At 38.9% G+C, this 72,089-nt stretch overlaps 1 protein-coding gene across 1 annotated transcript; it reads left to right on the top strand.

Moving 5' to 3' along the window:
* The first annotated feature begins 31,376 nt into the window (after positions 1 to 31,376).
* Positions 31,377 to 51,654, top strand: ISOC1 (isochorismatase domain containing 1). Its single transcript, XM_033181356.1, has 5 exons — positions 31,377 to 31,899; positions 41,816 to 41,935; positions 42,044 to 42,247; positions 44,128 to 44,244; positions 50,425 to 51,654. The coding sequence occupies exons 1-5, from the start codon at positions 31,591 to 31,593 to the stop codon at positions 50,569 to 50,571; spliced, it is 897 nt and encodes a 298-aa protein (XP_033037247.1). The 5' UTR covers positions 31,377 to 31,590; the 3' UTR covers positions 50,572 to 51,654.
* Positions 51,655 to 72,089: the final 20,435 nt, after the last annotated feature.

The raw sequence follows: 72,089 nt of genomic DNA, 5'->3' as shown, positions 1-72,089 counted from the left end.
ATTTTTCTTTCCTTATTGAGAATTTTCAGCTTTTAAAAGATATTTTATCGGCCCGGCACGGTGGCTCAAGCCTGTAATCCCAGCACTTTGGGAGGCCGAGACGGGCAGATCACGAGGTCAGGAGATCGAGACCATCCTGGCTAACACGGTGAAATCCCGTTTCTACTAAAAAAAATACAAAAAACTAGCCGGGCGAGGTGGCGGGCGCCTACTGTAGTCCCAGCTACTTGGGAGGCTGAGGCAGAAGAATGGCGTAAACCCGGGAGGCGGAGCTTGCAGTGAGCTGAGATCCAGCCACTGCACTCCAGCCTGGGCGACAGAGCGAGACTCCGTCTCAAAAAAAAAAAAAAAAGATTTTCAGACTATGGTTGACTGCAGGTTACTGAAATCTCAGAAAGCAAAACTGGGGCTAAAGGGGGACTACTGTATGCCTCCTGCCTTGTTAATATACAGCTCCCCTCATAGAGTTTAATTCTCTGTATTATTAATTACTTATACCAGGAGAACACCACACCTTCATGGGCAGGTGCCTGAATTCTTTTCCTGTTACCATATAGAATAATATTGACTTTGAAAATACAGTTGTCTAGCAAAAGCAATATTATTACTTCAACAAAAATTCAAAAATATAAATGTAATGAAAGAGAGAATGAGAAGTTCCACTCATATTATTTGACAACATCTGAGGTTTAGGATTGAAGGCCTTCAATAAGGAGAGGGTGATGAGGATGAGTTATCCATTTTTAATTATTTTTGTGCATTTTTTCCTGAGGTATAAACTTTCAACCACTGTGACTAGAAAAGAGCAAGCTGTAAAGGTGTGAATTATTTTCTGCCTCAGCACATTTCATTCCTCATAATATTTTAAAAATCTAAAATTTAACTTACATCAAGAAAAAATTCAATAAAATTACACATACACAAAATAACTGGTTAATATTCACATTTCTGTCTCTCACCTGTGCAGATAAGTTTTTATTCTAACCTGAATATTTTTGCTCTGTAATACCTGAAGCCGACCACTGAGCTACCACCACAGTTGATCTGATAACCCATGGGGCTACTATGTGACTAACAGGTGAGTGGTCTCTACAGCGTGGAGATGCTGAACAAAGGGAGGATTCACTTCCAGAGTAGGACAGAGTGGGACGGCATGAGATTTCACCACGCTACTTAGAATCACTCACAAATTAAAACTTGTGAATTGTTGATTTCACTGCTCTCTTAAGTAGAGACATTTTTGCTTCACAATTCACCTAATGTCAAGAATTCCACATCATTTAAAGAGCTTCCCCTACATATATTCACTCTTATACTTGCCCTTTCCTTGTCTATATGAATTTGAGAATAAGATTTCACACTTGTATTTCTCGCCCAGTTATCCCAGGAATGACCCCCTTCTCTTCCGTCCTCAACACCCCTTAAGCAGCTAGGGCAAGAAGTATCCATTACCTCCAGGTAGGCTTATTCATTATGGCAGAACACAGAAAAAAGTCAGTACTTAGTTTATGAGCTTCAGAAGCTTAAGCCGCAAAGTCTGTCACAGCCAGTGTTTTCTGTCTCAGTAGATAATATTCAAGTTTGCCAGACTGTAAATGGGTGGATACAATAGGGTTAGCTGTTGTCGTGATTCCCAGAGACAAGATTCTGTGCCCTGGCTGAAATCTCAGGCCAAATGCCAGGGAAAAGAAGAATAGAAACCCTAATTAGAGGATGGAAGTTTTGAACAGAAGTTCAAGTAAATCCTTGGGCAACAGCAAGATCCCAAGGGTCCCTGCATCCAACATGGTATATACAGTGTGGGCAGGAGTTGCCTGTGGCAGGTCTGAACAAAAAGGGTCTGAGAAAGCCTGGGAGAATTATTTTTGTACCAGTATGGCTTGGGAGTACAGTCTTGGAGTATTTTTCCAGGCTCTCTAGAGAGGCATTGCTGTAATGAAACAATTGGAACAAAAAGCTTTAAGGATGGGCAGGAGACTCAGCTGCAAGTGATGTAGGCTAGAGGGATAATATGATGAGGTAGATTTCAGCAGATGCCAGCATGAAGTTATCATAGTAAACAAGGACTAATTTCATCTCCTGTGCACCTTCGTGACCTGATACACTCACTAGTCACTACTTAGGTTTTCTCATCTTCTCCCATGTTTACTTTGCTGCAGGATAGGAATTAATTACTTCTTTGTTGTAGAACTTTTAACTCAAATAGTGTCTGCCTACTTATCAAATTCAGAATTTTAAGAATATTTGTGTATCTGAAGTCTAATAATGAAAAAGGGATTTGAACCTGATTTGTGGAAAATATTGAGTTAATTTGGAGTATCATGTGCACGTGGATTGGCTTAAAAATTAATTTTTAAAACACCTCACTTAATAATAGAACACTCTTATTACAGTTTAAAATTGCAGTATACTGAAAGTTTGTTTAAAAATAACAGAATATAAATTCTATAAGTGATTATAGTTCAGAGTGAGAGATGTTTGGGAAGAACATAAAAAATTGAAAGAAAAAATAAACTCTTTTCAAATGTGCTGATGGCGATGTTTGAATATTTGAAAAGCAGATGGGTCACAGCCTTAACATGCATGACCTAGATGATAATAAACAAACTACTGTAACGCATTTTTTGCTAATACATTTGTATAAGCAGATTTAATAATTCAGAGAAATTATTGTACACTGATTTTGTTGACTTTAAAAGTTAGTTCTTTTCCTATAATTGCAATGTGATTAATCCCTCCAGGTTATATAAACCTAAAATTCTTTTTAAAATGACATAGCAGGCCGGGCGCGGTGGCTCAAGCCTGTAATCCCAGCACTTTGGGAGGCCGAGGTGGGCGGATCACGAGGTCAGGAGATCGAGACCATCCTGGCTAACATGGTGAAACCCCGTCTCTACTAAAAAATACAAAAAAAACTAGCCGGGCGAGGTGGCGGGCGCCTGTAGTCCCAGCTACTCTGGAGGCTGAGGCAGGAGAATGGCGTAAACCCGGGAGGCGGAGCTTGCAGTGAGCCGAGATCCGGCCACCGCACTCCAGCCTGGGCAACAGAGTGAGACTCCGCCTCAAAAAAAAAAAGAGATATAAAGATAAAAGCAGAGAGATTAGAAGATGCTAGGCTGTTGGCCATGAAGATGGAGGCAGGTGCCCTGCGTCAAACAATGCAAGTGGCCCCTAGAAGCTGGAAAGGCAAGGAACAGCTTCTTCCCCTAGAGCCTGCAGAAGGAATGCAGTTCCACAGACATTCAGAGCTGTAAGATAATAAGTTTGTGTTGCTTTTAAGCCATTTAGTTTGTGAGAATTCACCACAACAGTTAAAACTAATATAGATGCCAAGGTCTGTGTCAGGTCAGTAGGGGCCTACCTCATGTTTCTTAAATCTTCTTGGAAATGGTGCTTCATATCATAGGATTGTGAGACGGCTCACTCACTAGGAAGCAAGCAATATGAAGAACCTACAGCATGGAGTTCTTAATTCGGAAAATAGAACCCTCAGGAGATCTCTGCTTCCCCAACAAATTGTGTGCGTTTACCTGGGGAAAGTATCTGTAGCTTTCCACAGTTTCCCAAAATAAGTCCAGGGAGGGCTTAAAAAAAGGTTAAGAACTACACAATTAGAGCAATGATTCTAATTCTGGTTTATTTAATTTCTGATTCAGGTTTATTTAATTTTATAAAGTAATTTGTAAAATTGAAGTTTATTGTTAAAATTGCAATGGTAGGAGGAAACATTTCAACAACAAAATAAATAATACTTACATGTAAATATAAGTAATCTGTAAAATTGCAGATTATCAGGAAAATTGCAACCATATGGGGAAATGATATTTCAATGACAAATATAAGTAAATAGAGGGGAGATAACACATCCAGGGGTAAAAAACTGAAGACTCTCAAATTCCAGACTACAGATGAGGTTTTTTAGGGCTTGCTCAGGTGTCCAAGGGATACACACTTAACTTCCATAGCAATGGGAGATGCTCTGGTTTAGGCTATTTTTCTGACTCCTATTGGCACTGTGTTAGTAACCAGTGGACTTCTGGATTTGCAGCGAGTCACCTTGGTAGCCATTTAACTTAACAGGTTCTTATTTAATTTCCACAAGATTCCCTGAAGGTCAGAGAATTTCCTGAGGCACATAACTATTTGGGAGGGCTCTGGGATTTTAATACAGGCCTGAATTTTCATTGAATTTAGGAAGCAGTGAGATGGTGGGGGGAAGGAATCAGTTTCTTAAGTAACATGCAAGGGAAAGAGTATTTTGAGCAGCTACCTAGAGCTATGAAACACTTCTCAGGGGTGATTCTGCACCAGCAGCATCAGCATCCCCTGGGAACCTGTTAAAAATGCAGTTCTCAGGCTCCACTCCAGACCTACCTACAGAACTGGAAACTCTGGGGACAGAGCTCAGTAATCTGTATTTTAATAAGCCCTTCTAGTGTTTCTAATTCCAAAGTTTGAGAACCACTGACCTCTCTATCTGCCAATAGAGCATATTGCATTCATTTCTGTGTTCAGAAAACAATAGTTAAATTAGCGGTTAATTTTCCCAAAGTGGGAGGGAGATGGAAAGGGGAAAGAATGAAGGCAAAGCAAGTTAACAGAAAAAGGAGAAAATAACTTGATTTTTCTTTTTCTTATTTTTTCTCCTTTAAAAACTATAAGTGCAATCCTTTCCTGATCATTTGTGGCTGAAGAAAATGTATTTCTTTCTAGGGCATAGACTTCTAACCTGGAGACTATCAGGAGGCTGTGAGAAAGTTTCTAGGGGTTTATGAGCCTCCTAGGCCTCTTCCCTGTATTTTCATCATGGGTCAATAGTTCAGCCTTAGCTAATTTACTATAGTCTTAACAGCCAAGTTTATAATACCAAGTATGTTCATCAAAGTCAAATTAGATTAAGGCAAAATATATTGGCTGGGGGTGATTTAAAGCAAATACCAAAGGACATAGTTACTTCAATTCAAAAATTTCTTAGCTATTCTAACTCAACATATTTACTCAACTCTAGCACTATCTTTCTTAGTTTTAAGGTTCATCCAGGTATGCCAAAATCTAGGATCACCATATGACAAGTGCTAAATGGGACAGGATGCTGTGATAATGTGTAAACCAAGCAAACCAGCCTTGCATCCCAGGGATGAAGCCCACTTGATCATGGTGGATAGCTTTTTGATGTGCTGCTGAACCGGTTTGCCAGTATTTTATTGAGGATTTTTGCATCGATGTCATCAGGGATATTGGTCTAAAATTCTCTCTTTTTGTTGTGTCTCTGCCAGGCTTTGGTATCAGGATGATGTTGGCCTCATAAAAGAGTTAGGGAGGATTCCCTCTTTTTCTATTGATTGAAATAGTTTCAGAAGGAATGGTACCAGCTCCTCCTTGTACCTCTGGTAGAATTCAGCTGTGAATCCATCTGGTCCTGGACTTTTTTTGGTGGGTAGGCTATTAATTGTTGCCTCAATTTCAGAGCCTGCTATTGGTCTATTCAGGGATTCAACTTCTTCCTGGTTTAGTCTTGGGAGAGTGTAAGTGTCCAGGAAATTATCCATTTCTTCTAGATTTTCTAGTTGATTTGCGTAGAGGCATTTATAGTATTCTCTGATGGTTATTTGTATTTCTGGGGGTCGGTGGTGATATCCCCTTTATCATTTTTTATTGCGTCTATTTGATTCCTCTCTCTTTTCTTCTTTATTAGTCTAGCTAGCGGTCTGTCAATTTTGTTGATCTTTTCAAAAAACCAACTCCTGGATTCATTGATTTTTTGGAGGGTTTTTTGTGTCTCTATCTCCTTCAGTTCTGCTCTGATCTTAGTTATTTCTTGCCTTCTGCTAGCTTTTGAATGTGTTTGCTCTTGCCTCTCTAGTTCTTAACAATAAACTCCTATGTTAACATAAATAGCACATTTTTAAGAGAATAATTATGTTCTCCAAAATAAAGCATTGGTATACAGAGTAGTGCTGTTTTACATTTAACATCTGTATTACTAGAAGACAGCTTGATGATCTATCTGCTCTGCCTTCAATCTATTGTGATATGTGATTTTGATTGAAGTAGATGAAAGATCCAGCTTCACATAGAGACATAATTGGAACAGAGGGGAACTGTTTAGCAGCTTTTTTAGATCATTGTAGCTGTTCTTCTTTAATAGTACACAAAACTTGAAAAGTGATATTTCATAAAGGTTAGTTGTAATGTGGTATCTAAAACCATATTAATGAACTTCCCAAAAAAAAAAAAAAAAAAAAAAAAAAAACCAAGCAAACAATGATGTGTGATTTTAATCTAAATTCCAAAGACCAGTGTAAATACTAGAGATTACCAGATGCCATGAATTGTAGTTAATACCTCAAAACCCCTTTTCTCAGCTGTTATTTTGTATCACATTTTTGGGAATGCCCTCCTTTTTTGCTTTTGCCATCTCACATATTCACCCTATAATTACCACTAACATTTGCTTTGGTTAATAGACTGGATGTCCTTGAAGTCTAAGGGCAGTCTTACTGATGAGAATATAGCCTTTCTGGAACTTCAGAACTCCCTTTCGTCTCATAACATAATCAAGCTCAATCATGCATAGATTCTTTCCTTAAAATCTTGTTAAATTTGTTCACAAATTAATTTAAGTATTCATTATGTGGATGACTATTAAAATTACTTTATTTCTCTTGTTTATAACATTTATATTATAAATAAACCTCAACTGATATTTCCAAGTGTTGCTTAATCAATGTATCTTGCATAGTTTAGGGTATGATAGTGCCTCATGTACACAGCTAGCCTTCTGTACATATTTATGTGTACCTGTATTAAATGACTTTTGCCTACCTTCTGTTGTTAAAATGTACGACAGTTTCATGGCCAACCACTCTCATTGCTTTCTATCAAGAGTCCTCTTTCTCACTTGGTATTTTTTCTATCAATTATAAACTTTTTCCATTATATTTATCCTCCAAGTCCCCTAGGTCTACCTTGATCTCCAAATTTAGCTCCTTCTGGGGAAAAAAATAGCCCTCCCTTGACTTTGCATCCTTTTATAGATACCAAAGTCTTCTATGCCCTTGTTACTTCCATTTCCTTACTTCCTTTGCATCTTAACTCACTGAAATCTTATATTTTGATGCCATAGTGATGTTAAAATTTCTCTCTAGAAGTTCTTAATGATAAACATATTGTTAAATCCAACGACTTTTCAGTATTTTCTGTTTAGATTTATAGACTTTATTTGACATTTTGAGCACTTATTTTTCTTGAAACTCTAATGTCTTGACTTCTCGGTAATAACTTTCTTCCAGTTCTCCTCTGTTTTATCTCAAAGGCCTTTACCCCTCTTTTTTAATTCATTTCTTAAAGACTGAAAGATCTCAGGATTTCAGCCTACTGTATTTCTGATAATAGCAAATGTCATCATTATCCATCCACCTAATCATTCAAGTCAGAAACTGTTCTTTGCTTTTCACATAAGACCTTAAAATATCTCTTAATTATCTTCCTTCATTAATTATTGTTTCTCAACATCATTCACTACCTTGCTAATCACAGTCTTTATTCAGTAGTCATCAGGAACTTTGATTTTTGCCTGAAAATCTTTCCTACTCCATAGTTTCCAAGCAGAATTGCATTAAGCAAAGTTTGTGGTATTAAAGTAACTGAGTCCCTCTCGTCTCTGACTGCACATTTTTTATTCACACTAAGAAAAGCAACCAAAATCCTTTGAATTATGTAAGACTAACTCCCTTAAGAACATTTAAGTTATGGTATATGTCTCACAGAGCCTGTCACCATCTGGCTCTGTTTTCATTATCAAGAATAACCAAGCATAACAACTTATGAAACTTAGATGGGAAGGAAATGTCAAATGAGCCTACAATTCAACATTATTTGCATACTAGCTAAACTGCCAACTATTTGAGAGCAGATCCAAAGAGCAACAATAGATCTTAGAAAAACTGAGAAAAAGTGGAATTTGTCTTCTGTACATATTCACCTTCATTTCTGCACCTCCTTTCAGCTTCTTGGTGCTCTTTTCAGATTATAAGTAGTTGGAGTCCACTTGCTGCAAATTGCTAATATTTTATCTATTATTATTATATTTTTGCTTAGGGTTAGCTAAGTTAAAAGAAGCTGATATTAAACATCCTTGTATAAGACATATGCCCATTTTAATATTGATGAAATTGGGTCCTGGAGAATGTACAGAATAAATCCACTAAACTCTTGACTTGTAAATGTTAAAAATAAGTGCTCAAAATATGTCAATAAAATAAGTGCTCAAGAATGTCAAAGTCTGCAAATATTAAATATAATACTGATGATTGAATTAAGAGATCTCTGACTTTAATGAGATTTTTACACTATTACTTTTAAGAAGTTTAAGAATTGAAGAAACCATTTTAGTGTGGTTTGAAAGAGGTGAAATGATAGCCTTTATGCCAGGTTAAAAAGAGAGAGAGAGAGAGGAATTCCCTTAACTGATAGCAGCAAACTAGATAATTAGGACAGTCTTCCCACTGAAAGAAAACCTAGAAAACCTGCATAAAATGTTCTAAAAAATTTACTTGACATGATCAGCATCTTAACAAGGTAGTAATGAATTACCGAACAAGAAAGCAGAAATTCAGGAATGGCATCTGGGGCTGCTTTGGCCCAGGCCCCTTCGATCACCCCAGAAGCGGTGATGGGGAAGCTCAGCAGCACTGCTGAAATAATTTTTGACACATGAGACAAAAGTTGGACTCCATAGCCCATCAATGGTGGGGACCCTTTTAAATCCACAATGCTTTAGATTAGGGTTCAAAAGATTACATTCTAGGAAGAAGGGTAAACTGGAAATGAATCAGCTCTTGCAGAGACAATACAATAGCTTTAAGTCAGCTGAGAACTTCTAAAAGAAATCCCAATTCTAGCAGTTAGTACATTTACATTTAATGTAACTAGCATTTGAGTTTATAACTAAATCAATAGTGTTTGTGTTAAAGCCTAGAATCTTGGTATTCGCTTTCTATATATCCTGCCTCTTTGTTGTTCTTTTTCTAAATTTTGTGACTTCTTTTACCTTCTACCCATTTATCTTCCTCTAACATGAATTTTACCTTGAAATAAGTTTCAGTTGCTTAAATCTATGGACTGAATGAAGAAGTCTTTCATTAGTTTTGGTAAAGTTTTTGCTGTTATCTCTTCAAATATTCTTCTTTCTCATTTTCTTTTTTTCCTTCTGGGACTTCAGTTAAATGTATGTTAGAATTTCTAGAAAAATACAACTTACAGAAATGGATAAAGAAATTGTAAACATAAATATTCTTCTATTGAGTAGATTCAATCTATAATTAAAGACAATATACAGCTATAATAATTAGGATATTGTCATAATAATGTAAAGACAGCTAAATAGAACAATGATGAGGCTTGGAAACGCAGAAATATACCTGGGCACATATGGATATTTGATTTGTGAGAAAAGAAGCACTGGAGAATGGTGAGGAAATGACATTGATTGCAAAATGTTATACTGGGAAAATTGAATATTCACATGGAAAAATAATAAAAATATGTTTTAATACCATAAGCCGTAATCAAAAGTTACAAATTGATTGCAAATCTAAATGTAAAGGTCAATAAGGTTCTTAAATGATATAATATCTTTATGAACTAAGGATTTGAAAAATTTTAAACAGAACCCAAACACTGGCTATTAATATGAAGGAAAAGATTAATATCTCTAATTCAGTTAAAATTAAGATCTTGTATTTCTTTAAAGTTATCATTAAGATGAAAATTCATGCCACAGCATATTATTAGAAAGCACTTTTCCTGTGTGTATATATACATATAATTATATGTTTAAAAAGAGACAGAGAGAGCTCACTTTTTATTGAAAAAATATATAATCCTAAGTGAATAATGAGAATGACAAAAAGTTATAACCTTATATTAGTAAAATAGCCTTTTTATGTTTGCATTTCACCCTTTGTGCATGAATGTTTTAATATTATAATCATGATATTCATGCAATTTTGGATGTTTTAACAAATATATTTTTGTTTCCTACTTTATTTTTAAAGTCTTCATAGATCTAAACAAAAAGTTATTATTTATTCATAGAAATATTTGAAGCTAATATATATTAATCTTTTAAACAAAAAGAAAAGATGATATCCAAAGATAGCTTCACATTTATGAATACAAAAAAGTATGGGACAAGTGAATGACACATGAGAAATATTTAATAAAATAGTTTTAAACACTTCATATGTTTTATGGTTTCCATTATCAAAATGGAATAGATTAAAACCCAATCACGTATGAGAAAAGCTTTCACATTTTAAACTTTGTGACAACCTTCAGTGAAATAAAAATTTTTCTGAGTTAAAGCCTTAATATTTAAATTAATTACCCTCCCATTTTGTTTGGAAAGTGGAAGAGGAAGTCCATAATGATAAAACAACATAAAATATTTAGAATATATTATTATAAATTATAAAAAATATTTAATTGCAAGATGAAAATTTGTGATTAATTTTAAAATTGTAGAACATGAGAATAAAACTCATACCATTCAAGCTGTAACACAATTCTTATTTAAAATTCATCATGGAATATGTTGGAATCAATCTTAATAAAAATATTTGTCTCAAATATAATGTAAGATTATGGCTGGGGGAACTAAATTCTATTCTATATTCTGCCACTTAACAAATTTTATAACCTTGGATAACTTCTCTGTGTCTAAATATCCTTTATTGTATGAAGATGCTTATATGACAAAGGTTACAAGTTTTATTTATATTGCATTTTCTATATCTGTGTACATGTACAGATATATGTAAATATAAATGATAAGGCATTTTTCTGGCTAAATTAATTTTCTCAAATTTTATATTAAATGCTTTGCCATTCACATAAACTTTTTCTTGGCAATAATATTCCACATTATTTTCAGTACAAAAGAGGCTATTTGATTTTAATAATTACTGGTTGCTGAAACTAATTACTTGTCAGGACTGTGATGCTTTCAGAGCGCAAGAATATCTGAACAAATTATATTTTTCTATTTTTTAACTTTCAATATTTGCAATTTAGATAAATACAAACATTAACACAGACAGATCAGCAGATGATATTGTTAATACACAGACTCTGGTTCTGTAAGTTTCAGGACCCAAAAGTCAGCTTTCTCCCAAACCATCAGATGATGCCCACACCGCTGGTGCGCAAACCACACTTCGATAGCTAGGGGGCGCTTCCTTTACTTGGTTCGATTTAAAAGTTCTCCACGCCTTTCTTTTCAAGGGCTACTCCCTTTGGTGTGTGGCATTCTGTATTTCTCTTTAGATTGTCCCATCATTTCTTGATGTTATTCCTGTTGAAGAACAGTATAATCTACATCTTGAAAAATACCCTGTGCTCTCTCATTTAGAATTTATTTTTCAGCCACTGTGTCACAGTTATTGAAAACAGTTGTGATATTAGGTATTTGCCTTTAACCAACATTTTCTATGTTAAAATAAATGTCCCTTTGTTTTCATAAATCTATTTTCTGTAAAAGGAAGGCTCTGTTGGGACAAAACAAACTAGATGCCAGAAGCACAGATTTTAGACTTCAGTCCAAATGAGCTCAGGGGCTGCCAATTGCACAGGCAGGAAGAAGATGAGGAGAAAATAGATGAGAACTACATTTGCTAAAGGAGTCGGAGTATAAATTAGTCAGTCCACAAGGGAATTTAATTTGCAGATGTAGAAACTGAAAGACGAGTCTAGGCTAAAAAGTAAACTGTGTCATATTCTAGCGCCTATCTGCCTTTTCATGGTACATACGGTTTTTAATTTGTTGGGTTAATTTGACAAAGCACTGAGTTGGGGAGCTCCTTGTATCTGTCTTTTCAAGGTATCATCCTATGCCTGGTTTAGGATCAGTGAAGGAAGTACCAGGTAGCCTCCTGATCCTGCTCACTGGGAAGGCTCACAGAAAAAAACTCTGAATTGGCAGTTTGCAGCAGTTCTTAACTTCTGAACTGGTCTCCTGCTGCTTCCCACCTTATGGTTGTCTGTTTCTGCTATACTCACGTGTGTGTGTGTGTGTATGTGTGTGTGTGTGTGTGCATTGGAAGTTAACTTGTCTTTTTTTGTTGTTGATAAGTCTCCATATCAAAAGTTGCCACATCCCAACTTGAGGCAGAGGCTGATAAATTTAACACAGTGGTCCACAATACTGAGCTATGACTGAGTGTGCTTTTGGGGTTGTCTTTCTTGGGGTGGGAATAGATATATTCTGTGTATGGAACAGAGTGTGAACCAATTGAACCAATATCTGGTAATCAGAATGGTGCCTGCTGGTAGTCACTATGCTGTTTATCAAATATTTCCGGTATACCTCTTTCCGGGCACATCAACTCTCCCTGAAGTTTCCAGTGGCCATGAGACTTGCCTTAGACAACCAAATGTGATCAGAAATGATATACAGTTGACCCTGAACAACACAAGTTTGAACTGTGCCAGTCAATTTATACATGTATTTTCTTTTACTTCTAACACCCCTGAGACAGCAAGATCAATCCTCTCTCTTCCTCCTTAGCCTACTCAATGTGAAGACATCGAGGAGGAAGAGTTTTAGAATAATCCACTTCTGCTTAATGAATAGTAAATACATTTTCTCTTCTGTAATTTTCTTAATATTGTCTTTTGTCTGGCTTTATTGTAATGAAAGAGATCAAATGAAAAAAACTAAAAGGCAGAAATGAAGTCCACAGGCAAACAGCCCGGGCGGCGCCCTGGCAGCACCAGGCGGCGCCCTGAGCCTAGTTAAAGATCGACCCCGGACCTAACCGATTAGGTTATCTATAGACTCCAGACATTGTAAGGACAAACGTTGTGAAAGTCTCTGTCCTGCTCTGTTCTGTTCTAATTACCGGTGTCTGCCACATATCTTAGTCCTGGGCCCAGTACAAACACATTCCTCTATTTTGTCCCAACTTCCTGAGCCCAACACAAACACACCCCCCGCGACACACCTCAGAAACACCACCTAGAGAGCCCCTGATAAGGTCACAACCGTTTGTAGTTTTACTAAATGCGTGGGAACAAATAGAAAACTGTTAATTGTATAACTTAAAATATTAACCAATTACCAGTTGTGATGCTGCAACCAAAAGAATTCCTTTGTACCTCTGTAACCTTACATATCCTGTATGCATCGGGCTATAAAAAGCGGGCACATGCATCATTCGGGGCCCTCTTGTATGTTGTAGAATGGAGGGACCAAGTTCGAACTTGCATTAAAGATCCTTGCCGCTTGGCTTTGACTCTGGACTCTGGTGGTCTTCTTCGGGGAATAAACGGTCTGGGCATAACAGTAAGAATATAGTAGACCCAGGCCGGGTGCAGTGGCTCAAGCCTGTAATCCCAGCACTTTGGGAGGCCGAGATGGGCGGATCACGAGGTCAGGAGATCGAGACCATCCTGGCTAACACGGTGAAACCCCATCTCTACTAAAAATACAAAAACGAGCCGGGCGAGGTGGCAGGCGCCTGTAGTCCCAGCTACTCAGGAGGCTGAGGCAGGAGAATGGTGTAAACCCGGGAGGCGGAGCTTGCAGTGAGCTGAGATCCGGCCACTGCACTCCAGTCCGGGGGACAGAGCGAGACTCCGCCTCAAAAAAAAAAAAAAAAAAGAATATAGTAGATTGTACATATGTAGCATACAAAATATGCATTAATTGACTATATTATAGTAAGGCTTCTTGTCAACAGTAGGCTATTAGTTTACTTTTGGGAGAGTCAAAATTTATACTTGAATTTTTTGACTGTGTAAGAGTTGGTGCTCCTAACCCCTACATCGTTCAAGAGTCAACTGTATATCAATTTGAGGAGGAAGTTCTGGTGTTCAGTAGGGTCTAGCTCCTGAGTAACTACATTGGGCAGAGACCATCTGACATAAGCAACAAAACAATTTTGTTGGGTTAAGCCATTATTATTAGGGATTATTTGTTACTGCAATATGACCTAGTACCTCTGGACTTTAATTTGCCCAATCTCTGTCCTCCTAGTCCTTTCTGACTCTTTCCAAAATCTTCTTTTTCTCATGTCTCTCCGATTTCCTTAAAGCTGTAGTGTTTGTTTCAGTCTGTACCTCATAACTGGGTGATGGGTGAGTTGACTTTTGAAGAGCACCTTAATGGTCAATACATAAATAACTATCAACATCTGTTCTTAAGGTCAACACTAGTAGATGTCAAATACTCAATACGAATTCATACTGACAATATGAATTATCTCTATGTCATCCATAAATGACTCACATTAGCTAATGACTGTCCTTCCAAGTACTGGACATATGTTTTTGTTGTAAATACTATTAACTAATGGACTGCAGCCATCATCTAAATTAGCAGATATTTAAGCCTGGATGAGCAGCATGAAAATCCTCGATGGTTGGCAGCATGTTTAGAGTCTGTTGTCTTTAGCTGCAGGAAAAGTGAACTGCAAGTGGTTCCGTCGCTTGTCTCTTTGATTTGCGTGGAATATGTATTTGCCCTCAGCAATGCCTTTAGTGAACCACATGTATTAGTAACAATAAAAACAACTTGGAAATAATTATAATTTCCCACCAGGGTAAACAAATATTCGTTTAATTTTTAACTTTATTTGTTAAACAATTTATCAAGGCCACAATATAGACAATGGCATTTGAGATATTTATAACATACAGAACCCTGCAAATCAGAGTTTAAGTTAAATACAAATAAGAAAGGATTAAACAGTTAAGAGAATATGAAATCTAAATGTCCAGTAAACATATGAAAAATTAAAAAATGTAAACTGAAAACCTCATAATTGATCAGTGAAAGGAAAATTAAAACCTAGAAAGAGATCATTAAACATAGGATTGGCAGAAGGAAAAGGTGGGGGGCACTTAAAAGAACTGGCAAAAAGCTATGGAAAATTGGATCTTATATATTCCTAGAGGAAAATGATTCAGTAAGAGAGTGATTTGCCTATATTTAATAAACCTCAGTATTACCATGTCCTATGACCTAGAAATTTTGCTTCTGATAATATATGCTAGGGAATCTATCACATATGTTCATTAGAAGATATTTAAAAGAATATTACTTGCAATGTTTCTTTGGGATAGCAAAAAATTGGAAACCTCTTAACATCCAACTATGGTGATGAATGAATGGATTGTAGTATAATCATTCAATGAATTACTATGGAACTGTTAAAATAAAGAAGCTAGATCTAGAGAATCACTGCAGATATATATTAGACACATGATATTTCATGGAAAAAAACAAAGCAAGAGTGGATACCATTCATATAATTTTTAAAAATCTAAATGTTATATTTTATGTAAACATACTTGCATAAACAGTAAAATACCTAGTCAGGAAAGACATATGGAAACTCAAGAAATGGTTTTCTGTGAAATTGATGAGTAGTATTATTTAGGATTGTAAAAGGAATTTCAATGATATCTATAATATTTTATTAAAGTTTTAGATAAAAGGAAAAAAAGCCCAACAGTAAAATAGTCACTAAAAATTCAAAAACATAAAAAAGTCAAAAGTAAAAATCTCATACATTATAGTGACTAAAAATTTTTTAACCTATTTAAATGTATCATTTTTCCAAATGTCTTCTACTTTTAAAATTTAAAACATTTTATAAACACTTTTCAGTAGTATTATGTAGCCTTTGCAATAATAACTTTTAAATGCCTGTAGTCTATTCTACTGAATGCATATACCATGATTAATTTACTCATATATTTAGGTTGCTCTGGTTCAACAGGAAGATCTGTAATAGATACAGTTGTATGGGGAGTACCCGCTCCCGATGTTTAACTTGGGTTCTTTTCTATTTCCTAAGTGTCTCGGCTGGGTTGAGAAATAAAGAGAAAGAGCACAAGAGAGAAATTTAAAACTGGGTGTCCAGGGGAGACATCACATGGCGGCAGGATCCGTGATATTCCCTGAGCTGTAAAACCAGCAAGTTTTTATTAGCGATTTTCAAAAGGGGAGGGAGTGCACGAATAGGGTGTGGGTCACAGAGATCACATGCTTCACAAGGTAACAAAATATCACAAAGCAAATGGAGGCAGGGCGAGATCACAGGACCACCGATGAGGCAAAATTAAAATTGCTAATGAAGTTTCGGGCACCCATTGTCATTGACAACATCTTATCAGGAAACAGGGTTTGAGAGCAGACAACCTGTCTGACCACAATTTATTAGGCGAGAATTTTCCTCCGCCTAATAAACCTGGGAGTGCTACAGGAGACCGGTGCTACAGGGGCTTATTTCATCCCTTCTGCTTCGACTATAAAAGATGGCACGCTTCTTAAGGGGCCATTTATAGGCCTACCCTCAAGGCGCGGTCTCTTTCTCATGGATGTTCCTTGCTGGGAAAAACAATTTAGCGATCTTTCTCCTATTTGCTTATGAAAGAGGAGAAATAGAGCTCTCTTCCGTCAGGCTCACCGGCGGCCAGTTCAAAGTTACCTCTGTTGTTCCCTGAACATCGCTGTTATCCTGTTATTTTTTTTTAAGATGCCCAGATTTCATATTGTTCAAACACACGTGCTCTACAAGCAATTTGTGCAGTCGACACAATCACAGAGTCCTGAGGCGACCTTCATCCTCCTCAGTTTATGAAGCAGATGACGGGATTAAGAGATTAAAGTAAGGCCGGGCGCGGTGGCTCAAGCCTGTAATCCCAGCACTTGGGGAGGCCGAGACGGGCGGATCACGAGGTCAGGAGATCGAGACCATCCTGGCGAACACGGTGAAACCCCGTCTCTACTAAAAAATACAAAAAAACTAGCCGGGCGAGGTGGCGGGCGCCTGTAATCCCAGCCACTTGGGAGGCTGAGGCAGGAGAATGGCGTAAACCCGGGAGGTGGAGCTTGCAGTGAGCTGAGATCCGGCCACTGCACTCCAGCCTGGGCGACAGAGCGAGACTCCGTCTCAAAAAAAAAAAAAAAGAGAGAGAGATTAAAGTAAAGACAGGCATAGGAAAACACAAGGGTATTGATTGGGGAAGTGATAAGTGTCCGTGAAATCTTCACAATTTATGTTCTTCTGCCACAACTTACGCTGCTCCCTCCGTTTGGGGTCCCTGACTTCCTGCAACAAGTTGTATATAAAACTTTAAATAGTAATAATAATAGTAATTATTTATTAAATGATTACATGAATGAGTACTTCAATAAGTACTTTAAACACACTATTTTATTTAATCTTCACCAAGTCCCCTTGAGAGTTAATTATCTGAACTGTAAGATGAGACAATTTGTAACTTGGCTAGGAGCCTCAGTTTGTAAGGGCTAGAGACAGCATTCAAATCTGAGTCTACCTGTGTGTCCCTGAAGATTGTGTGGTCTCAGTACTGGGTCTACATTATCTCTCTACCATGGTTTGTGGTATAATATTCAGGCATATTTCTTTTGAAGGTGCTGTATGGGAGAGGTTGTTAGTTAATCAGCAAAAGCTCAGTTTCTCTTGTTTTAGGACATATACCTAGACTACATTCCCAGCCTCTCTTACAGGTAGGTAGGTGTATGATGAGTTTTTATCAGTGGGCCAGGGGTAGTGATGGATATTGCTTCTGGGTTAAAGCTCAAAGTGAGTATATCTTTGACTCGAGCAAAAAGCAGATCAAATATATTAAGGGGCAGGGACTTTATGTCTTCTTAGTCCAAAATTTATGGGGTTGCCTGCTAGGAATTTGACAAGTTTGAGTCCACGGATGTTTAGTTTACAAAACCCTTTCCTGGGATCTAGGGGTTGCAGAAGAAGCTATAAATAGCTGGGTTATTGAGAGTACAGGAGACTAGCAAGATGTTTTAGAATGGTCTGTGTTTAAAAATAAAAAACAAAATAAGGAATATCTAGACAGGTTTGGATACTGCTTATTTCCAACTCAAACATGGCATTATTTTGATAGATTGATTAAGAATTCATTAGTTCGGCCGGGCGCGGTGGCTCAAGCCTGTAATCCCAGCACTTGGGGAGGCCGAGACGGGCGGATCACGAGGTCAGGAGATCGAGACCATCCTGGCTAATACGGCGAAACCCCGTCTCTACTAAAAAAATACAAAAAACTAGCCGGGCGACGAGGCGGGCGCCTGTAGTCCCAGCTACTCGGAGGCTGAGGCAGGAGAATGGCGTGAACCCGGGAGGCGGAGCTTGCAGTGAGCTGAGATCCGGCCACTGCACTCCAGCCTGGGCGACAGAGCCAGACTCCGTCTCAAAAAAAAAAAAAAGAATTCATTAGTTCAGAAAATATCTCAGCTGCATACAGTGTGTACAGCATACTTTTCTCATATTACTCTAAAAGCCCTGCACTTAAACTGATTGTGTATGTATAAGATGATAAAGTACACGATGAAACAAGGAGTCCTGCCAAAGATGAGAAAGTGGGGAAATTCCATAACCTAGGAAGACTGCCTTTAAAGGAGAAACCTCTTGTCATTTGACTTCTATCTTGACACACTGTGTCTGGGGAATTCTCCAATATGAATTATTTTTTCACTTACTTCTGGTGATAGCAAATTTTTAAGGTCAAAAATTTACTGGGTTCAAATCCAGACAAGTCTGCTTAGTGATTAGTGGATCTTCAGTAAGTTGTATAATCTCTCTCTGCCCCAGTTTTCTCATCAGTAAATGACAATAATCACAATATATAACTCAATTGCTGTGTGATTAAGTGAGTTATATGCATAAAATACCATAGTAGGCTGAATTATAGCTCCTAAAGATATCTGGTCCTAATTCCTGAATCCTGAAACTATAAGTGTTACTTTTTATGTTAAAAAGAGTCTTTACCGATATGATTAAGTTATAGATCTTTAGATGGGGGGGTTATTCGGGTGGACCCTAAATGCAATCATATGTATTCATATAAGAGGGAACAGAGGGAGATTTGACCACAGGCAGATATAGACAAAGGTAGTGTGAAGATGGACTCAGATAAAAAGTGATGTGATCATAAATGAAGGAATTCTGGTAGCCACCAGAACCCAGAAGAGGCAAGGAATGAATTATCTTTGAGAACCTCCAGAGAGAGCAGAGCTCTGCATCTTAATTTTGGCTCAGTGGTATTTATTTTGGACTTCTGGCCTCCAGAACTGAGAAAGAATAAATTTCTGTTGTTTTAAGTCACCCAGTTGGTGGTAATATGTTACAGCAGCCATAGGAAAAACTAATACAAATACTTAGACCCACACTGTAATATCCTAAGCATTATAAAAGTGTTTGCTATTAGTGTTCCAAGACAATGGCCAAATTTCACACTATGAGGTACCGCAAACTAGAACAGCTTGAGGACCACTGACTGTGTATTTCCAAGAAACCTGTGTCTGATTACAGAACTTGGTTTTGGATAGGTTATTCTGATGAGGAAAGTAAAGATAATATTTCATTTGGCAGTTCACCTTCTACCAGTAGACTTCAATCAGATGAAATAGGGTAGAGAGGCCTGCATAGCCTTAGAGGTGACAGCAGCCAACCTCCAAAGTCTTCTTTTGCTTAATTAAAGTGTCTTATTTATATTCCAGGCAACGGAATCGCATGGAAGAGTGTGCAAGGCATTTATCAAAGCCTTGAATACAGGGGCCCTAACCAGTAGCTGGAGGTAAAATTTGCTTCCCAAAGAATGATAAGAAATTCATGCAAGAGAACGTGGTCTACTATAGTGATGTAAGGGCTTCTGGAATCAGATAAACGGACTTCCTACTGAGTCCTTACACTGCAGTTTCAAGTTACATGGCCCCAAGTAGGCCATTACACCTCTCTGAGCCTCGTTCTTCTTTATAAACTGCTGGAGCCAGGGTGGAAGAAGGGGAAGACAACTTTGCCACATTGGATTACTATATGTATCAAAGTAAATAATGAATGTAAAGTGCTTATTTAGGGCCCGATTAGTGCTAAATATTCAATAAAGGGTATTCCAATAAGGTGAAGCCAAAGGACAAATTCATTCAGAAACCTAGAAAGTAGACAATTTACTTAGAAGGCTAACAAAAAGTACACAATTTGTGCATAAAATGTTCCATTAAGTTTTTTCTTTGTTGTAGCCCCAAAGATTATTTTCTTTACTCTCTAAAGTTTAAAAATCCAGTAGCACCAGTGTTTGGGGGTAGCATAACAGGGATGGAGTGGTTGTTCCTGAAAAACAATATGAGATCAAGATATTCCAATCAATTTTTTAATAAACTGGTAAAAAAAAAATCTGGCCTGTGATAGTAGATGTTGGCATCAAGGCAATATTAATTTTTCCAATCCTTTAGAAATCCTATTTTTGCCAAGTTTAGTCTTCAGAAAGGAGGTTATGTGAAATCACTTAAACTCTTCATAGCTAGATTTTAAAATGTAATATGGGTGCAGAATTGACAATATAAACTGGCCACAGAGGCCATGTAGAAAAGTCAGACATATATTACCTAAATAGAGAAAGCACTAGGCCTCTCTGTCTGCTTCAGTCACAATGTTCATGTTTTGAAAGACCTGCCAAGATTGTGGGTAGAGTAATGGAGTGGAAACTGGGGCAAGTGTGATGTGCTGCCTTCACTGAGCAAAGCCAAAGAGGGAATGCCAAATAAGGCTAAACTTGTGTAGAATATAGCCCTCATTCTTTGTTTTCCACACAGAAGCCATTCCTTCTATCCTTAGTATCAAAATACCTGCTCTTTTGTCTCAGGGTGGGCATGTGACCCACTTCTGGCCAATAACATGCTAGAAGTTTATAGAGGGGCTTCTGGAAAATATATTTTCTTTTTATTTTCTTTTTAATAATGACAAGTGAAGCAGAGAGTTTTCTCCTTTGTGCTGCTCTTGCTTCCAGCCTCTGAATATAATTGTGTGATGCTTGGAACTGCAGTGGCTACCATTGGACTGTGAGAGGAAGGATTTGTAGAATTTGAGAGATGGCAATCTTAGAGTATCGTATTGCTCAGCTGCTGACACAACTATGGTCATCACCCTCCCCTGGACTTCTAATTATAAGCAAAATATAAACTCTTATTGTTTTAGGCATTCTGTTTCTTTCAAGTAAAAGAATTTGTAAATAAGATATATACAAATAAATTCAATTGTCAAAACAGTATTTAGGCTTAAGATCCCTGGAGCACACGAAGATGTAACTACAGTTGACCCTTGAAAAACACAAGTTTGGGCCAGGCGTGGTGGCTCACACCAGTAATCCAGCATTTTGGGAGGCCGAGGCAGGTGGATCACCTGAGGTCAGGAGTTGGAGACCAGCATGACCAACATGGTAAAACCCCATCTCTACTAAAAAAAGTACAAAAATTAGCCAGGCATGGTGGCAGGTGCCTGTAATCCCAGCTACTCAGGAGGCTGAGGCAGGAGAATTGCTTGAACCTGGGAGGTGGAGGTTGCAGTGAGCCGAGATCGCACCATTGCACTCCAGCCTGGGCAACAGAGCAAGACTCTGTCTCAAAAAAAAAAAAAAGTTTGAACTGTGCCACTTATATGCTGATTTTTAAAGTAGATAGATTAGAAAATGTTTTGGAGATTTGGGACAATTTGAGAAAACTCATAACCTGTACAGATAGAAATATTGCAAAAATTAAAAAGTTGAGTGTGTCATGAATATATAAAATATATGGATATACTAGTCTATTTATCATTTACTACCACAAAATATGTACAAGTCTATTATAAAAAGTTAAAATTTATCAAGACTTATACACACAAACACAGACTGAACATTGCACCATTCAAAGAGAAATGTAAACAAATGTGAAGATGAAATATTAAATCATAGATGCATAAAATTAACTATAGTGCATACTGTATTACTGTAATAACTTTTTAGCCACCTCCTGTTGCTACTGCTGTGAGTTCAAGTATTCTATCTGCTTAAAATGCCATGTGAGGCTGGGTGCGGTGGCTCACGTCTGTAATCTCAGCACTTCGGGATACTGAGGTGGGGAAATCACTTGAAGTCAGGAGTTAATAACCAGCCTGACCAACATGATGAAACTCCATCTCCACTAAAAATACAAAAATTAGCCAGGTGTGATGGTGCATGCCTGTAATCCTAGCTACTGGGAAGGCTGAGGCAGGAGAATCACTTGAGCCCATGAGGCAGAGGTTGAACCCAGGAGGCAGAGGTTGCAGTGAGCTGAGATCGCACCACTGCACTCCAGCCTGGGTGACAGAGTGAGACTCTTGTCTCAAAAAATAAAAAAAAAAAAAGTGCCATGTGAAGCCAGTCACCTCTATGTGAGCCATTTATGTCTTCAGCAAATTGCATATCACAGTAAAAAGTAATCTCTGGTGGATCTTCTGTATTTTTCATCCTGTTTAGTGCAATATCATAAACCTTGAATAATACCATGGGACCCGCACAAAGTACCACCAGTGATGCTGAAAGAGCTCCCAAGAAGCAGCGAAAAGCCATGACACTACAAGAAAAAGTCAAATTGCATGATATGTATTGTACATTGAGGATGCAGCTGCGGTTGCCCACCATTCCAGACAGATAATTCATCTTGGAAACAGACAATGTAAACTTAAGCTATCAATAAATATAGTACTATAAAAGAATTTTCTCTTTCATATGAATTTCTTGGTAACATTTTCTTTTCTCTAACTTTATTGTAATAATACAGTATATAATACATATAATATAGTATATAATACATATTATAATTATATAATGCATATAATTTCCTGTTTATGTTATCTATCTGTAAGGCTTCTGGTCACCAGTAGGTAATTAGTAGTTAAAATTTGGAGAAGTCAAAAGTTAAACACAGGGTTTTGACTGGGCAGGGGCTTGATTCCCTTAACCCTTGCCTTGTTCAAGGGTCAACTGCATATTATAATATCTTTGGGGATAAGGTGGGAAATGACTTGAAATTACTCAACCAGAGGATTTTAAATGTGTGAGGGAGAAAAACTCAATTTAGTTTAAATGTTCATTGATTTGCTCATGTATTATTGAGTTTCTATTATTCCCAGGAACTATACTGCTGGGAATACTCTGATAAGAGTTGGACAGAGTCTCTGCTTTCATTTAGTGCATACATTTTATAAATAAACTTTTAAAAAAGATGACTACTGAATGGTAAGTGCTAAGAGAAAAATAAACACAATAATATGATAAGTATATGGGGTTCAGTTGAGGGAAACTACTCTAGATAGACCTAAAGGATGAGAGGGAGCCAGCATGGAAAAATTCTGGGAAACAGTCTTACAAGAAGAGTAACTGCAAGACTTTGAAGCAGCAAAGCTCCTACACAATCCATCGTGGTTGGAGCAGTAAGAGTTAAGAATACATAGATGAGAAAAGTGAAGAAAGGCAGATATTGTAAGGCCTGGCAGCCCAAGATACTTCATTTTAAATGTAGTAGGAAGCCAATAAGCTAACAAGAAGTTTTAAGCAGAGAAGTGAGGTGTTCTCACTTATGTTTCCAACAGTTCACTCTGCTATGTACAGCATGGACAGGGGGAAGAGTTAAACCAGGAAAATCTTCAACTAAGGTGGCCACAATGGATTACAGAAACTTCAATGACCTGAGAATAGTTTGGTAGAAGCAATGGACTTTACTGATAAAGTGAATGTTGTGGTGTGTGAGGGCAGTAAGTTAAGAATAACTCACAGGTTTCTAGCTTGGTCACCGGGCCCAAAGTATTGTCAATTTCTAACATGGAAGAAGACTTTGAAGAAAAAATGTTTATAGGATACAAATCAAGTGTTTCGCTTTGACCATGGTATTTTTTAGAAGTACTGGAATATACAAGTGGAGAGGTCAAGTAGGCAGTTTGAGATATGAGTCTGAGGCTCAGGGAGAAGTCAGCACATGTAAATGATGGGCCTAGATCATATCATTTAGGTGAAGTAACAGAAGAAGAAGAAAAAAGTAATCAGGACTTCAGCTTATGAATGTGAACATTTAAAAGGGAGATAATAGAAGAACCGCAAGGGGAAAAAAAAAAAAAGGTGATGGGGTAGGGTGCAGTGGCTCATGCCTATAATCCCAACTACTTGGAAGGCCACGGCGGTTGGATCACTTGAGGCCAGGATTTTGAGACCAGCTTTGGCAATATAGCAATACTTTCTCTCCACAAAAAATTTAAAAAAAATAATTAACTGGACATGCATGTTTGTGGCACATATTTGTAGTCCCAGCTACTCAGGAGGCTTCTGAGGTGGGAGGAATGCTTGAGCCTCAGAGTTTGAGGCTGCAGTAAGAAAAAAAAAAAGAAAGAAAGAAAAAAGCCTAGAGGAGGAAAACAGCGAGGAGAAAAGTAAGGGGGAATATGATGTAATAACAGGATTTCATAAAGTAGAGAGTGATCAGAGATGTGTTGAATATATTTGAAAAGTGTAGTAATTGAGTGCATAGACATGGTCCTTAGCCAGACACATGGATCACGTATTGGGTAATTTGGAGATTATTGGTGACCTTGACAAGAGCAGTTTTAGTGAACAGAGGAAGGGAGAGGCCATACTGGGGTGAGTTAATAAGTAAATACAAAGAAGTTGAGTAGACTTTTTCAAAATGTTTTTCTATGGAGAGAAGAAAAGTGGGATGATATTTGTAGAAAAGGAGTTATATTATCATCTCCTCACTTAAAAATAATATCATGCCCAATGAGAAAGATCCAGTAGACAGAGGTATATTGTTTATGTAGGAGAGGCATGGGGATAAGTGCAGAACAGAAGCCTCTGAGGGATGGTATCCAGAATCTAGGTGGGGCCTTTGGTGGGAACAAGGAGACTTCCTTCAACTTATCTGAAGGAAAGATGTCATTGCTAACTGCTGTGCTGACCTATAAGGCTCAAAGAATGACAAATCACAAAGCTGTCTTTGCCAAGGGTGACATGCCTACCTGCAGCACAGCAATGATGCCAGCAGCAATGTGACCAAGAACTCCAAACAAGTCATTGATTAACTTAGGCAAGTTAAAACCAGGCAACATGTGATCAGTGTAGATATTGCTCAGCTGTCTTAGGTTGTATGATTTCAAGATCTACAGATAAATTTTTGAGACAATGGGAGTTGTGGGTTTGGGAAAGAGTTTATAATTTTTTTTCTTTCACTCCAGGAGTCCATTTATTTAAAAATGAACCAGACACAGCCCTGGACAGAAACTTCCTGATGAGATACATGTAAATTCTGAAATACAAAATATAATGAATTGTAAACATCTTTCTATCCATGAAAGATGGTCATGGTGAGGTGGATGTACCAAAATAGAAATGTGTCTCTAAAAGTATATTCTTTAAAGAGAAGACTGAGCTAGGAATACCAGACCAGGCTAAAACTATGGCTGCCTTGATATGCAGAGTTATATATAACAAAAAGAAAATTATCTAATTAACTACTCCATTTTTCTATTCAAAAATTATGGCCAGGCACGGTGGCTCACGCCTATAATCCCAGCACTTTGGGAGGCCAAGGCAGGCAGATCACGAGGTCAGGAGATCGAGACCATCCTGGCTAACATGGTGAAACCCTATCTCTAAAAATACAAAATATTAGCCGGGTGTGGGGGCAGGCACCTGTAGTCCCAGCTACGGGGGAATGCTGAGGCAGGAGAATGGCGTGAACCCGGGAGGCTGAGCTTGCAGTGAGCCAAGATCTTGCCACTGCACTCCAGACTGGGTGACAGAGCGAGACTCTGTCTCAAAAAAAAAAAAAAGAAAAATTATTAACTTAGTAACTTAGTTGTATCTTTACTCACATTTTCTAGCCAGGTGTAGTGGCATGTGCCTATAGTTTCAGCTACTTGGAAAGCTGAGATGGGATGATCCCTTGAGCCCAGGAGTTTGAGACTGCAGTGAGCTATGATCGTGTCACTGCACTCTGGCCTTGGTGACAGAGCAAGACCTCATCTCTAAAAACAGATATCTTTCTAAACCTATATCCTTCTTAATCTAAAGAACTGATTGATTCTTTTCTCACTAGCAATTTTCTCTTTGACTTAAAAAACCAGGGTTTTCGGGGGCCGGGCACGATGGCTCAAGCCTGTAATCCCAGCACTTTGGGAGGCCGAGATGGGCGGATCACGAGGTCAGGAGATCGAGACCATCCTGGCCAACACAGTGAAACCCCGTCTCTACTAAAAAAAATAAAAAAAAAAAAAATAAAAATAAAAACTAGCCGGGCGAGGTGGCGGGCGCCTGTAGTCCCAGCTACTCTGGAGGCTGAGGCAGGAGAATGGCGGGAACCCGGGAGCCGGAGCTTGCAGTGAGCTGAGATCCAGCCACTGCACTCCAGCCCGGGTGACAAAGCGAGACTCCGTCTCAAAAAACAAAACAAAACAAAACAAAACAAAAAAACCCCAGGGTTTTCAGCCCTCTATTCCTCTGGAACTGCTCTTGTCAAAGTCACTAACAGCCTTTATGTCACCATAATCTCTATACTCATTCAAATCATACTTGATCTCTCAGTAGCATTTGATATAGTTGGCCACTTTTTCTATTAAGTTGAAATATAGGAAATTTATGTTTTTGTAGGTTTAGAATTATTTGGGCAATTTTATTTGGCTCAATCTAATAGTAATTTTTTTTCTTAAACTTCATTACTCTGGTGTCCAGGTTTTTTTGCTACTTCAGTATCAAATGCATGAATCTCATTCCTACCCCATTTATTCAATTTTTACTCTCTGTCATAGGTTCCATTTTCTATTCTAGCTATGATCTCCCTCCAGGTGATCTTACCTATTCCCATGGTTTAAATAACTTCTTTGCACAGATGTCTCTTATATTTCAAGTCTATTCTCCATGAATATGAGATTCATACTCATAGATGCAGCCTACCTAACCATCATCTACTTTTGATGCCCAATAAGCATCTTAAACTTAATGTGGTCAAAAGAGAATTCTTTTTTTCCCCCTCCATGTGCTTCTATCCTAGTCTTCTTCATCTTAGTAATGGCACTATGGCATTGCCAGATACTCCAGCGTAAAAGCTAGGAGTCCTTCTGGATTTCTGTCTTTTCCTGACTTCCCCACATCTATCTGTAAAAAGTCCTCTTCTTCATAGCACTTTCATCCATTCATTTCTATTTATAATACTAATAGCCTACAGCAGGATTCCTCAACCTTGACAAAATTGACATTTTGTGTCAAATCATTTTTGTAGTATGGAGCTGTCCTGTGCAATGTTGGGGGTTTAGCACCATCCCTGGTCTCTCCCTGTTAGATGCCAGTAGCACCCCTTTTCCCAATTGTGACAACCAAAAATGTCTCCAGACAATGCCAAATATGCTCTAGGTCAAAACTGTCCCAGGCTGAGAACCACTTCTCTACAGCAATCTACCATCCATTACCTTTTGCCTGGATTACTGTAATAGTTAACCACAGGTCTCCCTTCTACTTGTGGCCTCCTACATGCAATTTTCTAAACAGTACTAAGATGATTCTTTTAAAATCATGAATCAGTTTATGTAATTTCCCTGATTAAAACATTTCACTCAGAATAAAACCAAATTCTTTATGGGGCCTTCAAGGCTTTACATGATATAGCCTTTCCTCACATCTCTGATCTCATTTCTTAGAATTCAACATGTTGTAACCACATCATTCCTCAAACATACTAGGCTTGTTACTTTCTAACAGCCTCTGTACTTGTTTTTCCATGTGTCTGGAATGCTCCTCCTTACCATTCAGATCTCAGCTTGAATGTTTCCTCCTAAAGAAAGTAGATCATAGGCAACCTATATCACTCCAGCAGAGTGCCATATTTTCTTCCTAGCCTTATCACTAGCTAGGAATATCTCATTTCTTTGTTTACATGTTTATTGTCTACCTACCTCCAGTAGACTGTAAACACTATAATAGCATGGCATCATCTTTCTCATTCACCACAGAATTATTAATGTATATAGTTACTGATTTAATAGATGAAAAAGTCAAGCAATTCACTTTAATATTAACATGAGTTTTAATAACATTATTGGTGATAGTCACAGCTGGATGTGCCAACAATCAACTGTAAGACCTTTGGTGGTCTTATAGTTTATTTGGTTATAATAAAATGATATAAAAAGAATAAATTCTTATTAATAATTTTCTGTTAGGTCATCTTTACTAGTATATATACATATATAGTCTTTTCTGGTTCTAAAATATATCTGGTAGCTCTTCAAATCACTCGATTATAGCACATTCCATCTATGTATAAAACTCCATCTTGATTTTCTTCCTTTCCTTTGCAGAATATTTTCAGAGTTCCCCCACCGAGAAGACTGCAAAAGCTGTTTTGATACTTGACTTTTCTTGCCTACTTTATCACAACATTTGAGAAACTACAAATGGAGTCAAAGAAACTTGTTTGGAGTCGGCTGAGTAAATCCAGTAATCCTCTAATAATAGCGACCTCAGGATTAATTTACAATACAGAGAAATAACTCACCTAAAATATCACCTCTGACTGAATAATATCAATCAGGATTATTTTACAATGCAGACAAATAGTTTGCCTAAAAATATCACCTTTGACTGACTATATCTTTGATTTTTTTTTTTTTTTTGAGACGGAGTCTCGCTCTGTCGCCCAGGCTGGAGTGCAGTGGCCGGATCTCAGCTCACTGCAAGCTCCGCCTCCCGGGTTCCCGCCATTCTCCTGCCTCAGCCTCCAGAGTAGCTGGGACTACAGGCGCCCGCCACCTCGCCCGAATAGATTTTTGTATTTTTTAGTAGAGACGGGGTTTCACCGTGTTAGCCAGGATGGTCTCGATCTCCTGACCTCGTGATCCGCCCGTCTCGGCCTCCCAAAGTGCTGGGATTACAGGCTTGAGCCACCGTGCCCGGCCTAGATTTTTCAATATAGTATCATGAAGATATATTCAGTGTAACAACTCTTCAACAAATATTTATAGTGTCAGGCACTGTTCTAGGAGTTGTGACACAGCTGAGAACAAAATAAACAAGTCTCTGCTTTCATAATGTATACAAACGGTAATAAGTATTAAGAAGGAAAAGAAAAAGGAGGCAGGAAATAGGCATAAAGTGGGATTATAGTGACATTTTATATAAGGCAGTAAAGGTGGGCCTTTTTGATTTGAGATACATATTTGCGCACAAATGAGGGAGCAGAAGCTGTGTGGCTGTCTGGGAGAAGAGAGTTTCCAGGCAGAAAGAATGGGAAGTACAAAGGATGAGGAACATTAAAGGGAATAGTGGGGCTTCAGTAGAGAGAGTCGTGGCAGAAATTAGGATCAGAGAGATAAGACATTGGATTGTACTTTTTAAGGTAAAAATTTACATGTAATAAAATGCATATCTTAAAGTACACAAGTAAAATATAGAATATTTCCATCACCCTACAAAATTATCCTGTGACCCCTTCCAATTAATCTAACTGCCCAACAGGTGACCACTGTTCTGATTTTTATCACCACAGATTCATTTTATCTGTTTTGAACTTCATATGAATGGAATCATAAAATATGTACTTTTTTTTTTTTGAGATGGAGTCTCACTCTGTCACCAGGCTGGAGTGCAGTGGCACGATCTTGGCTCACTGCAACCTCCACCTCCCAGGTTCAAGTGATTCTCCTGCCTCAGTCTCCCTAGTAACTTGGACTACTGGTATGCGCTACCACGCAGAGCTAATTTTTGTATTTTTAGTAGAGACGGGGTTTCACCATGTTGGCAAGGATGATCTTGATCTCTTGACCTCATGATCTGCCCGCCTCAGCCTCCCAAAGCGCTGGGATTACAGGCATGAGCCACCATGACTGGCTAATATGTACTCTTTTGTGTCTAGCTTCAGAATGTTTATTTTCAGAGATTTTGTGATTAAAGAACAGGTGCGCATTTTACTATGTAAAATGTTGCCATATCAGTTTTGCCAAAATGGTGTGCCACTTTATGCACCCCTGCAATGTATAAAAGTTCTTGTTTCAATTGATGTTACTGTCTTTTAGTTTATCTGTTTTAGTGAGTGTGAAATAGTTTTTTTTTTTTTTTTTTTTTTGCAGATTTAATTTGCATTTTCCTGACAGCTAGTGATATTAAACACTTTATCATGTGCCTGTTAGGCAATATTTATCTGCTTTTGTAGAGTGTTTGAGACTTTTCTTCTATTTTAATCGAGTTGTCTTGTTATTATTATTGATTAATAAGAGACGTTCATCTGTTCTGGTTGTTTTCATGGTAGTATAGTGTCTCTCTTATGGTGGTTTCTCTGGTGAGCATTGTCATGGCATAAGATCTTGCAATGGAGTGGTATCTGGAAAAAATATCATTTTGGCTCAGACGGGTTCAGACAACAGTTTTAAATGGAATCTCTCAAAGTGTGATGAGAACCAGAAAAAAAGTGACTATTTCTAGTTGCTTCGGTACACTTGAGCAAGAAACGCCAAAGGATGGTCTCTTTTCATAACTTCAAAGCAGTGTGGTTCTCAAGTAGGGGGCATGTTTGCCCTCTGGGTGATAATTGGCAATGTCTGGAAACATTTTTGAATGCCATGACTAGAGGGAGAAGCTGTTACTAGGCGTCTAGTGGTAGTAGAAGCCAGTGATGCTGCTTAATATCCTAGAAATGCACAAGACACCCCATCCCCAAGAAAGACAAATGTTCATTCCAGAAGTCAACAGCGTCAGTTGGGAAACCCTGCTTTAAAGGTTATTTTCTTAGAAGAAGACAGCTTTAATACCTAAAATCTAATTTTATGTTTAGACCCGTGCCTATCTTCGCAGGACTCACTTCCAAGGAACTTCTGTGCATAATGCATGCTTTCTAATTCGTTTATTATAGCGCCTTACAGTGTGCAGAAGGCAGAGGATTGTTTTATTCGAAAGTGATCCCTTTTACTTACTTAAAAACAGATATCCTCAGTTTGAATATAAAGTTCAGAGTTTTGCTTTTAATATTAATAATATTTATATTACCAATTCAAGTCCTCCCGGAAATAGGTTGAGATGAATGGAGGCCAGATATCGAATTTATTCCTAGAGATACTGTGTTCTGTGGGACCGAAAAAAGACAAAACTTGAACCTTGACTGGCCCTCTAAGGAAGGATTAAATTCTGCTGCTCTTCTTAGGGTATCTATCGGACTGTCCCTTTGGTTGTAACATGCCTCTGCACAGAGCCAACAGGTAACTCGTCCTGGCGGCTCTGTGTACCCAACCACAACCCTAGACTGCCAAGAACACTGCTCATTCAAAGCCGGGAAGAGGGCCAGCGTTAGGGAAAGGGTGGCACAAACCCTCGTGTGAGCTGTAGCACCGGGGCAAGAACAACGGGCAGCCCAGGCGGGTCTGGGGTCTGCAAGACCACTAGGCGCTCTGCAGGCAGTCAGAACCGCAGCATAAGGAGCGCGAGCAGGGAGCTACGGGGACGCAGTGGCCGGGGAAGCTGGAGGGGGCGGACCTGGCCGGCGAGCGCAGGCGCTCCCTAGCTCACGCGCTCACCCCGGCCCCACCACCCGCCCTTCAGCCGCGGCCCGCCCTCCGGGGCGGGGAGGAGAATGCAAGAGTCGTGGTCGTCAGGACCCGCCCCTTCCCCTCCGCGAGCTGGCGGGCGGGCTGGCGGCGCCTGGAGGCGGGGCCGCGGCGGCCGGCTGGGTGCGCCTCGGCGGCCTCGGAGCTCGCAGACGCTCAGGGGAACATGGCGGCTGCGGAGCCGGCGGTCCTTGCGCTCCCCAATAGTGGCGGCGTGGGCGCGGGGGCGCCGTCGGGCACGGTCCCGGTGCTCTTCTGTTTTTCCGTCTTCGCGCGACCATTGTCGGTGCCGCACGGCGCGGGCTACGAGCTGCTCATCCAGAAGTTCCTCAGCCTGTACGGTGACCAGATCGACATGCATCGGAAATTCGTGGTGCAGCTCTTCGCCGAGGAGTGGGGCCAGTACGTGGACTTGCCCAAGGGCTTCGCGGTGAGCGAGCGCTGCAAGGTGCGCCTCGTGCCGCTGCAGATCCAGGTGGGTCCTGCGGGAGGCCGCGCGCCTCCCTGTTCCCGAGTCGTACCCGTGCTGTCCCCGTCCCCGTCCCCGTCCCTGTCCACGCCTTCGCCGCGCTCCTCAGGTGCCCCGAGCCGCCCGGGCCCTGGGCCCTGCGCAAGTGGCTGAGTCCGAAGGGCTGCGCGGCTTTCGCAAGTTCCGGGGCCGGCTGGGGAATGCCCCTGTCCAAAGGTGATGGTCACCAGCTATCCCCGGCGGGGACGTGGGCCTCGCAGCTGGTTTCAGCGCCCGCGAACGCCCCCACGTGTGTAGTCCTTGGTGGCCCGCAGTCGCTTTTTATGCCAGGAGCAGGTCCCAGTCAGTCTTCTGCGTAACCAAAGGGCTATGCTATAGTAGCTGTTTTTATTTTGGGGTGATGGGTGATGCAGAATGGGGGGAAATGAGATTGTGGGAAGTATTGGTCTTAGGGTTTGTTCCTACAGTTGTGTTAACCACTTGCGGAAACGCAAACTTCGGGAGTCAAACCCTTCCCCCTGCCCTCCGCCTTCCCAGGCTCTTGGGTCCTTGGGCTTGAGAGCGCCCTAACCTTAAGCAAATGACCATTTGCTTAGCCTCCTCTTAGTAAAGTGTCTACTGACTTGATGACGTTTTGTCGCCTGTATTGAAAAAGTCATTTGACTCCAGGATTGTAATTCTTTCTTAAATACAAATACCCAACTTAAGCTAGACCTTGAGTTCCTGGGCCTGCTGGTTGGGATAGTTGTTCTACCTGAGGACTACTTACCAGCATGTATTTTAAGCTGTGCTCTCATGCTAGGCGGGTTAATCTCCCGCCCTCTTTAGGATCAGAGCGTTCACTTGGCGAATTTGTGTTTTGGAAAGGAAAGAATATAAGGTATAATTTAGGTAGTACACTGTCAATGTCATTTCTTTAGCTGAGAAACGGATAAGTCATTTTTTTTCAGAAGACCAAACTGAAATGTGGGATTCGGGGATAAAAGAGATTTTAATATTTAAGGGCTTTCGCGGTGAGCGAAAATGACACTCATTTTCTTTCTTTTTGTTTTTAGTTTTTATGGGCACATAATAGTTGTACATATTTATAGGAGACATGATATTTTGATTGAAGCATGCAGTGTAGTGATCGAATCAGGGTAATTGGAATATCCATCACCTCAAACATTATCATTTATTTGTTTGTTCCAAATTCACTTTTGTAGTTATTTTGAAATATACAATAAATTATTGTTAACTATAGTCACCCTATTGTGCTTCTGAACACTAGACCTTATTCCTATTATCTAACTGTTTTTTGTACCCATTAACAGTGCCATTTTCTGATGATTATTCCCTAGTTTTTTTCAGCTGTAGTTGGCAGCTGAATTGATGATATTTCCTGTCACCCCAGCACCTGTGCCAGAAGTGTCCAAAGCAGGTACTTTAGCTTGGATAAAGTTTCTGCATTCAGAGGACAAAGTCTGAGAGACTGCACTGTCTGGAGTGCACTGTGCAGTCACTGAGCGCAGTATATACCACTGGAGAACCTGAAACTGGGTACAGTGATCTGATACCCTAGAATCTGACCTGCTGCCCAGACAGGGAATTGCAGTTCTTAGGTGCTTAAGAACTCCCCATTTTTTTACTCCCCATTTTTATGTCTTCCAGCGTTTTCGTGTCTGGCATCTCTTTGCAGCCTTTCTTGTCAGTCCTTTTACGTTACTGCTGCCAGAATACTCAGATGTTGGATGCACCTTTGAGAAGTCCATTTATAAAGGCTAGAATCCAAATACTAACTGCGGAGGTCTGGGCTTAGGATGCAGACTTCTTTATGAAGCATCTCCTGTTATGGCTGGGAGGGAGGCTGGGCTCTTATCTAAGATAATGCTATTCTAAACTAGCCCCTAGCTCTGTGAGAGTCCCCGCATCCAAGGTAGCATTTTTATATTTGAAAATTTCTGGACCTTGGTCTGGCAACTCTTAAAAACATTCTCGAAATTAATGAAATGTATGTACCTGAAAATGCTTGTACATTCTCAAAAGGCGTTGTGTAATTCTGGTCACCTGTGGCTTTTGAAATGTTTTGCTTGGTATAGATTATGTATAGTTCATTTTTTTGTGAGGTTTAAAATAACAATAGCATTACTCTATTCCATCTTCAAAAGATATTTTTTTCCACCAACTGGTCTAATAATTCTTAAGCATTAGTTATATTTTTGCACTTACATAGCTTTATATTTTTAATTCTTTAAAATATTTTCTCTTCTATATTATCTCATTTTAGTAGTTATACTTTGAATTCTTCAGCCAGATGCCTCTCCTAGCTTAGAGGTAGATAAAGGAAAAGGACATATACATAGATATGCACACAGTATATACCATATATACCTCTGATATCTATTTATGTCTATATGAGAAGAGAGAGATATATACACACATACATACATATGCATATGTTGTATAATCTCAGAAAGTCATGAGAATTCTCATGACTACTGTAGTATATTCTTTGTAACCTAACAGTATAATCCTACAGACTTGGATGTTTTATGGCTGTAAGAGACCATACAGTTCATTCCACAAACATGTGAGTGGCAGCTTTAAGTGCCTGGCACAGTGAATGCAAACTTGGATTCAATTCTTGTTCCTTACCTAATAAATGAAACTTTCACTTTGAAGAAGCGCAGAAGAACATAGGGAGGTGGAGGTGAGTAACTTGCTGCAGTTTACGTGGCAAGTCTCCGCATATGGAGGAGCTAGCCGGGCATATGCAGAGAGTCACTTACAGCCAAACACAGCACTACTGCTTGCATGTTTAATGAGCATTGAGCAGTCTGGAAAACAAACCACAAACTTGAGCTCTTGTATGTTCATTTGTCTTGATGCTGCTCCTTGTTCTTTGGAATAAATGCTTGTCACTTAGGGAGACTCAAGGTGGCCATCAGTGAGTCCATGTTACTGGGGATGTTAGGCCCCTTCTGGAAGGCAGGGACAAAGAGCACAGGTTTGGCCACATGTAGTTCATTGCGTAAATAGCGATTTATTATTTCTTCACACTTGGGCCCTGGAGCCTCTGTGGCCCTGGCTCACGTACTGTTAGTCTAGAATGTATTCTTCATTTGCTCCGTGGTGTGAGTTGCCTTCATGCTTGTTCTGCCAGCTGTGGCTGATGACCTTGTGAGAAACACAGTGGCTGCCTCTGTCACACACTGCACCCGTACTTGTTAGTGGTTCTGTGAGAACTGATCCTTAAAACCCCCATTGCCAGTATTCGGCTGTGGTAAGTTTTTGGTGGCTTCCTTTCTTTTCTTAAATATTCTGTCAAAGTAACAATGTCTGCTGACAGCTCAGGTGGATGAAGGCATACCTCATGTTTCATGCTTGGTTTGTATGTCTGCAGCTTTGTCAAATGCTTGAGATCTGATGAATTTTGAGACATGGGAAAGAATGTAAATGAGAGGATTATATAGTGGGGATTTAGGTCATTTTTATGACTTGAAAGTTTTAATTTTTCAAAAGGTATTTTCTAAGTTTTAACTAAAGGAAACATTGAACTATGGGAATTTACGTAAATGTGGTATCATGCCACCACCAGTGAATTTTCCAGCCTGTGGCCAGGAAAGACACAGCCTTGGGAGAAGGGAGGAGGAAATGGACAGTGTAAGAAGGATGCCAGTGAGGGGATTTTACTTCTGTACATAGCAGGGAAAGCTTTGGCAGCTTTCTGTGGCCAGAAGATAAGGGCTTCCCAGGGAAGGTTATTTTGACCTTTTCCCAAAATGATTAACTGGCAGGGCATTTTGCTCCAGCTTTCATTTTCTTGGAAGTTTATTACTATTATTATTATTTTAAACAGGGACATGAACATTTTATAGCTAGAAGAGACTGACAGGTTCATGGTGGGAAGGGAGGGAAGGCAGGAGGAAAGGAACCTTGTCCGCCTTTGGCTTGATAGTTTGAAGGCAATGGTTTTTGATTACAGGACCTTTGCCTCAGGAGCGGGGCAGGAAGAGTGGGTAGATGAGCTAATGCTCAGAGAGGAGACAGCTGGATCCTGAGGTTGTTGTATTATCTTCGCCCCACTGGTTTGATGTGTGTCACTTAAAAAAATTAACATTCCAGAATAATACGTAAAGCATTGTATCCTTTTTTGCTCCATGTGAATACATTAGAGCTACCTATAAATAAACTGTGAGAGTAGGAGCTATAATCTGAATTTTGATTTTTTTTTCTTGCATTTAGTTAACCAAGGGAATCCTAATGTAGATTCAAATGTCCTTGTGGTCCTGGGCTTGTCTAGCTTCACCTTCACCCCAGTCTGAGGCACAGTCTTAAGAAGTCCTTCAGTCCTTACCCCTGGGGTGGGTGGAGACAGCTGGCCTCTTTTGAGGATTTAGAAAACTCATACCTTATCTGATAAGCTAGGGTTGTAACCTTATGCCTGTGTCATCAATGTTTACAATAGGTGAATATGTTGTAAAAATAAGAGCCAATAAGTATTATTTCACAGCCTAAACTAAAAAGTCCCAGATCTGTTTTTCCAGGAACAGTCTTGTTTTAGTGATTTGGTAAGGTTTTGGTAACATCTGGAAATCTACTTTATGAATTACTTTATGATTCACTTTCCTTATTCTGCTTATTATGTTAACATAACAAGTTATGCAATGTTAGCATTCCTATATATATTTATAGGTTTCTAAAGGGATCTTAATTGTATTTATCCTCATTAGAGGGTAAGTTTTAACATATGCTGAGTTTTAGAGTATAGTTTTTCATATATGAGGGACATCAGAATAGCCTAATAAATTTATTGATTGATTATATGAAGCCCATTTAATCCTTGAAATACCCCTATAATGTAGATACTGTTTTCCTTGCTGTGTTATAGATAAGGAAATTGCATTTGGAGATATTTACCCAAGTTCATGTAATCGAAATTAGTGAAATTGAGATTTGGATTCAGATTCTGGTGCCTACTGAGGCTTGTGCTATAAAGAGAATCGTCGTAACCTGGGGAGTCACATCACAGACCTCTGTTGTAAGTGAGTTGGCGTTGGAGCCAGGCCTTACTATAGCTTGTGGCCATCGGATTTCCTCAGAAACACTTGGGAGTGAAATAATGATCCCCCAGGTCCCCTTCCAAACTTTCTCCCAGGCAGATCATGCCTATTTTGTGACTCTAATTGACTACCAAATTTTTTAAACATCACATTTACAGTTTCCAATTTTAATGATTCCAAATCGCTATAGTAATTTGCTATGGGACTGGGTGACGTGAAAAGTCTTTTGAGTATGAAATCTAAGGTCAAACCCCAGCTATGACAATTCTTAAGAAAGTGGACAAAATATTTATACTTGAATCTGATCTCTTAAACTCTTGCCTGAGGAAGCCATTGGCTGTGATCACTTTTTTGTATTTATATATATATATATTTGTATATGTATCATGCAAATGTGTTTGTCGGACTGTGTAGGCATATAGATATATGAAGGTGTATAGATACATATATTTATATGTGATTTGTTTATATTCCTTGAATATGCATAGATCTGTAATTGCTATGCTTTTACTCCTGGTGACATTTGGTCCCGTCCACTTTTAATTTGCTAAGGCAGGACTGACTGTCTTACAGTTGCAACATTTAAAAGTTTGGCTACTGGCGATATTTTTAGTTACCTTAAAGATTTTGGTTTAAGAGAACTTCATGAGTCAAAGTAAGAAATCTCCGAAATGTAGAGAGTTGTATGATTTTAACAGCCTGTTGGAATTCATGTGGATTTGGGGTGAGGATTTGGGAGGATTGGTTGGACATGATTAAAGTTTTTCAGTATGTTTTTGGTGGCCACAAAACTTCCTTTCTGTTTGTAATGTATACAGGTTATTCCCCCAACTACCATAGCATAGGGAGGCCATTAAAAAAAAAAAAACTTTTTATTTTAGAATAGCTTTAGATTTACAATAAAGTCATAAAGATAGTACAGAGAGTTCCTATATTCCTGTACCCAGATTCCCTGTTGTTTTTTGCTTGTTTGTGAGACAGGGTCTTGCTCTGTTGCCCAGGCTGGACTGCAGCCTTGACCTCCCATTCTCAGAGGATCTTCCCACCTCAGCCTCCTGAGGAGCTGGACTGCCCAGCTCAGCTAATCAAAAAAAAAAAAAAGAAAAAAGAAATTATATATATATATATATATATTTTTTTGTAGGTTGGGTATAGTGGTTCATGCCTGTAATCCCAGCACTTTGGGATGCCAAGGCAGGCAGATCACTTGAGCCCAGGAATTCAAGACCAGCCTGGGCAATATGGTGAAACCTCATCTCTACTAACAGTACAAAAATCAGCCGGGTGCAGTGATGCACGCCTATAATCCTGGCTACTTGGGAGGCTGAGGCACAAGAATCACTTGAACCGGGAGGTGGAGGTTGCAGTGAGCTGAGATCGCGCCACCGCACTCCAGCCTGAGCGACAGAGTGAGACTGTGTCTCAAAAAAATATGTTTTGTAGAGACAAGGTCTCACCGTGTTGCGTAGGCCTTGCTCTCGCAATCCTGGGCTTAAGCAATCCTCCCACCTTGGCCTCCGAAGTGCTGGGATTACCAGCATGAGCCACCATGCCCAGCCAGATTCCCTAACATTAATATTTGATATTCCTGGAGTGCATTTGTCACAACCAAAGAACCAACATTGGTACTTTACTGTTAACCACACTTTATTCATATTTCACTAGCTTTTCCCTTATGTCCTTTTTCTGTTCCAAAATCCAATCAAGGATACCAATTACATTTAGTTGTCTTGTCTCCTTTGACTCCTCTAGTCTGTAACAGTTTCTCAGACTTTATTTTTAATGACCTTGACAGTTTTAAGGAGCACTGGTCAGATATTTTGGTAGAATGTCCCTCAATTTTGATTCATTTGATGTTTTTCTCATTGTTGGACCGGGGTTGTGAAGTTTCAAGAGGAGGGTCATGAGGGTCATTCTCATCACATCATATCAAGGGTACATGTTATTAACATGATGTCATTAATTACATTAATCATGATCACCTGGCTGAGACATAGTTCTCAGGTCTCTCCACTGTAAAGTTACTCTTCCCCCTCTATACTCTACTCTTAAGAAGCAAAGTACTAAGTGCAGCCACATTCAAGAGGATGTTGGAAGTTAAACACCTTACACAGATACTCTCCACATCGTATTCAAGAGCATGTGGAGAATGTCTATGAAAGGTAGGGTATTTTTTATTCAGTAAATTGTAACCTGTACTCTGCTTTAAAAACATTCCTTGCCACTGTATTCTCTGTGGTTTCTTTGTTTACTGAGTTTGTGGATGGTAAGTTCCTATACAAGAGAGATTTCGCAGGGCAGTGAGGATTTTAGGGCTGTATTTTTGACCTCAATTTGTGTCTAATATGACACATCTGATGTGGTCCCCTGTCCAGAACTCATGGCTAAAATGAAGGGCAGGAAACATCAGCTAGCAAGAACTGGAAACCACAACTGTGGATATTTAGGGTTCCTGGGTAGGTAAGGATTTATTCCTTTGAACACCTCAACTTAAAAATGTCTTGACCATATTATAATGTAGTCCTTCTGAAATATATAATTTAACAGTTTCTTAGTTAGTGTGCTGGAATGATGTTTACCTAATTTATAAGTTAGAACAGCTTGTTACTCCTCCACTGGAGGTCTAGACTGTAGCATTATTTGAGTTTTGATCTCTTTTTATTGTATTTTGAATCTTTTCTCTGTCAGCCATCGTTTCTTGCTGCTATCAGTTTGCCTGCCTCCAGCAGTTTCCTTTCTGATTTGCTGTTTATAACCTTCTGTTAATTTAGAATCCAGACAATGAAACTTGTTAGGAATGTATACAGAGGTAGTCAATACAATATAAAATAGGATCTGAGAGCTGGAATTCTAAGCAAGTGTAAGCTCTAAGCATGTTAGTGAATGGCATCCACCACACTTATGCAACTGCCCAGGAATTTTATTTTTCATACTTTTTATTTTTTTATTTTTGCTGGTTCTCACCTGTTGTGGAATGGTGACACTGGCTTAGTTGCATTATGGTTATTTCAGTAGGCCTGCTGCAGGCAAGCTGCTTTATGTAGTGTGCCCTAAACACGTTGTGGATGCTTAGGAGTCCATTATTCAAATTTAGAAAAATGTAGATATTGAGCCTTTTGAGTCACTATTTGATGTTTACAGATAATTCAGTGATTGGTTTTTAAAATAGTATCCTAAATGCGCAAAAATTAGCCTTCCCAGCAATGCATTTATATTTCTGTATAAGATCCTAGTCACTGTTTTTGAAAATGACCAAAGTGGAGGCATAATACTTGCATTAAAAATTAAGCAAAGAAACAGCCAAAGCTAGAATATGTAATATGCTTGAGAATTTATTTTAATCATACTGATTGAAAAAGTAGGAAAACCCTATACGTAGGGTAAGAATTACAGGTGGCTCTCACATGATAACATGAATTTGGTATTGGATTGTGCATGGCTAATTAATACACATCTATAGAGTCAGTACCAGAGGGAGATTAAAGTGCCAGGGTACTTCAGACCAGAACATAGATCAAACAAAGTGCAAACCAATTAGAACAGTTATATCATTAAGGATTAAAGATTTCTTAATGGTTAATTTAATTCATGTAGTAATTGTTTCCGAGGAGTCAACCACCTGCCGAGACACTAAGGAGAGTCTAAGGCGGTGCTGGTGGTGCAGCCACACCATGTAATCCGGACACAGACTCCTCTAGAATATTATTAATAATCGTTATCTGTAGGTGGTTTTAGGGGAAGCAAAATAGGATAATTAGAGGCATGATTTAAGGGAGTGGCTAGGAAGGGTATTGATAGTGGTTCATTCAGGACCAGAACACATCCTTTGCAGAACTTCCTGCAATTTGCAAAAGAAAGAAAAGCACCTCAGACTTTTAAGAATCCAGTGAGAGTAAATTCTCGTATTTAGTGGTGATTTTTGCTTTTTGGTGGATCCATACTGAGCCCAAATTGTTATAGACCAACTACAGCAATTAATACGAGGTTTGGTAATATATCCACTTTTCCTCTTAATTCATTGACTTTCTTTATTGTGATAACTATAGTTTAAGACTGGAGATGTCAAATATAGGTCCCTTCCTTGTGAAGTAGATGACAGTTCATTTAACAGCAGTGGTGTGCTTGGTATCATTTCGCTGCATTTTGTTTGAACTCTGAAAGTTATTCTTGAGAATAGCATTTGCATATTTCTATCTTGATAGCAGTAATTCTGGATTTGCTTCTGTTTTTTGTTTTTAGTTTTTATGTTCCTGCTACAGATATTTTAAGTTTTACTTTTTATACTTACAAGCAGCAACATCAGATTTTTTTCTATTGTAACACTTCTTCTGATTATAAAGAAACTTCTTTAAATAACATTCAGGAAATCTGTTTAAATAACACTTGGAAAATATAGGAATGATATTAAAAAAAAGAAATTACCAACACCCCTAATTATATAACCACTTGTTAATATTGTAATGTACTACTACTTTTATTCATATTTTTACATTATTGAAATACTATTGAACTGCACTTTTGAAAAATTAACATTATGAGTATTTTTCCTTGGATGGTATGAATTCTTTGAAGACATATATACATATGTTATTTAATTGGCTAAAGAATGTTTTGTCATGTGAATGTGTTAAAATGTGTTACACCATGTCTGTATTGTTGGTTGGTTCATTTCTAATTTCCACTATTAAAAGCAATTCAGAGAACATCTTTTTGGGTTTTTTTTTTTTCCTGTAATTCAGATACTTTTTTTGGATAATAGCTGTAGAAATTGACTTACTGACTCAAACAATAGGACCATTTTTCTTCCTTTATTGACCTCCACCGAAAATAATTGTCATTGTATAACAAGTGCTAAGTCATTCTTTTTCTTTTCTCCTCAGCTCACTACCCTGGGAAATCTTACACCTTCAAGCACTGTGTTTTTCTGCTGTGATATGCAAGAAAGGTTCAGACCAGCCATCAAGTATTTTGGGGATATTATTAGTGTGGGACAAAGACTGGTATGCTTGTTTATTTATTTGGTCATATTTGCTGAATCATGATATATACTCATATATACACATATATGTGTATAGCTAATTGTTTTTGTGTTTGGTTATTTTTTTCAGTTGCAAGGGGCCCGGATTTTAGGAATACCTGTTATTGTAACAGAACAGTACCCTAAAGGTCTTGGGAGCACGGTTCAAGAAATTGATTTAACAGGTGTAAAACTGGTACTTCCAAAGACCAAGTTTTCAATGGTATTACCAGAAGTAGAAGCAGCATTAGCAGAGATTCCCGGAGTCAGGAGTGTTGTATTATTTGGAGTGGAAGTAAGTACCTGTTACTACGGTTTAGGCACAATATTATTTATAGAAAACTCGAAATTTGTGGAATGTGATTTCGTAGATGGTATGCCATGTAGGCAGTAATAATGAGGAAAGACAGCCACCATGTATTATGTTCACTATTTGCATGGCACTGATCTGAACCTTTTATAGCTGTTTATTTACTAAGTCCCTTACAGCCACATAAAAGCTAAATACTCAGTAGTCTCTCCATATTAAAGAGGATACTAAAATACCGAGATGTTGTATAACTGACTTGAATGTATGTAAGCTGATTAATTCTTGGTCCTGTATTTTTAACTACTACTTTTGGAACACATTTTCACCAAAGGCATTATTTTAATATATGTGTTGTAGGATTTCAGTTAGGTCATATTTTTGTGCTAGAAAATCCTTGGAGGTCATGTAGTTCATTGGCCTTCAAATCATGTATGTATCTTTTTACAGGGGAAAAATACTAATGGATTCTTATTGCTGATTTCAATTGATTTATTCCTAGCTTTTAAACAACTATTAAACTAAAATTTAAAAAATTATGAAAAAAAACACTAAAACAATGAAATCAAAATATTAATTTAATGTGATTTTGAAAATTTGAAGGTAAGTTTTATAGTAGTGGATTTTAATAGTAGAAAGATACTTCCTCAGGCTTAGATGTGTGTTCAATATTTCTGTATTTTGACACAGTAAAGAAGAAGCCTGGGCCGGGCGCGGTGGCTCAAGCCTGTAATCCCAGCACTTTGGGAGGCCGAGACGGGCGGATCACGAGGTCAGGAGTTTGAGACCATCTTGGTGAACACGGTGAAACCCCGTCTCTACTAAAAAATACAAAAACTAGCTGGGCGAGGTGGCGGCGCCTGTAGTCCCAGCTACTCGGGAGGCTGAGGCAGGAGAATGGCGTAAACCCGGGAGGCGGAGCTTGCAGTGAGCTGAGATCCGGCCACCGCACTCCAGCCTGGGCGACAGAGCAAGACTCCGTCTCAAAAAAAAAAAAAGAAGAAGAATAAGCCTGTTGTGTATAAATACGTCATACCAAGTGCTGTTGCTGGCTTTGCACTTTTTTTTTTTTTTTGCTTGTTCATCATCATCAGACCTTATGCTCAATCACAATTATCTTTGAGTAGTCCTTCAATGCTAATTTTAATGAGGTGTTATTTGATAATTCTCTAAAACTCTCTCGTCATGTGAAGATAAAGTTGACATTGTGGCATCATTGAAATGTACTTTCATTGGTTGTAATACATGATTCAGTTATTGTTGAAGCCTGTTTTCACTCTATAGTGCCTGTTAATGAATTGTCACAAGTTAGTCCTTACAAAGATGGAATTTGTATAATACATTTGCTAATGATATGAACTGGGTGTTTTTTGCCTGTGTCATAAGTTATTTTTAACTTGGCCTACCTTTACTACAGAGTGCCCTGTGATGACTCAGTTTTCCCACTATGTTCTCCGTCTGCAAGACTGCAGACTCATTCTTCATGTTGGACACTTAGGGTGAATGAAGAAATAAACTCTAAGTTGCACCAAAACTGAGTGCTAGTAATTCAGCTATGTGAAGGTCATCCAGACCACGTGAAGCAAAACCTTTAACAAATTCTTGTAGAACTCTAAGAATATGTTTAAGGTTCTTAGTATCAGAAACATTGGCCTAATTCAGTTCCTGATTTTACAAATGAATAAACCAAAGCCAGAGATACTGTTCTATGCTCCAGATTATCTAGCTAATTAGAAGCAAAACTAGATGTAGAACAGGGTCCTTAGATGATTTGTAGTGCTCTGTCTGCTTTATCATGTTGTTGTACATTTGTCAGCTACTTTTAGTTTATCATGTTATTACATACAATTTTTGTGCTTTCCTACTAGACTCATGTGTGCATCCAACAAACTGCCCTGGAGCTAGTTGGCCGAGGAGTGGAGGTTCATATTGTTGCTGATGCCACCTCATCAAGAAGCATGATGGACAGGATGTTTGCCCTCGAGGTAATTGTCCTGCTTGGAAATAGATCATCTGTCAAGGTTTCCAAATAAATTAGAAGAATACTGGATGTTTAACAGTAATGAAATGTTTACCTCCTAAATTTGAGTTTGGTCTGGCAACATCAGACTGATTGATTTCAACTGTGCACTGACTGACCCTTAAGGCCTTACCACCATATCCTATTGTATGTCTCATTTCCTCCTTAGATCTAAGTTTCTAGCGTTGCCACAAAGTCCTTTGCATCTTTCATCATATGTTTGCCCTAGTTTTATACATGAACTAGGAGATATTCCAAGAAGCCTAACCTAAACTGTTTAGAGGTTTGCACATTAAAAATAGCTCAACTGGGTTTAACTCATTTAGCCAAAAGCTAGAGCAGAGCAGGCCTAACCTGGTTTAACATGTAGTGAACCTTCTGTGTCTGCAGGTTCTATGTCTGTGGATTCAACCAACCACAGATAGAAAATATCAGAAATAAAAAATAATAGAATAAATAGAATAGAATAGAAATAAAAAGCAATAAAAAATAATATCAACAATAAAATAGAATGATAATACAGAATAACGTCTATTTACATAGCATTTACATTGTATTGGGTATTATAAGCAATATAGAGATGATTTAATGTATACTGGATGTGCACAGGTTATATACAAATACTGTGCTATTTTATATCAGGGACTTGAGCGTCCGTAGATTTTGGTACAGGGTGGGTGGCATCCAGGAACCAATTCCTTGTGGCTACTAAGAGATGACTATTAGATTTCCTCAGACTTGAATTTCTGGGACTAGGAGGTGTGTCATTGACTGTGGACACCACGTCCAGTGTTTTCATGGTACTCTGGCATTAGAGTATCACCATGTCCCATGGAATCAGGGAGTCTGTAATTCTCTGTCAACATTGCCCAAGAATAGGATGTCAAGCGTTTTCTTTTGTGAAACTGTTAAAAAGCAAACTACCACATAATCCTGGGAAATAGTCACTCCATACTGTGGTTTGATCTCTCTCTCTCTCTCTCATATTTAGTTCTAATTTTGCAATAATTTTAGAGGAATGTGCATGTGAATTCAATTGCTGAGTTCTTTAACTGTTTGTTGAGAATGGGAAATACATGGGTTTGTTTCATTGAGACCCTCCAGTGTCCTGTGCACAGTCTGGCCTGTGAACCACCTTGTCTGAAGTAGGAATGCTAACTCATCCCGTTAGCCTACTGTGCACCCCAGGGTGGTAAGGTGGAGCAAATGAGAAAGGGGAGGGCTTATCAGAGGAAAGAAGGGAGAAGAGTACAGGGCCACAGGGTGGTGGGAAGCAGGCGGGTAGCTGGCCACAGCAGTTGTTTTAGGATCCTTATTGGCTCTCCCTTCTCTATTATTGCTGAAGCAGAATCCTATATTGAAATTACAAGTAGATATTATTTATTTTGTTTAGCTATTTTCAAGTCCATTAGGCTATTAGATTCTCTGGTAGTTAGGTACTAAGTGTTGCTGCTGCTTCCAATCTCAACGAAGACCTTTAATCCATTTTATTTATTTATTTATTTTTTGAGCGATGGAGTCTTGCTCTGTTGCCCAGGCTGGAGTGCAGTGGCGCAATCTCGGCTCAACGACAAGCTCCACTTCCTGGGTTCAAGCAGTTCTCCCTGTCTCAGCCTCCTGAGTAGCTGGGATTACAGGTGCCCGCCACCACGCCCGGCTCATTTTTGTATTTTTAGTAGAGTTGGGGTTTTGCCATGTTGGCCAGGCTGGTCTCGAACTCCTGATCTCAGGTGGTCTACTTGCCTCAGCCTCCCAAAGTGCTGGGATTACAGGTATGAGCCACTGCACCTGGCCAGACCTTTAATCCATTCTTACAGTCATGAGTTAATCAACTCCTACTTTTTAAGTTTTCCTGGTAACCTGAGTTTATACACTTCACTGTCAGGTCCTCACCACCTCAGCAAGCAGCTCTTTCAGCCACCGTGGATAGACCTTCATTGTAATGCTGAGGTCCAGAACTTTGGAGATAAGAAATGAAAAACACAAAGCAAACTTCCTTGCTTGTAAAAAAGGACTTTTTTCCAAGGACTTTTTCCTACATTCATATTTTCTTAGTATGTCTTTGTTATGGCAACTTAATGACAAAATTTTGATTGGCAATTCTGTCTTTGCACAAGACTCAGATTAAAAACAATTCCCATCTGAACCATTCTTTGAGAGGCAGTCTGTAATCTGTCATATTAGGAATCCACACAATGTGGGGATAATGTGGGTTTGCACGCAGGTTCTGGTGTTTTGTAAATTTGTGTCCTTGAACAAGTTGTGTAATCTCTATGCCTCAGCTTTCTCATTGGTGAAATGGAAATGATAATACCAACAAGATCATAGGATTTTTGTGAGAATGGAATGAGATAATATATTGATAGCAGTTAGAACAGTGCATGACATAGTCGATACTCAGATGTTAGCTGCTGCTTTTTTTGTTGTTACTGATTGTTGTCTTCATGAGGTTAGTCTTCAGAAATGTGTAAGTATATAACATCTAAGACCCAGAAGGGACTAGCTCTTGGAAGTTCTGAGAAGGGAGGGAAAGAATCTGTTTTCTGGGGTGGATTTAGAAGGACCTGGAGTAGCAGCATTGCCTGGGGTTAAAGTGTTGAGGTTGAAAGGAAAAACCGATCATAGATGAGTCAGGTGGTGATTGATAGGGAAGACCTGCCTTATTGCAGATTTTTCTCCTCCTAGTCTTGATTTGATACAGAGGCAATTTACCTTGTTTCCAAAATTGGGGCGGGGGGCCGGCAATGTTAAGTGTTCTGGTTTGTTTCCGTAAGTGTAAAAGTTGAAATACCATTGTGGTCCACTTCCCTTCCTCTCTATTCCTTTAGAACATAACTACTTAAGATAATTCCCAAGACTAGCTAAATTGCCTGTTAAGGTTATTTTAAGATTCAGTTTGCATTATTGAAACTTCACTGTACCGGAGTTTGCGGCATGTGCTTTATTCAAGAAATGTTTTCTGGGTATTTGTTATCTGAAAGACATTACTTCTTAAAATTAACAATTATAGAGTGCATGAAGAATAAGAGAATAAAATCCTCTCTTGACCTTGATGTCCTTGTGCTTCTGGGGAGTTTTAGTGTTGCTTGGAAATCTCATGGGTTTAGTCTTTTGCCCCCCCTCTCTGAGGCTTTCATGACTTAGTGCACGTGTATTTTTTAGGTTTGTGGGTCAGAGCAACCCTTCTTTTCCTTTGGCCTAGTTGGATTAGTTTTGCAAGTATAAGGGGAGAACTTTAGAAGTCTAATGCACAGGTATTCTTGTGCATTAAATGGCTAGAGTTTTAATTGCCCCATTTTAAGCCAGGAGAGAAAGTGGACTTGGGACCAGCACTGTCAGGATGGTAGGCAGGGACCTGCTAGGTATGTTTGGAAAGCTCCTGCTGTTCTTTCTCTGCTCAGGCACCTTCTTTGGTTGGGAAAGGGCAGGCACTGTGGGAATGGGAACGGCTAAGAGCCAGATTGAAAACCATTGCGTTTGCTAAGCTACACCTTTCTCTAACACGGGTTCCTGGCTAGATTATTTTAAAACCCAGTCAGTGTTGGCCACATTTCAATCTTGAAACAAAGTAATAGAGTATGAGTTTCACTTTCCTAAAAGGTATTTCTGTGATGTACATTTCCCACTCTGCCCCTGCCATGGTCACCTGAGTCTCAGCATCACTGAGGCTTGTTAGGCTGTAATGGACCAGGCTCAGGTCAGTAGAGCACTAGGCAAGACTGAACATTGTAGACAGGCTTCTTCCAGGGTCTTTCCTTAGACCTGGGAACATATTTCTCTCCTTCCTGCCTCACTAAGGAACTGGGGAGATTATTGAGGACTAACCTTTTTTGGCACATTGGACTACATAGTGTAAAGCACTTTCACAGACATTGAAAGCCTGTGATTTAGTCCTTGATTCATAGTGAATCATTGCAGGTCCATTGATTCAACAGTGAGCAGTAAGGAAGGCATGGCTGGGCAGGGCAAGCAGCTGGTGATGGGGAGAGCTGGACATGAATGAATAGACATTCAGTGCTGTTTTCACACAACTGGACTGCAGCTTATCATATTATATGCCTGTCTGAAGCAAACACATGATCTTTTCATATTTTTGAATGGTTTTGATATGATTAATCAGCTGACTGTAAAGCAAGGAGGAGGAAATTAGGGCTTCCAGAAGTCTTTAAAGAATCCTCAGAGATAACTCACCCCTGGTATGTGTCTAAGCATAAGGCCTTACCCCAGGCCCCCAACCCCCATAAGTACCTGCTGTTTTTGTTTTGTTTTAATTTTTTTTTTTTTTTGAGGCGGAGTCTCGCTCTGTCGCCCGGACTGGAGTGCAGTGGCCGGATCTCAGCTCACTGCAAGCTCCGCCTCCCGGGTTTACGCCATTCTCCTGCCTCAGCCTCCCGAGTAGCTGGGACTACAGGCGCCCGCCACCTCGCCCGGCTAGTTTTTGTATTTTTAGTAGAGACGGGGTTTCACTGTGTTCGCCAGGATGGTCTCGATCTCCTGACCTCGTGATCCGCCCGTCTCGGCCTCCCAAAGTGCTGGGATTACAGGCTTGAGCCACCGCGCCCGGCCTGTTTTAATTTTTAAAATAACTGCAAAGTGCTGGTTAGCTGCCCTGCACCCTTTTCTGTACTGGTGGTTGAGGTCCAGGCTTGCTTTTTGACAAGTAGGTTGTGGCTTATACTCCCTTCTACTTCATTACGGATAAAAATAAAGAGTCTGCCAGTGGAAAGGTTCAGTCTGCTGATGTACAGCCATTGAAGGAAGACTAGGAAGACTGGCTTACACTCTGCAAGGATATTTGGCTATGCAAGTGCTTCCTGGGTTTTTTCCTCTGACTTGTCTGGGAATTGTTTCCAACCACTTCCTCTTTCATGCGTTTTACATACATGCTTTTTGTGATAACAGTTTGTGTCTTTTTTTCCCTGGGATTTCTGATAACATATAAATCCAGAGAATGAATCTGTGCTATAGAATTCTTCTATTTTCTTCCTTTCCTCCCTCTCCCCTTTCCCCCCGACTTTCTGTTCTTTGCTCTCTTCCCTGCCTTCCTTCCCCTTTCTCTTCTTCTCCTTTCTCTTTCTTTTCCTCCTTGAGATTTCTGTCCTTAGTATTATGATTACACTGGGGCAGTTTGGCAAGGACATTCTTGACCTGTCAGTGAAACTTTACACCACCTTGAATTTTACACCCTTGTTTAGTGGTACTAAAATGTGTATGATGGCAGCAGTAGTGATTGGTCCCTTATCATCCAGGGGGTCTCCTCACACAGAGAGAGCTCTTTTAGCACCGGTCATTTCTAAACAAGGGAACTCTTAATTATAGGAAGGACTCATATGCTATAGGTCAGATGTTTGGGTGCAGTAAAAAGAAATTAAGAACCATCATTTTAATTCTTATAGTAGTTTTAATCCAATTAAATGATTTATATGAAATTTGATAGTAAATTACTAATGTAATGTTCTAGCAGCTACAATTATATCCATAACACAGCTATTGGAGCTTTAGAAACACTACACACTCGTCCATTTTTAAAACATGAAGAGCTCCAAAATGCCAGGAGTGCCAGGCATAAGTATTGATATGCATCACAATCTCATGTATTATCAGTTAAACTACAGAGGGGGAAAAGTGGACAGAGGCACCTTTTAAAAAATCTCAGTAGTAGGAATAGAAATAAAAGTTTAATAAATTTAGAAGTCACAAGCAGCCCTCATTTGAGTCAATGAATGAGTAAGAGATGAAGCACAAACCTGCCAGGAGTGTTCAGGAAATAGCAACAACTAAATGTCCAGATGTTCAATGATAGGCATATAGTAACAACCATTCTTTTTCTTTCTCTCATCTCATGTTTTATAGTCATTAGCCTTGATGACTCTCCTGTTCTGGGCACACATATGTTATAACATTGGCTACCTTTTTCCCTTTTACTCATTCCTAGTCCATTTTGCTAATATTAATAATAATAATATTGACTTTGTGGTATGGCCGGTCTTGAAATCCATCCCCATCACTGAACTTGACGGTATGGCTGGGAATCATGGTTTCAGTAAAGGACACTAATTACTGCGTCCCAGGATAGTCTTACTCTTTCGAAATAGTGTTCATTCTCATGCTCATTTCTTGATTTGCCTTTATCTTTTTGTTCAAGCGTCTTGCTCGAACCGGGATCATAGTGACCACGAGTGAGGCTGTTCTGCTTCAGCTGGTAGCTGATAAGGACCATCCAAAATTCAAGGAAATTCAGAATCTAATTAAGGCGAGTGCTCCAGAGTCGGGTCTGCTTTCCAAAGTGTAGGACATTTGAAGAACTGGTATGCTACTCACTGGTGAAGGACAGTCAGGTGAAGGACTGTAAGCCCACACAAGCTCTTCTTATATCTACTAGAATTAAAATGTTAAGTCAAAAACGGCTCCTTTTTTGCGCCTCTTAGTGAAACTTAACCAGCTAGACCATTTGGGTACCAGCATTTAGTTACAAATGTCAAAGGCTTCTGGTGCTGCTTACCTTCCTTTTTTGTTAATGTGCTTTTATTTATTAAAAAAATTATAATGAAGGTGCCTGTTTTGTCTATACTGTGTACTCTGATCGTATCTTTCCAAAGTGCAGACTCTTGTGAAGTTTTCTTAAATTGTGCACTTTAAAGAAAATGAAGTACCAATAATGATTTGACTTTTCTATTACTGTAAGATGTTATAATGTTAATGTGGATGTAGTGCTTTTACTTTACAGATTGATTGGAATAAGATTATTATATATGAATTTACCCACAGGACTCTGGATCATGTTACCCACTCCCCTCACAATGTTGTCCACTTACTGAGTGAGTTGCATTGATCTATCCATACCAAATTATGTTGAATAATTACATATCTTTCTTGATTACACTGATTTCTTATTTTGGTCACTGTTACGAAATCTCTGTTAATGTTCTGTCTTTAACTGAATCTTTTACGGAGAAAAGCTCATTAGATCATTGTTTATTTTAATTTTGTAAACAGATGGGGTAGAAGGGTTTGCAATGCCATATTATTGGTGGAGGGCTGTTTTAACATCTTTGAAGTATGACTTTAGCTGAGTATCTTTACAACCATCTTGAATACGTCTTCTAGTGTCCACAAGATTCAGCAAAAAGATAAAGCCTGGGTAGAATATCGTTTTAAAATGTTCATGTTCTGTTCTATATTTTCTCCACCTGCTCTCCAAATGTTGTAATGCAAAAAATATCAGTAATGATTTGGTAGTATTAATTTTGTGGTCATTGTTACTCTTCGATAAATTTTTTTTCGTTAAATACTTATTAGAGGGTTTTGAAATGTTTTTCAAATATGTGAAATGTGGAACATTGCTGTCTTTTATATTAAAGTAATTAAAATGTGTTGTGATTGAAATTATTTTGTCCTCCACAAGATGGCTCTATGAGTATTCTTCCAGGATTCTAATATTTATTTATGGTAATAAAATCTTGACATTTATAATCTTTCAACTCATGGGAGTTTTCAAAGAAGGAAAATCCTTTGTAGACAGGGGCAGATGGATTTTACTAAAGGGTGAAAGGCCTTCTTCATTAAGAGCAGTAGATTTGTTTATTTTTCCTATTGGCGGTGGTAACAAATAGCAACCTGGTATGTTTAAATACTTTTTTCCCAACCATTTATGTGTCAAAAAAGAGGAATCAAAGCTTTCTGCACCTTTAAAAAGTTCTTATTAAATTTAACCTAGTGCTTCTCAAACTTTAATATGAATGCAGATTATTTGAGGATCTTGTTAAAATGCTGATGCTGACTCAGTAGGTCTCTTGTGAAGCCTGAGGTGACAGCTCACATATCCAAAAAGTGGGCAGTTTCCACAAGTGCTGTTCAGAAAGGACCATATTTGAAATGGCGAGAATTTAACTCACAAACAACTGTTTTCCTCCACTGCACCCCCAAGCCTTTCAGGGCTCAGTGAAATACCAGCACAGTGAAGCCTTTTCACAGGTGAAACCAATTATGTGACGCCAGATTAGTTTCCCCTGGCTTCCATAACAAACTATTATACCACAAACAGTGTCGTAAAACAACACAAGTGTATTCTTGCGGTTCTGTAGGTTAGAATTCTGAAATGAATCTCAGTGGGCTAAGATCAAGGTATCAGTAGGGCTGTGTTCTTTTCCGGAGGCTGTACGGAAGAAGCTATTTCCTTGCTGCTCTGTGCTTCTAGCATTCACCCACTTTTTTTTTTTTTTTTTTTGCTTTTTTGGCCCCATTTCTACCTGTTCTAAGCCAACAAAGGTGTATCTGGTTCTTCTTATGTCACATCTATCTGACTCATTCTTCTGTCTTCCTCATTCTGACTTAAGAGCTCGTGTGATTTAAGATCAGCTGATCAGAATGTTATTCCACCTGCAACCTAAGTTTTCTTTTGCTATGTAACAACATATTCACAGGTTCCAGGGATTACAACATTAACATCTCTGGTGGCCCCTCTGTATAACACAGACACCACCATGTGGTTTAGTAATTTATTTCTTTTTGTCGTTTGTCGTATTTCCATCTTTCCCATGCAGAGATTGTGCATTATATATAGTCATTTTGGAAACATTTTGAAGACCCACTAAGTTCTAAACATTGTGTTTTGTGCTGAGGATAAAAATATGCCCCTAGGAAACTTATGATGTGGCACAAAATCAGATACAATTCTTAGTAAATGTGAATTGAATTAAATCATATCAGAGGTCCAGGAATGTCAATATAATACTAAAGTTCAGAATAACTGTGAATTCTGCCTTCTCTCTTGTTTTGTACTTCGTGCCAAGCAGGTCACTGACAAGGCTTTATTATTACAAAAAAAACCAAGTTGATTTTAATACATTAGGCCTTGAAATTGGAAGCATCTGTAACTTTGTAGGATCATGAAATTCTTTAAACTGATGTAAATAGAGAACTTGACTACATAAGCAAAAGAGTAGTCCCGTGTGTTTAATTGCAAGGGGATGGGAGCAGGAGCAAGAGGATTCACTTACTGAAATGCTAAAACATCTGTAGAAACTTACTCTAAAATTAAAGTGATAACTTATTCCAATCAGGAAACGAAATACCCTGTTATATCCATTAAAGTAATACGTTTCTCAACGTGGAATATATTCCCTCTCTAAAAGTTGATGTTTGTGTAAATATGACTTTAGAGCTGGGTGGAACTATAAAGATCATGATCTCAAAGGTCCATTTCAGCTCCCAAATTCTAAAGTGGTTTTATTTTACAGACACAGCGAGTGAGGCCCAGAAATAAATGACTTTTCCAAAGTTGCACAGCAGGATGAGAACTGAGGTTACTTAATTCCCTGTCCTGTACTTTCTTACCTTAAGTGATAATGCTAAGGATTATAGAGGAAAAGAGAGGAACAATAAATATATACAAAAGAATATGCATTTTACAGTTTCTGTAACAATAATTTTGATTGGCAAAGCTAATGGGATATACTCTTACTACTAATAACTTTCTCTGGCTATAACCTTCAATCTCGTCTTATTTCTTCCTTGATGATTTTCTCTAAAGCACGTTTCCTAATTTGGGGGAATGGCTAAAATATATGAAAATTAGTCATTTTCATTATTAATTTTGAATTAATTTTTCCACACTGTTAAATTGTTTAGTGCTTCCTTAGTCCTCCACGGAGCATTCTTTCACCATGTAAACTTTGATTTAAAATATTTTAAAAATCATTAGGCTACTATAATGAGATTTATCAGTTACCTAGATATGATTGAACTGAATTTTTTAAATATGTGGAGTTGGCTTTTAGAATTCTTAGGTTGCTTTCCTTTAAGTTGTTCCTAAGTTAAAGGAACAACAGACTTATTATACCTGAACAGCAGACCATCTTATCAAGAAAACTTGTTTTTGGAAGACAGGCTACTTGATGTATGCCAAGAGAGTAGTTCTTAAATGTTCGCATGCATGCGCGTGCGCGCGCGCGCGCACACACACACACACACACACACACACACACACACCTGTGAGATGATGGATATGTTAATTAGCTTTGCTGTGGCAATTATTTTACAGTATATATCATATATCAAAATAGCACACACCCTAAATATTTGCAGTGTTTGTCAATTATATCTCAGTAATGCTGGGAAAAAAAACTCAGCATTGCATTTATATACTTAAAGATTTTTGACCTGCAGTATGTAAATAACCTATTAATTCCTGTTGGAGAGATTATAATCTTGATTTGCTTGCTGTAGGAAACAATTCTGAAATGGACCCCGAGTCCCACGTCTCTGGTATACACACACCTCCTCCTGATTATGCAATCAAGTGCTAGCGTAGGTACCTAGGTAACTGGTGTGAAGTTTTTTGCTGAGGCTTTTTAAGGTCAGTGTTTTAGCACACACCCTAAATATTTACAGTGTTTGTCAACTAGATCTCAATAATGCTGGGGAAAAAATTCAGCATTGCATTTATATACTTAAAAATTTTTGACTTACAGTACATAAATAACCTGCTATTTCCTATTGGAGAGATTATAATCTTGATTTGCTTGCTGTAGGAACTGAAATGGACCCCAAGAGTCCCACTGCTCTGGTATACACACACCTCCTCCCAATTATGCAATCAATGTTAATCTAGGTAACTAGGTAACAGGTGTGGAGAGTTTTTGCCGAGGTAATGAAGGTCTCAAAGCCGTTTACCTTAAAATAGGGAATCTAGCTTGGTAGTCCTGAGCTAATCAGGTGAGTCTTTAAAAGGGACTGGGCTCTAGCTGTCTAAAGAGATTCTAAGAGTGAGGGGTCTCCAGCAGGAGGGAGAGTCTCCCTTGTTATCTTTGAAGATGTAAGAGACCACATGGTAAAGATGTGAGGATCCTCCATCATTTGAAAGAAGGCCTTTGCCAGCAAGGGAGTAGGGACCTAAGTCGTACAACCACCATCACTTAATTCAGCAAACAACTTGAAGGAACTTGAAAAGAGATTATTCCCCAGAGCCACCAGATAGAAGTGAGGCCTGGCTGACACCTTGATTTCCGCCTCGTAAGACCGTGAGCAGAGAATCGCCATGCTGTGCCTGTACTTCCACCTACAGAACCATGAGGTAATGAATTTGTGTTTTAAGCTGATACATTTGTGGTAATTTGCTACGCAGCAATAAAAAATGAATACTTTTGTATTTGGCGTTTTAAAAAAATCACCATCATTTTTACCTGAGGAGAGAGCTGTCTTCCTAAACATGCAGGACTTCAGGTGGATATTATTAGGCTCACTTAGTGTTTGTAATAAAATGAAACTTTCCCCCATTAAAGCATTGTTTTTGAAATGAGTTAGTCCTTGTCAGAAAACTGGGTTTAGTCATTTTTTAAAAAATTTTAATACCATAACAAGCAAGGATGTCTTAAGAAAACAAGAGTGTGGAACTATATCGTGAAAAGCAAGAGTTTCCTACTCCTTCCCTTCGCTACCCTACCCCTTACTCTTCTTCCCTGGAAGAAACCACTCTAACAGCCTTTTTGTCCTCCTCTGCCAACTGCCTTCATAACTGAATAATACACTTATGAAAGGTGTTATTTAAACTTTTAGTTAATGTTTGTTTCCCCTGGAAGATGAGGATTTTGGCTTACTTGCATTATCTTATCTCCACATTGCTCCTCCCTGTATCATCATTCATGCAGTGTAGTTATATTTTCAGTTGTACTATCTATGTTATTTGGCAGAATCTACCTGTTTTTCTTGTCCTGGACATGGACATCTTTGTGGACTGTTAATCTGCCTACCACAGACGATAACTGAGATCTCCCTAAAGGTTCAGGTCCCATGTTGGGCTCCTTATCACTGGTTTCGTGGCATGGGCTCCCGTCTCCAGCATCCTTTAAGTCCTGGATTCAAAGAGAGAAATGTCACAGCACAGGTGATAACTGCAGAACAGGAAAAGGCAGAAACCTCCTCCCTTAAAGAGAAGGATAATTCTTTCTTATCTGAGGTGTGTAAAATCAAACTTCTGTGTTAATTGAACTTAACTCTAGCCCTGGGTTTCTCCTGATGTGGAAAACATAGCTAAACATAATCACTTCAAGATTTTTTTGTTTCTTTTGGGGTAAATAGCTTTGTTTTCAGAGGCTTATTTGCTGACTGACCCTCGGTCTTTGGCTTTTCTCTAAATGTCCAGTCTTCACAGGTTTCTGGTTACAGACCCTGTCATACTGCTTGAATTGTGTATTACCCTTGGCTCCCCAGTTTCATATTTTTACAGCTCACTCTGCCTTTTCTTAACCACAGATTTTCTCTAGGGTCTCTGGCCTTTTCTCAGCCTTATTCAAACTTCGGAGCTTGGGAAGATTTGGGATTATCTCCTGAACCAGCCTGGAGCTGAGAGGGGAGAAGTATAAGGAAGGATGCTGTGGGCTCTGTGCCAGGTCATCCCTTCCAAGGCAGTTTAATGAGAATTGAAGTATGAATTGGCTCTCAAGCTTTTTTACATTATTAGGTGTTTCCTCTTGCTCTCTTTCCCCAGTTGTTCATTAGAAACCATATCACTCAGGGTTCAATAAGAGAAACAGACCAGTAGAAGATATAAAATAATCTATTGCAAGGAATTTGCTTACCCAATTTGGAAGGCTGTCTAGACAAGTCTGAAATTGTAGGGCAGGTCATCAGGAAGGGCAGGATAGAACTCTGTGGTAGAAGTTGATGTTCTGCAGTCCGCAGGTGGAACTTCTAGAAACCTCTACTCTTAAGAGCTTCCAACTGACTAAATCAAGCCTACCAAGATTATCAAGGATAATTGTGATTACTTAAAGATCATGAACTTCAGTGACATCCACAAAATCCTCTCACAATAACACCTAGACTAGTATTTGGATAGCTGGGAACTTAGAGCCCTGCCAAGCTGACACATAAAGCTGACCATCGAATGAATCATTATTCAATAGCAATCTCTGCCTGAGAGACTGGAGTAAGACATTGTCTGTCCATTCAGACTACTATAACAAAATACCATAAACTGGGCAGCTTATAAAGCACAACTTTATTTCTTGAAGCTCTGAAGGCTAGGAAATATAAGACCCATGTGCTGGCAGATTGTGTCTGGTGAGGGCCCCAGGTCTGGTTCACAGGGCCTTCTTGCCTTGTCCTCACATGGTGGAAGAGGGCAAGACAACTCTCGGGAGTCTCTATCATAAGGTACTAATCTCATTCGTGAGGATTCTGCCCTCATGATCTAATCATCCCCTAAAGGCCACCATGTCCTGATACCATCACATTGGTATATGAATTCAACAGGAATTTGGCTGGGGGAAAGGAGGCACAAATACTCAGATCACAGCAAACATTTTGACAAAATTAAGCTTCTATTGCTGTGTCTAACAAGTCATTTTCTTGTTTTTATTATACTTTAAGTTCTAGGGTACATGTGCACAACGTGCAGATTTGTTACATATGTACATGTGCGATGTTGGTGTGCTGCACCCATTAACTCATCATTTACATTAGGTATATCTCCTAATGCTATCCCTCCCTGCTGCCCCCACCCCACAACAGGCCCTGGTGTGTGACGTTCCCCTTCCTGTGTCCAAGTGTTCTCATTGTTCAATTCCCATCTATGAGTGAGAACATGCGATGTCTGGTTTTCTGTCCTTTTGATAGTTTGCTGAGAATGATGATTTCCAGCTGCATCCATGTCCCTACAAAGGACATAAACATCCTTTTTTATGGCTGCATAGTATTCCATGGTGTATATGTGCCACATTTTCTTAATCCAGTCTGTCACTGATGGACATTTGGTTGTCTCCCCTGCAGGAGAGTTGTACTTTCTTACATGGTATCTCAGGGCTCCAGGAGACCACAGCAGAAGATGCCAGTTCTCTTAAAGAGGAAGTGTGGAGCAGGATTCATGTCATTTCCCCCATGCTTCAATGATCACCGCAGTCACAGCTAGCCAGACCCAAGGGAAAAGCTGGAGTCCCCAGTCATTGATGCAAATTTGCAGCCATCTGTAATTCTCCTTATTGACCTTACCTCTAATCCTTTGCTCCCTGTTTACCTTATCCAAGGCACATTCCAGCCTCTTACTGTTTTTTTTTTTTTGAGACGGAGTCTCGCTCTGCCACCCAGGCTGGAGTGCAGTGGCCGGAACTCAGCTCACTGTAAGCTCCGCCTCCCGGGTTTACGCCATTCTCCTGCCTCAGCCTCCCGAGTAGCTGGGACTGCAGGCGCCCGCCACCTCGCCCGGCTAGTTTTTTTGTATTTTTTAGTAGAGACGGAGTTTCACTGGGTTTAGCCAGGATGGTCTCGATCTCCTGACCTCGTGATCCGCCCGTCTCGGCCTCCCAAAGTGCTGGGATTACAGGCTTGAGCCACCGCGCCCGGCCTCTTACTGTTCTTAAACATCTTGGGCACAAGATGTTTAAGACCTTAGGACCTTGGCTTTTGCTGTACTCTCTGCCTGACCCTATCTTCTCCCAGATATCCACATGCTTATCACTATCATATCTTTACTCAAATATCATTTCAGTGGACCTTTGCAGACTACCCTATTTAAGATTAGGGTCCTTCTTCCCACCACTATATATATAGTTCCTACCCACTTTCCTGTTTTGTTTTTTCCATACCATTTGGGGATATCTAACATAAATTTTATTTTAAAAATTTTGATTCTTTCCAAGTATGTTTCTTTTCTTATTATTTTTGTTTTGAGATATAGTTGCCCAGGCTGGAGTGAAGTCGCAACCATCTTGGCTCACTGTAGCCTCCATCTCCCAGGTTCAGACGATTCTCCTGCCTCAGCCTCCTGAGTAGCTGGGACAACAGGTGCCCACCACCATGCCTGGCTAATTTTTGTATTTTTAGTAGAGATGGGGTTTCACCATAGTGGTCAGGCTGACCTCGAACTCCTGACCTCAGGTGATCCACCCACCTTGGCCTCCCAGAGTGCTGGGATTACAGGCATGAGCCACTGTGCCTGGCCCAAGTAAGTTTCATGTGCATGAGGATTTTTGTATGTTTTTTCACTGTTTATCCATATCCTCAGCTCCTAGAACTTGCATTTATCACAGAAGTTGCACTCAATAAATATCTTTGAATTGATGGGAAGATTCAAGAAGCTTCTTATGCCTTGCTTGCTTCTTGGCTTATAAGTTTTATCTCACAAATTTAAAAATACTCAATTTGTTTTTGAATAATGAAGATCACCTAATTATGGTTTTTTTCCCTAAACACCCATTAGGTCATAGGGAAGACGAGGAGAGATATTTTTGTGCTAAATGTCTCATATTCAGTAATAGGTGATATTTCTGACTCTTCACCAGCAATCCTTTGATCTGCATTTCCCCCATAGTGGTACTAGGTTTTTATACCAGTTAGATTTATTAAACAAATCCATGCGTTCTTAGTTTGTTGCCTGATAGTCAAACATGTGCAATTATTGCAAGACTGACGACCGTGTAACTTATGGAATCCTTGACACAGAAGAGCCAAGCAGATTGACTTATGAATGTAATAATGTTGTTCTGATGCTTTCATTATGGTCAATCTCTAATAATGAGAAAAGGGGGAGGGAAACAAGAAGCTGAATGCCATTAGGAGTCTAAATTTTAGACTGTCTTTTACATTCTGGTTAGCTCTGAATGTGTTTCCAGAAAAATCAGGCAGAGAGGAAAAATGTATATCCTGTAATCCGTTGTGTTAAATAAATAATGTGGCATTTTTCATTTTAAGGTTAGCTTTTTGTATTACTGCAGAAAATAGTCAACTTAGAACACAATTGTCATATCTGAAATTTAATGTCTTTGTATAATTGTTAGTTGCACAGTATATTTTACTGCTTAACTCTAAAAGTCACTCGACTTCAGATTTGTTCATTGTTCTTGCAGCTGCTTCCTTGTTAAATCATTCCTCCCACTTCAGACAGTAGATTCAAGAAATGAGAGGTGATTTGTCACAGAACCTATAATTAATACATAGGCACTCATTGTAAATGTATGTTGATTACACATAACTTTAAATTGGGCTTCTGGAAAATTGTGCTTTTAAAATAGCCTGTTTGGCAGCCCCAACTAAAAATATGGAATGCTTTATAAATTAAAATGTTGAAATGTTACTATTTTTGCAAGAAATCAACACTCTAGGATGAATACATGAAGCATGAGTGAAGAATTCAAGAATAAATTGTTAGTCACCACCCGAATTTTAGCATGTCTTTGGTTTTATTGTTGGTATGCCAATAAGTAAGTGCTTTATCCTGAGACACAGGTAAGACACACACAACTAAGCAAAACTTACATGTGTTTTACTTACCTGTGTCTCATGATGTCAATATTAGATTCATCAATTTATTTCTGTAGGTAGACATCATGGTTTACATCAAACATTGCATACATACATGTATACAGTCATGTCACCTAATGACAGGGATACATTCCGAGAAATGAATGATTCAATGATCTCATTCTTGGCCATTGTGCTAACATTATAGTGTGTACTTACACAAAACAAGATAGAATAGCCTACTGCACACCCAGCCTGTGTTATGGCTTCTAGGCAACAAACCTGTACAGCATATTACTGTACTGAATACTGTAGGCAAATGTAACACAATGGTAAATATTTATACATCTAAATATATGTAAATATGAAAAAGGCACAGTAAAAATATGGTAAAAAATAAAAATGGTACACCTGTATAGAGGAGCCCCATTATGCTCTTATGAGACCACCGTCATATATGTGGTATATTGTTGGCTGAAATGTCATGCAGTGCATGCCTGTGTGTGTGTGTGTGTGTGTGTGTGTGTGTGTGTGTGTATATTCTCCAGCATAAAGAAGGAATCTCCCATTTTTCTTGTGTTCTTTGCCAACTCCCTTGAGCAACCGCAACCATTTTTAAATTTGAAACGGGGCCGGGCGCGGTGGCTCAAGCCTGTAATCCCAGCACTTTGGGAGGCCGAGATGGGCGGATCACGAGGTCAGGAGTTCGAGATCATCCTGGCTAACACGGTGAAACCCCGTCTCTACTAAAAAATACAAAAAACTAGCCGGGCGAGGTGGCGGGCGCCTGTAGTCCCAGCTACTCGGGAGGCTGAGGCAGGAGAATGGCGTAAACCCAGGAGGCGGAGCTTGCAGTGAGCTGAGATCCGGCCACTGCACTCCAGCCTGGGTGACAGAGCGAGACTCTGTCTCAAAAATTGAAACGGTATGTGTATATGTGTGTGTATATATATGAAGATCACCTAATTATGTTTTTTTCCCTAAACACCCATTAGGTCATAGGGAAGATGAGGAGATATACACACACACACACACACACACCACACACACACACAGGTTGCTGAAGGGAGTTGGCAAAGAACACAAGAAAAATGAGAGATTTCCCTCTTTATGCTGGAGAAAGAGCCAGTGGTTATGTGATGCCCTGTATGATGGAAAGCATTGAAATGGCAGACCCACTCTCATTCTTAATAACATTGACACTTGGGGCAAATTTCTTATCTACAAGATGAAGAGATTAGACTCATATCTAAGATTCATTGCAGTTCTAAATTCTGTGCTTCAGATTTTTGACTTAATAAAATTTATTTCAACATTTGAGTGCCCATCATATTAGGAACTCTTCACTAGATATTTACTATGTGCCAGGTACCTAAGTGCTTTATGTCTATTAACTCAATAATCCTTATAAACCTATGATGTAACTAAAGAGGAAAGTAAATAAATAACTAGCCCAAGATAATCCATTTGGTTGGAAGTGGAGAGGCTTAAATTTTAACTCGAGATTTTAGTCTAGGATTTAGTAACTGTACGTGTAACAGTTGTATTATACTCTCTTTCCCATCCTGTGAGCCAGACACCATGCTAGGCACTAGAGAAACCTCTGAGCAAGTCATGATGGTTCAGGAAGCATAGGTGGCAAATTGAGAGCTTTTTATTTCTAAGTTTCTTTTTGATATATGTAGACAACCCTCTATAATCTCAGATATGCTATACATAGCTTGTTTTTTTTTTTCAAGACTTCTATCTTACATTAAATACTTTCTTTAGAGAGCTCATTAAGAAATATAGAAGTTCCACTGAATGCCAACTATCTTGCTCTTTTAAATTTTCTTTTAAGTTTTCATTAATTTGCTTTAGATTTGCATTCAAAAATGCAATGCTCTTAGAAATTTTTTGTCAACTCACTCAACACATGTATTCATATCATTCAGAGATAGTTTATTTTGTCTACAGGGAATACTCATTGACTTTGAAAAATTACTTTCTGCATATTTTACTTTTGCTGACAGAATACCTCCATACTTATCTAAAAGTAAAAATCTTTAACTCTTCTAAGTATCTGAATATGTTAATTAGCATTAAGGTTAGTAAAATATAAATTCATCAGTGACATAAATGATTGTGATATAAATTAGTATAAGAGTTTATTAGAATTCAGAGGATTGGGAACATGTATATGGACCCTTGTTTTCTTTTCATACTGACCAATCTGATGTGTCTTGAAATCAGTTGCTATGACAATGAGCTCTAAACATGAATTTTCAAGCCAAAATCAGACAGTTTCAGGCCTGGGATTTGATTTTACTCTTCTTACAAGCTGATCAATTAGCCTATTATTGTTTCAGGGATGCTGGCACTAAACATGAGATTTCAGAATCAGAAACAAAGGACTGTGTTACTTAGGGCACAGCAAGCAGCATCAACATTAGCATATTTGCATTGATTCCCCTTGCCCCCAAGTCCCATGGGGGTAGGAAATATGTGCCAGACAGATGCCATTCATACAGTGGCAGTAAGCAAGCCTGCTCTTTGTCCAAAAGGAGCTGCTACTTCATCTCTCCAGGTTATCAGATACACAAACATAAACAAAAATGCCCTGGATGAAAGAGTGTTCGGGGCCTTGAAGCCTTGGCACACCAGCCAGACATGCAAGACCACAAGAAGCCCAAGGGGAAGTGTCTCCCAACAGACAGACTCAGTGTACTGTGGTGGGAAGGACAGAGTCTGTGACAGGGCTCTGGTTCTTGTAGCTCTTGCTAGCAACCTTCAACAGGCCTGTCTGAGGTATCTCTAAGCGCTCTCACAGAGAAAATAGAGTTGGATGAAATGACCAAAAATGTCTACCCTTTCATATCAAGAATAAGTGTTAATGTCATACTCTTTTGTAAACCTTTCTTTAAAATAAAACCTGCAGCTTGCTTAGGGCTAAATATTGAGCCACAGAGAATTTTCACATAACCAAGTAACATAAATGCAGTATGACTGATTGCCTACAAGTGTTATATGGATTTTTAGAAGAGAAAATTAATCATTGTAATTGTTCAGTGAATGATACCATTTATAATTTTAAGAACCAATATAGAAAATGCGAACACAATTGTAAATGCATGACTAAGAAACGTTACCTCATTTTCTTTTCGATAAACAAACAAAAAAAATCAAGTGACTGGACGAGACATGAGAATGTTGTGAGCATTTTAAAAATTATCATTTTAGAATGTTTATCATTTTAAATGTTAGACATAATTTATTCATGAATGAATGAAAGCTTATTTTCTGAAGCGTATTTTATAGATTTTTATTTTGATACTGAAATAATTTCTGTGAAAATATGGATTTGCTAAATAGTAGTATGTTTAGATTGGTTTGATTCATCAGCACTTCTCAAAATAGGTTCAGGATCTCCTCTTTACCTGTTAAAAACATTTACTCTCTTGAAAGATCTAATAAAGATATCTTTAAAAGATGCTTGGGAAGGGAGGATGTTAAATGATTTCAATCCACACTTAGTTGCAAAACCGCAAAGCATGGTTCTGGAAAAATCAAGCCTGTTGTGATTATTGATAAAATTTGGATTCCGCACCAATAAGCCTTATTCTGGCTAACTGGAATGTAGAAAGATTTAATTCCAGGTGCATAGGGATTTATTTATATTAAAATTGTCCAACAACACAAGATGCTGTGTCACCGATAGCCTGTAGGGGCAGAAGTTTTAAAGGGCTTTAGTACACAAAAAAACATAATGCAGGCAAACCTTAGCTACCAAGAGTTCTCTAGAATGAGTATATGGATTCATTTGTTTATCCTTTCAGTACTGCATTGATTACCTACATAAGGGAAGCCCCTCTGCTGGGGACAGTCTGGAGAAGAGAGAGCTACTGTTTCTGAAGGAACTGAGTCTAGTAAGAGAGACAAAATAAAGGCCACATAGGGTGGTTAATGCAAAGATGAGGAACTGGACACAATTAGGGAACGTCAGATGACAAATTCTCAGATTAGGGATTTTCAGACCAGAGTCTTCGCTTTAGGTTTGTTTTTGTTTTTTTTTCTTCGGTTCATCAGTTCAATGTGTAAAGTATTTCCTGGCCTTTAACAGGATAGGAAATATTCAAGTTTATCATCTCTTGAAGGAGCTTACAGTCTAATTATTCAAGTTTATCATCTCTTGAAGGAGCTTACAGTCTAATTATCTAAAAACAAATGTTCTACATACACTGGACATATGCCGCTCCTATGCACAGGTGAATAGCATAGGTACAAAATAAGTAATAAAAGCAGCTTGGCATAGATAAAACACTTTACTATGAGCCAGTCACTTTGACTAGTGCTTGATTTATATTGTCTAACTTAATTCTCAGAACCTTTTCAGATCGTTCAGAACACAGAAGTTAAGTATCTAGAGTACCAGGCTAGGAGTTGCAATGTGTGAACTGTTTTATGGGCTCCACTACTAGCTGTGTGGCCTTAAGAACTACTGAATATCAGCCATGAAGAAGGATGGCTTGTTAATGCATGTACCAGGGCAATGTCTAAAATTTCAATTGAAGGGTAATGATTTATATACAGTCACTCTTGATTAAAGACAAATATGCTGGGGAGTTTCTAGTCAGGCCAAGTGACCTGGAGCCAATGTACAGTAGGCATTGCATAACCCAGAGCTCTCAAACTAGTTGGTCACAGTGCAAGGCAGGTAATCCAAACAAATGAAATGAGACAAGTGGGGCCTGGCACACTGGAAAGTGCACATGTACATTTTAAAGAGGCAAGTTCTACTCAGCTCCACCTGGTTGCTGCCAAAGGAAAATGCAGATCCAGTGGTTGCAGAGACTCCAAATCTTCTAAAGAAACTGACAATCCTGACTTTTAGATGTTGGTCTGTAGGTCATGAGACCAGTCTGAGGTGCAGCTCATCAACTGCAAGTGGTAGTCTTCTCATTCTTCCTCATTCATAGTTTAGGAATCTTTGCTCTTTCTTTCTTTTCTTTCTTTTTTTTGTCTTTTCTTTTAGACAAAGTCTTGCTCTGTCACCCAGGTTGGAGTGCAGTGGTGCCATCTCGGCTCACTGTCAGCTCCACCTCCTGAGTTCACACCGTTCTCCTCCCTCAGCTTCCTGAGTAGCTGGGACTACATGCCCGCCACCACACCTGGCTAATTTTTCGTATATTTAGTAGAGATGGGGTTTCACCATGTTAGCCAGGATGGTCTCGATCTCCTGACGTCGTGATCTGCCCAACTTTGAGGGCAAAGTGCTGGGATTACAGGCATGAGCCACCATTCCCAGCCTCTTTTTTTTTTTTGAAACAGAGTCTTGCTCCATTGCCCGGGCTGGAGTACAGTGGTGTGATCTTGGCTCACTGTAACCTCTCCCTTCCTGGGTTCAAGCAATTCTCGTGCCTCAGCCTCCCAAGTAGATGGGATTATAGGCGTCTGCCAATGTGCCCGGCTGATTTTTTTATTTTTAGTAGAAATGGGGTTTCACCATGTTGGCCAAGCTGGTCTCAAACTCCTGACCTCAGGTGATTCACCTTCTTCGGCCTCCCAAAGTGCTGGGATTACAGGCATGAGAGACCACCCCGACCACTATTTCAATCTATGTAAACATTCTCAGGCAGTGGTCTCAAGATTTGCTACCTATTAGAATCAGCTGAAGAGCTTTTAAAAATCCAAAACCCAGGTCATGTTCCCCGTCAATGAAATCAGAATCTCTATAGGTAGGACCTAGATATTGTTGGTCTATTTTCAAAACTCCCCAGGTGATTCCAGTGTGAAGTCAAGTTTGAAAAACAGTGCTCTCAGACCTTACTACTCAGTGTGCACCTCAAAATGACACTAGCACCATCATGCCTGTGGCAAATGCAGAATCTTAAGCCCAATTTCAGTACTCCTGAGATGGGACCTGTAGTTAAACAAAATTCCCAGGTGGTTCCTATGCAGGTAAGAAGCATTGCCTAATAATTATCAAGTGACTGATGGAACCTCACTTTTAAACCTTTAAACAGTGATTCTTAACCATGGCTACATATTAAAATCACCAGAGAGTTTAAATGTACCATTACTGGGTCTACCCAAGGAGATTCTGATTTAATTCATCTATGGTAAGTCCTGGATGTTAATGTTTTTAAAAATTGTTCCAACATGAGTCTAATCTGCCACCAGGGTTGAAAACAACTAATTGCCTTAGTTCTATTTTTCCCATTTTGCAGTAATATGAACTTGTCATCACCCAATAAATCTTTTTACTATATCGTCATCTGATAATTCTTATTCGAAAAAGTCACTGGGAGAGTTGTACCTGCTACCAAAACTATGGTAGCTCTTATATCTGGCTGTGAATGTTTTCTGATTATTCTAATGAAGTCTTCAGGTAGCACTCTTGAAGCTGGAGTTAAGAGGTTTTTTCTGCCCTAGTTTTAAAAGAGGTAGCCTTCCTCTCTGTGGTTTTTAAGTCATCTGCACAACAAAATCATCTGGGGACTCTTTCAGAAAATAAGGCTGACAGGAAGCATCCACATGTACAGTACTTTCACGGAGCCCAAGAGATCATTGTGATGGTGTGAAAGGCAAAAATCACTGCTCCAGTCCCTTGTGACATAGGCCCATAATGAGCCACAGGAATGGCTAAACCAACCAGGTGTCTTAACCTGAGGGAACTTAGAGACCACCAGGAATAAATTAAATATCAAATTACTCCCATGAACTCCAATTTCTTCATCTGTTAAAAAATAAAGAGATAACATCTCTTGTGTTATTCCTTAGGAGAAGAATTCATACAGTGTTTATAAAGTACTTAGCTCAGTGTCAGCTCCTCAATACTTAAAGCCTAACCTAACAGGGCAGGTTTTTTTCCTGACAGAAGACATTCATTTTAAGTAGTATAAATCAAGGATCTTGGCTCTTGTCTTCAACTTCTACATAAATTATAGCAGTTTAGTTTTTTTTTTTTTTAATGTTGCATGCCTTTCAATCATAAAACAGAAAAGTAACTTCCTTTTCCTGTGAAGATGGCATGGCTTACATGCAAGAACCAGAAGTACCTTATCTCTAATAAGTCAAATGATCCTAGTTATGATAAAAAACTAAGGTGTTTTTCCCCCCGCCCCCCAGTAAACTAAGCAATTCAATTTATTCAGCTATATGGGGCATGCTGGAAAGCTATGTGGGTGAGCCAGACCTTGAAGTTCATACTAAGGTTCTTTGGTCAAAGTAGCCAGCAAGTCATGCCTGTTACTCAAGTTTAACCGGCTCACTTATTTGTGTGTGGAAATAAAAGCCAACATCTCCAAAGGCACTTTGGAATAAACAGTTAAAGCTTATTTAGCATGGACAACATGCTTCATTGCTCTGGCTGCCCAAAAAGATCCATATCTGGATACAAGTACACCTGTATCCAGAGGGACTTCTACGCACAGAACACTGATACTAGAAGCTCTATTGTGTCCCCTCTGGGCCTGTCTTGAGAACAAGGCTCTAAATACTGCTTTATCCACAACAGCTTAGCATTTCTGGCTTATTATTTATCTTCTACCTAAATCTTCATTTGTAGAAAAATAGACTCCCTACCTTTGTGGAACTTACATTCTGGTGATATGTCAACTCTCCTTTTATAAAAGTGGATCAGATAATCTAGAAACCATTTGAAGAAAATGAAAATATTAGATCTCCACTGAGATATTTTCAATAGTCTGTTTAAAATCTGTTTTGATAATAGACTCTTAGGAATGTTTCTCATTGTTTTTAAATTCTTTTGTTTGTAGGAAGGCATACATCTTTTATGTTTCTTGTAATAAACCTTAAATGGTGAGATATGTTGAGAGATTGTGAATATTTAATTACAAGTCTAAGAGTTTTCCAGCAAATGCAACCTTAGAAGGTATCTCATCCAATTTCCTTACAGATGAGATGCTGAGATATAGAATTAAGTTCTCAACCAGTGATCTGTTCATTTGGCTTTAGTGTCTTACTAAACATTCTTCATCAAAGCCTTTTAGATTCCCCATAGCTTTGAAGCCGTATTGTTTATTTGGGAAAATGTGATATTTTTCTATGCCTGGCTTATTTCACTTAACATAATTGTCTTCCAAGTTCATCCACGTTTTCCCCAATGACAGGATTTTTTTCCCTTTTGAGGCTGAATAGCATTCCATTGTGTATCTGTACCACAGTTTCTTTATCTACATATCCATTGATGGACACTTAGGTTGAATTCATATCTTGGCTCTTTGAAAGTGATGTTGAAATGAACATGAGACTGCAGATATCTTTTCCTCATACTGTTTCATTTCTTTTGAATATATACCCAGTGTGGAATTGCTGGATCATAAAGTAGCTCTATCTTTTATTTTTTGAGGAACCTCTATTCTATTTCCCATAAAGCCTTGCTAATTTACATTCTAAGGTATTGTGTGCAAGGATTCCCTTTTCTCTACATCTTCAACACTTTTGTCTTTTTAATAACAGCCTTTTTAGCAGCTATGAGGTAACATCTCATGGTGGCTTTAATTTTCATTCCCCTGATTAGTGATGCTGAATTTTTTTTCATACATTTGTTGGCTTTTAGTATATCTTCTTTTAAGAAACAGCTCTTCAGGTCCTTTGTCCATTTTTTTAACTTGGGTTTTGTTGCTATTAAGTTCTTTATTTGGGATATTAACTCATTATTAGACATGCTTTACAAACACATTCTCTCATTCTGTAGCTTGTCTCTTCACTCAATTGTTTCCTTTGCAATACAGATGCTTTTTGGTTTGATGCAATACCATTTGTCTATTTTTGCCTTTCTTGGCCTTGTTTTTGGGGTCATATTCCACAAATCATTGCCTAGACCAATGTCATAGAAATTGAACACTGTTTTATCCTAGTTGTTTACAGTTTCAGGCCTTATGTTTAAGTCTTTCATCTATTTTGAGTGGATTTTTGTATATGGTATGAGATAAAGGGCACAATTTCATTTTTCTGCATGTAGATATCCAGTTTTCCCAGCATCATTTATTGAAGAGATTGTCCTTTCTTTATCTTGTATTGGGCCTGCTTTCTAGGTCATTTTCAAAGCATGGAGGGGCCGGCCGGGCGCGGTGGCTCATGCCTGTAATCCCAGCACTTTGGGAGGCCGAGGCGGGAGGATCACAAGGTCAGGAGATCGAGACCATCCTGGCTAACACGGTGAAACCCCGTCTCTACTAAAAATACAAAAAATCAGCCGGGCGAGGTGGCGGGCGCCTGTAGTTCCCGCTACTCAGGAGGCTGAGGCAGGAGAATGGCGTGAACCCTGGAGGCGGAGCTTGCAGTGAGCCGAGATCCCGCCACTGCACTCCAGCCTGGGTGACAGAGCCAGACTCCGTCTCAAAAAAAAAAAAGAAAAAAAAAAAGGCACAATATCGATTATATCGTTAATGTACGTACTTTGCCGGGCGCGGTGGCTCAAGCCTGTAATCCCAGCACTTTGGGAGGCCGAGACGGGCGGATCACAAGGTCAGGAGATCGAGACCATCATGGCTAATACGGTGAAACCCTGTCTCTACTAAAGAATACAAAAAACTAGCCGGGCGACGAGGCGGGCGCCTGTAGTCCCAGCTACTTGGGAGGCGGAGGCAGGAGAATGGCGTGAACCTGGGAGGCGGAGCTTGCAGTGAGCTAAGATCGGGCCACCGCACTCCAGCCTGGGCGACAGAGCCAGACTCCGTCTCAAAAAAAAAAACAAAAACAAAGCATGGAGGGGCCAATTTCTTTTCTTCAAAAATAAATTATAAAATTCAGCATTCTCATGATAGCTGAAGTTTGTTTGTTTGTTTTAAGAAAGGGTCTTACTCTGTCGCCCCGGCTGGAGTGCAGTGGTATGACCTTGGCTCACTGCAACCTCTGCCTCCCAGGCTTAAGTGATACTCCCATCTCACCCTCCTGAGTAGCTGGGATTACAGGCGTGCACCACCATGCCTGGCTAACTTCTATTTTTTTTGTTGGGATGGAGTTTAGCCATGTTAGGTAGGCTGCTCTCAAACTCCTGACCTCAAGTGATCTGCTTGCCTCAGCCTCCCAAAATGCTGGGATTACAGACCTGAGCCACCATGATAGCTGATTTTATTGTCAATTCTAAAATGAAGACAGATAGCGATGAGCTGGTAAGTTCAGGGAAATGTTAAATACAAGCATATCTAGGGCCTCTAAATATAGTATTTGTATTTTTCAAGGTATCACATTCAGAGTTTAATTAACAAAGTCAACCAGGCTTAGATTTAAAGTTCATTCACGGTGGCAGAAGGACAGAAATAGTAGATTATCAATCAACAAGGCAGATTTGGAAAGATGGCCAACTGAGACCAGAAAATGAATGATTAGTTTCTAAGCTTATCTTATACAGTCTTAAGGACGGGAAGAATGATAAGATATTAGATATTTAAAGACCACACTAAAAGATTCTTCAAAATGTTCATTTATTACTCATATTTCTTTCATTAAATGTATTAACCCACTAAATAAATATTACTGATAAATGTCTCATTTTGAAGTTATACAATAACTTTATTCATTCATGATTTAATATTGCAAGTTCAGCTCACATTTTCCAAAATATACCTTCAAAGTGAGCTCTAATTTAAAATAATTATCTCCCATATGCGATGTGTAAATAGGTAGGCTTATCTCAAAGGTTTTTTAAAAAAAGTCACATAAGAAAATACTAAGAAATGTGGACACAAAATAATTAAAATCCTATATTGTACAAAAAGTCTGTAATTTTAAAAGCTATCAGCTAGGGAACTATCCCTAGCAAATATCAGCTAGGGAAAATTCTGTAACATTTACTTTAAAAGAACATATTCTTTTTTACCGAAAGACTTGTAATTCATTTTTAAAATGGCATATTTTTTCCATCAAAAATATGAGGACGTAGAAAATTACTAGACATTTACCAAAAAGAATGCAAATGATAATAGCATTAAAATGTTATTATTCATCAAGAAATGTAAATAAAATAGAAAACTGCCATTGTTCACAATACTTGTAAAAGCAAGCAAACCTAAAGACAGTGCAATACAGTATTGTGACATATAAATTAGTACAAGCTTTCCAGAAAACAGTTGGTAATTAAAAACAAAATTCATGTTCTTTAAATTCTAATACAATAAATTTTTAGGGAATGAAATATCAAGAAATACTCATATAAATGGATTTTTTTATGATGGAGAGACTGGTTGAATACAAATGCTTTAAAGGAAATTTGCCAAAATATCAGTATTGGTTATAGATTTTTCAATCACATTAAACAAATAATGGCCAAACTGTGGGCCAGGAACCAGCCAAATACTGTGGAGACAGCAGTGCTCGAGATGATTTCTGCATTACAGAACTTACCTTCTAGTTGGAGCTGAAATTTAGTCTATTACATTCCATATACTTTTTGCTATTTTCCAAATTTCTCCAGTGAATAAACTTTCTTGCATTACCAGAAATGCAGGTTACTTAATTCTAATAAAAAGATAAACATTTGTGCTATCTAAATATCTATCATGTCATACTGAAATATTTGAAATAAACCATTCTCTGCTTTGGTCCTTTAGTGTTTTGACATTTATTGAA

The sequence above is a fragment of the Trachypithecus francoisi genome, unplaced genomic scaffold, assembly GCF_009764315.1.
Source record: "Trachypithecus francoisi isolate TF-2019V2 unplaced genomic scaffold, Tfra_2.0 Lachesis_group2, whole genome shotgun sequence".
NCBI classification, from domain to species: Eukaryota; Metazoa; Chordata; class Mammalia; order Primates; family Cercopithecidae; genus Trachypithecus; species Trachypithecus francoisi.
The sequence above is the reverse complement of the archived record's forward strand: the minus strand, read 5'-3'. Positions and strand labels throughout refer to the sequence as shown.

Bases quoted from the DNA above. Each gene is read 5' to 3' on its own strand.
- ISOC1 (XM_033181356.1), top strand. From the start codon at position 31,591: ATGGCGGCTGCGGAGCCGGCGGTCCTTGCGCTCCCCAATAGTGGCGGC. The intron at 41,936-42,043 runs GTATGCTTGTTT...TATTTTTTTCAG, and splicing joins TTAGTGTGGGACAAAGACTG to TTGCAAGGGGCCCGGATTTT. The intron at 42,248-44,127 runs GTAAGTACCTGT...CTTTCCTACTAG, and splicing joins TTGTATTATTTGGAGTGGAA to ACTCATGTGTGCATCCAACA.